This window comes from Salmo trutta, chromosome 38, assembly GCF_901001165.1.
Source record: "Salmo trutta chromosome 38, fSalTru1.1, whole genome shotgun sequence".
NCBI classification, from domain to species: domain Eukaryota; kingdom Metazoa; phylum Chordata; class Actinopteri; order Salmoniformes; family Salmonidae; genus Salmo; species Salmo trutta.
This window is the reverse complement of record NC_042994.1, coordinates 14,002,346-14,074,133: the sequence shown is the minus strand read 5'-3', so window position 1 is coordinate 14,074,133 and position 71,788 is coordinate 14,002,346. Positions and strand designations below refer to the sequence as shown.

The 71,788-nt window shown below is 42.5% G+C and overlaps 3 protein-coding genes and 1 long non-coding RNA gene across 9 annotated transcripts in view; 3 read left to right on the top strand and 1 right to left on the bottom strand.

Annotated features, from left to right (window-relative positions):
• LOC115178753 (rho GDP-dissociation inhibitor 1) overlaps positions 1–26,515 on the top strand; it is a 27,950-nt gene extending 1,435 nt beyond the window's left edge. The window contains exons 2-6 of the mRNA XM_029740035.1: positions 16,876–17,067; positions 20,322–20,405; positions 21,208–21,284; positions 22,277–22,340; positions 23,646–26,515. Coding sequence (XP_029595895.1) covers positions 16,876–17,067; positions 20,322–20,405; positions 21,208–21,284; positions 22,277–22,340; positions 23,646–23,845 — 617 coding nt within the window. The 3' untranslated portion in view covers positions 23,846–26,515. The remainder of the gene's footprint in view (positions 1–16,875; positions 17,068–20,321; positions 20,406–21,207; positions 21,285–22,276; positions 22,341–23,645) is intronic.
• Positions 26,516–29,487: 2,972 nt separating this feature from the next.
• Positions 29,488–41,677, bottom strand: LOC115177620 (protein phosphatase 1 regulatory subunit 12C). 2 transcript variants are annotated; one of them, XM_029738539.1, is made up of 20 exons: positions 40,971–41,677; positions 40,233–40,407; positions 39,992–40,122; positions 39,582–39,700; positions 39,135–39,294; positions 38,781–38,925; positions 38,339–38,413; positions 37,937–38,016; positions 37,060–37,169; positions 36,802–36,866; positions 36,421–36,554; positions 34,835–34,922; positions 34,591–34,708; positions 33,021–33,130; positions 32,554–32,618; positions 32,428–32,467; positions 32,068–32,172; positions 31,584–31,634; positions 31,344–31,394; positions 29,488–30,836 (listed from the first exon to the last, which is right to left on the bottom strand). In XM_029738539.1, the coding sequence occupies exons 1-20, from the start codon at positions 41,192–41,194 to the stop codon at positions 30,750–30,752; spliced, it is 2,133 nt and encodes a 710-aa protein (XP_029594399.1). In that variant the 5' UTR covers positions 41,195–41,677; the 3' UTR covers positions 29,488–30,749. The 2 variants fall into 2 exon arrangements, with proteins under 2 accessions (XP_029594399.1, XP_029594400.1); XM_029738540.1 differs by having other exon boundaries at positions 36,421–36,551.
• A 6,623-nt stretch (positions 41,678–48,300) lies between these two features.
• Positions 48,301–62,037, top strand: LOC115178478 (nicotinate-nucleotide pyrophosphorylase [carboxylating]). Of its 5 annotated transcripts, XM_029739686.1 has the most exons (6): positions 48,301–48,474; positions 54,318–54,622; positions 60,096–60,387; positions 60,661–60,971; positions 61,240–61,371; positions 61,615–62,037. In XM_029739686.1, exons 2-6 carry the CDS (start codon positions 54,542–54,544, stop codon positions 61,828–61,830), a joined length of 1,032 nt encoding a protein of 343 aa, XP_029595546.1. In that variant the 5' UTR covers positions 48,301–48,474; positions 54,318–54,541; the 3' UTR covers positions 61,831–62,037. The 5 variants fall into 5 exon arrangements, with proteins under 5 accessions (XP_029595546.1, XP_029595547.1, XP_029595548.1 ...); XM_029739687.1 differs by lacking the exon at positions 54,318–54,622 and having other exon boundaries at positions 48,302–48,474; XM_029739688.1 differs by lacking the exon at positions 48,301–48,474 and having other exon boundaries at positions 54,553–54,636.
• A 632-nt stretch (positions 62,038–62,669) lies between these two features.
• LOC115178479 (uncharacterized) lies at positions 62,670–69,713 on the top strand. The gene is made up of 5 exons (XR_003872635.1): positions 62,670–62,919; positions 63,376–64,200; positions 64,422–64,490; positions 64,592–64,654; positions 68,877–69,713. It is a non-coding gene; the product is annotated as an uncharacterized LOC115178479 (long non-coding RNA).
• The last annotated feature ends 2,075 nt before the right edge of the window (positions 69,714–71,788 follow it).

Genomic DNA, 71,788 nt, shown 5'->3' with positions numbered 1-71,788 from the left:
TCTCGTATATGCTCAGGCGCTTGCAGATGGTTATGTTTCTGTTCTGAACTTCCCATGCGCTTGCCAGCTGAGTTAAAATCAGACCGACAAACCCCTGGCCCCTAGCTCCCAGACAAAGTTGAGGATGACATTTGCCTAAGAGCAGGGAATAGGAAGGGAGATTTTAAGTGACACTGCAAGTTTAGTGCAAATCATTACATAACATTAGCTCTGAAACACCCCCACCTTTGGTCAAAAGTTTATATAATCTGACACACATTTGTCAACCCAAACAGTTGAGTTATTTGGTTAATTATGTGGTATAGAGGTCTTCACGGGTCCAACCAAATACCAGACCAGGGTGGGTCTGGGGCCAAAGTGCAAGCTTTTTCCTCGGATCTGGGCCGGGCCCTATTTGATTGTCATCAGGTCTTGGGTCTATGTAACTACAGCTGATAGACCCGAATGGACCACGGCTCTGCATAGCATTTGTTTTACACTAATAGAAGGGTTAAACAACATATAAAGCAAGACCTGTTCGTTAAGTAGAAGAGCAACTTGGCTGATATTTATATTGCTTTTACATGGGTCTAGACCTGGGCCCATTAGGTTGGTCGTCGGGTCCGCGTCTTTCCTTGGGTCTGTTCTTGCAAGATGGAGATGGGTCGACCACCGATGTCTGTGTGTATGTGTAAAAGCAGTCGGTGTGAGTCTGCAACCTGGTCTTAGAACGTTTTGTATTATTCTTTACGCAAATCGAAGACAGTAGATTTCGTATGGTATGTATTAATTTGTGGATGCCCATCATCCATTATGTATGATTTGTTACGAACCAATTTGTTGTGGCTACCGTTAGCTACATGGCTAATGTTAGCTATACTGGGGATTAAGGTTAGGAGTTTGGTTAGCGGGCATCTTAAGTAGCTAACAAGTAGTAAGTAATTGCTAATTAGCTCAAATGCTACCTTTGAGTTGCTAGATATTTGTGTTATACACCCACCCGACCAACCACCCACCTTTCGTTTTTGCCTTAAGTAACATTCTGTCTTACGTAACCATATCCTACTAATTTCAGTGTCCCCTACATTTACTATGCTACGTCAAGTCTGAGACCAGGCTGGAGTCTAAGCAGGCCCCTGGCTGCCCTGTGCTCAGGCATGTTTATCACTGCAGTCAAATCCATGTTCCACTGTCTGCAGGGTGAGCTCTCTCCTTCTGGCATTCCACCCAGCCTGCAAGTTCTGCTAGTTCAGGCAGGTCAGGAGGCTGGATGTATATTAGCGGAGTCACTATTATTCGAGTCACGAGCAAGTCACAAGGTCCGGGTCTCAAGTCGAGTCCAAAGTAGAACGGGTCGAGTCTCGTGTCAAGTTCAAGGCGTGTATTCTAAGGGCAAGTCAAGTCACGTGTTTTTTCAAGTCAAGTAATAAAAAATAATCTATACATGCAATGACTTGTTCAACTACAATTCTTTGTCTGTTTATTGAGGCTACCATACAGCCCGTTTCATTATTTTGTCTCCGACACATTTTGATTATGTAATTGTAAAATAGGGACCTTGTAGCAGTCTTAAACAACAGTCTCAACGTCAACAGTGGGGAGGCGACTCCGAGATGCTGGCCTTCTCGGCAGAGTTGCAAAGAAAAAGCCATATCTCAGACTGGCCAATAAAAAGAAAAGATTAAGAGGGCAAAATAACAGACACTGGACAGAGGAACTCTGCCTTGAAGGTCAGCATCCCGGAGTCGCCTCTTCACTGTTGACGTTGAGAGTTTTTTTTATGGGTAATGAAGCTGCCAGTTGAGAACTTGTGAGTCGTTTGTTTCTCAAACTAGACACACTAATGTACTTGTCCTCTTGCTCAGTTGTTCACCGGGGCCTCCCACTCCTTTTTCTATTGTGGTTAGAGCCAGTTTGTTCTGTGAAGGGAGTAGTACACAATGTTGTACGAGATCTTCAGTGTCTTGGCAATTTCTCGCATGGGATAGCCTTCATTTCTCAGAACAAGAATAGACTGACGCGTTTCAGAAGAAAGTTCTTTGTTTTTGGCCATTTTGAGCCTGTAATCGAACCCACAAATACTGATGCTCCAGATACTCAACTAGTCTAAAGGAGGCCAGTTTTTATTGCTTCTTTAATCAGAACAAGAGTTTTCAGCTGTGCTAACATAATTGCAAAAGGGTTTTCTAATGATCAATTAGCCTTTTAAAATGAGTAACTTGGACTAGCTATGTGCCATTGGAACACAGGAGTGATGGTTGCTGATAATGGGCCTATGTAGATATTCCATTATAAATCAGCTGTTTCCAGCTACAATAGTCATTTACAACATGAACAATGTCTGCACTGTATTTCTGATCGATTTGATGTTATTTTAATGTTAAAAAGAAATTTTCTTTCAAAAACAAGGACATTTCTAAGTGACCCCAAACTTTTGAACGGTGGTGTATGTTAATAGCAGTGACGCTATTACTGTGTAACTCCGGTAGGGCAACATCTGAAAAATGGCGCACTTGGTGGTGTGTACTGGTGCTCGACCAGTCGGTGTAAGCCAACATCACCGACGACAGAGAACGCTTGATTGTCAAGGGCACTTGGTTCTATTTGTGACGCAGTGCAAGTCCCGCCTCTCCTATCTCCTCATTGGTTTTAAGAGCATATACCCACGTGGGTGATTGAAAGATGAACTTAGGTCCACATTCCAGTCCAGTTGGTGGTATTTTTATTTTTTAAACCATTTAACTAGGCAAGTCAGTTAACAGTTAATCAAAATGGCTACCCAGACTAACCCACTGTTTCTGAGGAAGTCATTGTAAATAAGAATTTGTTCTTAACCTGTCTGGCGCATGTGGGACGAATTCGTCCCACCTACGTAACAGCCACTTCAATCCAGTGGCGCGATTTTTGAATCGTTTGAAATACTATTACTTCAATTTCTCAAATATATGATTATTTTACAGCTATTTAAAGACAAGAATCTCGTTAATCTAACCACACTGTCCGATTTCAAAAAGACTTTACAACGAAAGCAAAACATTAGATTATGTCAGGAGAGTGCCCAGCCAGAAATAATCAGACACCCATTTTTCAAGCTAGCATATCATGTCACATAAACCCAAACCACAGCTAAATGCAGCACTAACCTTTTATGATCTTCATCAGATGACACACCTAGGACATTATGTTATACAATACATGCATGTCTGTTCAATCAAGTTCATATTTATATAAAAAAAACAGCTTTTTACATTAGCATGTGACGTTCAGAAAAGCATACCCCCCGCAAACTTCCGGGGAATTTACTAACAGTTTGCTAAATTACTCACGATAAACGTTCACAAAAAGCATAACAATTATTTTAAGAATTATAGATACATTACTCCTCTATGCACTCGATATGTCCGATTTTAAAATAGCTTTTCGGATGAAGCACATTTTGCAATATTCTAAGTACATAGCCCGGCATCACGGGCTAGCTATTTAGACACCCGGCAAGATTAGCCTTCATCAAAATCACATTTCCTATAAGAAAAATGTTATTACCTTTATTGTTCTTCGTCAGAATGCACTCCCACGACTTCTACTTCAATAACAAATGTAGGTTTGGTCCCAAATAATCCATCGTTATGTTCCAACAGCGGCGTTTTGTTCGTGAGTTCTAGACACTATCAGAATACTAAATCACGGTCATGAGCATTGCGCATGGCGTGACAAATTTCTAAATATTCCATTACCGTACTTCGAAGCATGTCAACCGCTGTTTAAAACCAATTTTTATGCCATTTATCTCGTAGAAAAGCGATAATATTCCGACCGGGAATCTGCAATGAGCCTAAACAGCCGACTGAAATTTCTCCACGGGGGCGAATCGTGCAAGCGCCTCATTGCATTGACACCTAATGGGACAATTGGAAAAGGCGATAATGTGTTTCAGCCAGAGGCCGCCTCGTCATCATTCAGGTTTTTCACGGGTTCTGAGAGCCTATTGGAGCCCTAGGAATTGTCACGTTACAGCTAAGATCCTTACTCTTCAATAAACAGATGCAAGACGCACGACTCCTTGTCAGACAGGCCACTTCCTGCATGAAACCTTGTCAGGTTTTTGCCTGCCATAGGAGTTCTGTTATACTCACAGACACCATTCAAACAGTTTTAGAAACTTTAGGGTGTTTTCTATCCAAACCTGAACAATAATATGCATATTCTAGCTTCTGAGTTGGTGTAGGAGGCAGTTAAAAATGGGAACATATTTTTTCCAAAATTCTCAATGCTGCCCCCTAGCCCCAACAGGTTAAAACCTCTTACATCTAGACGTTCCGCTAGCGGAACACCACTCCAATATCCAATGATAAGGCGTGGCGTGAAATACAAACTCCTCGAAAATCCGAAAACGTAAATTTTTCAAACATATGACTATTTTACACCATTTTAAAGACAAGACTCTCCTTTATCTAACCACACTGTCCGATTTCAAAAAGGCTTTACAACGAAAGCAAAACATTAGATTGTCAGCAAAGTACCCAGCCAGAAATAATCACACACCCATTTTTCAAGCTAGCATATAATGTCACAAAAAACAAAACCACAGCTAAATGCAGCACTAACCTTTGATGATCTTCATCAGATGACACTCCTAGGACATTATGTTATACAATACATGCATGTTTTGTTCAATCAAGTACATATTTATATCAAAAACCAGCTTTTTACATTAGCATGTGACGTTCAGAACTAGCATTCCCCCCGAACACTTCCGGTGAATTTACTAAATTACTCACGATAAACGTTCACAAAAAGCATAACAATTATTTTAAGAATTATAGATACAGAACTCCTTTATGCAATCGCGGTGTCCGATTTTAAAATAGCTTTTCGGTGAAACCACATTTTGCAATATTCTGAGTAGATAGCTCGCCATCACGGGCTAGCTAATTTGACACCCACCAAGTTTGGTACTCACCAAACTCAGATTTACTATAAGAAAAATTGGATTACCTTTGCTGTTCTTCGTCAGAGTGCACTCCCAGGACTTCTACTTCAACAACAAATGTTGGTTTGCTTCCAAATAATCCATAGCTATATCCAAATAGCGGCGTTTTTTTCGTGCGTTCAAGACACTATCCGAAGGGTGACGCGCGGACGTGTATCGTGACAAAAAAATTCAAAATATTCCATTACCGTACTTCGAAGCATGTCAAACGCTGTTTAAAATCAATTTTTATGCCATTTTTCTCGTAAAAAAAAGCGATAATATTCCGACCGGGAGACGTCCTTTCTGTTCAAAGACTCAAAATCTAAAATGGACTCTTCACGTGCACGTGCGCACCCGTCTCATTGTTCTCAGATCGACCACTATCCAAATGCGCTACTGTTTTTCAGTCAGTAACTGCAGAGTCATCATTCAACGTTCTGGCGCCTTCTGAGAGCTTATGGGAGCCTTAGAAAGTGTCACGTTACAGCAGAGATCCTTTGTTTTGGATAGAGATGACAAAGAAGGCCAAGAAATGGTCAGACAGGGTACTTCCTGTACAGAATCTTCTCAGGTTTTGGCCTGCCATTTGAGTTCTGTTATACACAGACACCATTCAAACAGTTTTAGAAACTTTGGAGTGTTTTCTATCCAAAGCTACTAATTATATGCACATTCTAGTTTCTGGGCAGGAGTAATAACCAGATTAAATCGGGTACGTTTTTTTATCCGGCTGTGAAAATACTGCCCCCTATCCATAACAAGTTAAGCAATCTTATGGCTTGGGGGTAGAAGGTTTTAACCTTGCGGTCGGATGCCGAGCAGTTGCCATACCAGGCAGTGATGCAACCAGGCAGTGATGCTCTCGATGGTGCAGCTGTGAACTTTTTGAGGATCTGAGGACCCATGCCAAATCTTTTCAGTTTCCTGAGGGGGAATAGGTCGTGCCCTCTTCACGACCATCTTTGGTGTGTTTGGACCATGATAGTTTGATGTGGACACCAAGGAACTTAAAGCTTTCGACCTGCTCCACTACAGCCCCTTACTGTTACAGTGCCTTGTGTGCTATGCAGGTAATACCTTAAATTCCGTGATGAGAGGATGGTATGACGATATGAACATCTGTATACCACCGAAAGCCTAGTCGATTTACCAAATATACACGGGCAATAGCACAAAATAAATAGCCCCTGTATGAGGCTTAACCGGCACTATCTGAACGGATACAATTAGAGGGCAAGACTTCACAACCACCCCTTGAGAAACCAAATTTAATCTAACAGGAGCTCAAACAGGTATATAAGCACTTTTTCCCCTCCCAGGACCATACAATTGGCAATTACAGCCAATACACTGGTTCTACAATGTAAAAGGCAATTTCCACATACATTGTTAGATTCGTCTTAATCAGACTTAATGATTATATTTTATAACATTATTGCTCCATGTATGAATGGCTAGCTTAATGTTACCACGTAGCCTATTTCTATGCACACTAAGGCACACATGGTTATATTAAGCACAACCAGAAGGACATAGATATAGGACACGGACTTACGGAAGTCCGACATAACCTGGGAAATATTGACCAAGGAAAAACCATACATTTAATTAAACAAACAGAACTTCAACAGCAAACATTTCGAGAGAACAAAGCGCTCTCCACTGGCAGGAGTTTGGAGAGCGCAAGTGAATAGACGAGCCTATTCTGCATCTTCGCCACAGTAATACATTTTTAAATTCCAAATGCAAGCCTTTATGTAAATTATCTATTTAATGCTATTTTGACTAGAGGTCGACCGATTATGATTTTTCAACGCCGATACCTTTTATTGGAGGGCCAAAAACCCGATGCCGATTAATTGGCCGATTTCTTCTTTTTTTTCTCTTTTTTTTGTAATAATGACAATTACAACAATACTGAATGAACACTTATTTTAACTTAATATAATACATCAAAATCAATTTAGCCTCAAATAAATAATGAAACATGTTCAATTTGGTTTAAATAATGCAAAACAAAGTGTTGGAGAAGAAAGTAAAAGTGCAATATGTGCCATGTAAGAAAGCTAATGTTTATGTGCCTTGCTCAGAACATGGGAACATTTGAAAGCTAGTGGTTCCTTTTAACATGAGTCTTCAATATTCCCAGGTAAGAAGTTTTAGGTTGTAGTTATTATAGGACTATTTGTCTCTATATGATTTGTATTTCATATACCTTTGACTATTGGATGTTCTTATAAGCACTTTAGTATTGCCAGTGTAACAGTATAGCTTCCGTCCCTCTCCTCGCTCCTACCTGGGCTCGAACCAGGAACACATCGACAACAGCCACCCTCGAAGCAGCGTTACCCATGCAGAGGAAGGGAAGCAACTACTCCAAGTCTCAGAGCGAGTGACGTTTGAAACGCTATTAGCGTGCACCCGGCTAACTAGCTAGCCATTTCACATCGGTTACACCAGCCTAATCTTGGGAGTTGACAGGCTTGAAGGGGTGGGTATAATTTGTGGAACGTTCAACAGGAATCTGTTCCAAAAAACGTAAAGTAAAAGGTTGCCAACCAATAACGCATACAAAGTAGCATCGCATACAAACCCAGCTAACTAGCTGCCGAATAGGCATCAACTCACCACGTAGCTTATTCTTAATGTTTGTCCATAGGCAAACAGACATGTGAGGACAGACATTTTTCGGAATAAACGTGATGAGTGAAAAACGCAATGAAATAGACCACTCCCTACCCGGTATCTTATTCTGCCGCTATACAACTTTGTATGCGTTGTTTTTTGGAAACCTTGTTATTTACGAAGTTTTTGGAATAGATTCCTGTTGGAACGTTCCGCAAATTATACCCACCCAGGTTGAAGTCATAAACAGAGCAATGCTTGAAGCACAGCGAAGGGCTGTTTGAATGAATGCTTACGAGCCTGCTGCTGCCTACCACCGCTCAGTCAGACTGCTCTATCAAATCATAGACTTAATTATAATATAATAAACACACAGAAATACGAGCCTTAGGTCATTAATATGGTCGAATCCGGAAACTATCATCTCGAAAACAAAAGTTTTTCTTTCAGTGACATACGGAACAGTTCCGTATTTTATCTAACGGGTGGCTAAGTCTAAATATTCCTGTTAGGCATTGATGTTTATGGTTAGGTACATTGGTGCAACGGCAGTACTTTTTTCGCAAATGCGCTTGTTAAAAATCAATTTTTATGCCATTTTTCTTGTAAAAAAGCGATAATATTCCAACCGGGAATCTGCGTTTAGGTAAATAGACGACAGAAAATAAAGCACGGGATCGACTCGTGCACGCGCCTAAGCCCATTATCATCTTATGGGCCACTTGCCAAAAGCGCAAATGTGTTTCAGCCTGGGGCTGGAATGACATCATTCAGCTTTTTCCCGGGCTCTGAGAGCCTATGGGAGCCGTAGGAAGTGTCACGTTACAGCAAAGATCCTCAGTCTTAAATAAACAGAGACAAGAAGAACAAGACCTTGTCAGACAGGCCACTTCCTGTTCAGAATCTTCTCAGGTTTTTGCCTGCCATATGAGTTCTGTTATACTCAGACACCATTCAAACAGTTTTAGAAACTTTAGGGTGTTTTCTATCCAAAGCCAATAATTATATGCATATTCTAGTTACTGGGTAGGAGTAGTAACCAGATTAAATCGGTACGTTTTTTTATCCGGCCGTGTAAATACTGCCCCCTAGCCCTAACAGGTTAAACAGCGGTTGACATGCTTCGAAGTACGGTAATGGAATATTTAGAATTCTTTTGTCACGAAATGCGCCGTGCTCGTAACCCTTATTTACCATTCGGATAGTGTCTTGAATGCACGAACAAACCGCCGCTGTTTGAACATAACTATGGATTATTTGGGACCAAACCAACATTTGTTATTGAAGTAGAAGTCCTGGGAGTGCATTCTGACTAAGAACACCAAAGGTAATCAAACTTTTCTAATAGTAAATCGGAGTTTGGTGAAGGCTAAACTTGCTGGGTGTCTAAATAGCTAGCGCTGTGATGCCGGGCTATCTACTTAGCTTTTTGGTGAAAGCACATTTTGCAATATTCTATTTTAAAATCGGACATATCGAGTGCATAGAGGAGTTCTGTATCTATAATTCTTAAAATAATTGTTATGCTTTTTGTGAACGTTTATCGTGAGTAATTTAGTAAATACGTCGGAAGTTTGCGGGGGGTATGCTAGTTCTGAACGTCACATGCTAATGTAAAAAGCTGGTTTTTGATATAAATATGAACTTGATTGAACAAAACATGCATGTATTGTATAACATAATGTCCTAGGGTTGTCATCTGATGAAGATCATCAAAGGTTAGTGCTGCATTTAGCTGTCTTCTGGGTTTATGTGACATTATATGCTAGCTTGAAAAATGGGTGTCTGATTATTTCTGGCTGGGTACTCTGCTGACATAATCTAATGTTTTGCTTTCGTTGTAAAGCCTTTTTGAAATCGGACAGTGTGGTTAGATTAACGAGAGTCTTGTCTTTAAAATGCTGTAAAATAGTCATATGTTTGAGAAATTGAAGTAATAGCATTTCTAAGGTATTTGAATAACGCGCCACAGGATTCCACTGGCTGTTACGTAGGTGGGACGATTTGGTGCCACCTACCCTAGAGAGGTTAAATCAACACCCGTTTGTCGAAGTCGGCTGTGATTCAATGAAAATTAACAGGCACCGCATCGATTATATGCAACGCAGGACACGTTAGATAAACTAGTAGTATCATCAACCATGTGTAGTTAACTAGTGATTATGTTAAGATTGATAGTTTTTTATAAGTCTAATGAGGTCGGTGGCAGTAATGCACCTAATTTATGAAAGTTGCCCATCACAATATTAAGTCCAGAGAAGAAAAGGCCTGGAAGGAGTAGAGATGACTAGAAACCATTCAGTTTTTCCCCCCACCTTTATTTAACCAGGTAGGCTAGTTGAGAATAAGTTCTCATTTGCAACTGCGACCTGGCCAAGATAAAGCAAAGCAGTTCGACACATTCAACAACACAGAGTTACACATGGAATAAACAAACATACAATCAATAATACAGTAGAAAAAGTCTATATACAGCATGTGCAAATGAGGTAGGATAAGGGAGGTAAAGCAATAAATAGGCCATGGTGGCAAAGTAATTACAAAATAGCAATTAAACACTGGAATGGTAGATGTGCAGAAGATGAATGTGCAAGTAGAGATACTGGGGTGCAAAGGAACAAGATAAATGAATAAATACGTATGGGGATGAGGTAGTTTGATAGCCCATCTGTAAATGGCCTATGTACAGGTGCAGTGATCTGTGAGCTGTGCTGACAGCTGGTGCTTAAAGCTAGTGAGGAAGATATGAGTCTCCAGCTTCAGTGATATATACCTGCTGAAGACCGTGCTACGGGTGGTTGCTGCTATGGTGACCAGTGAGCTGAGATAAGGCGGAGCTTTACCTAGCAGAGACTTGTAGATGACCTGGAGCCATTGGGTTTGGCGCCGAGTATGAAGCGAGGGCCAGCCAACGAGAGCATACAGGTCGCAGTGGTGGGTAGTATATGGGGCTTTGGTGACAAAACGGATGGCACTGTGATAGACTGCATCCAATTTGTTGAGTAGGGTGTTGGAGGCTATTTTGTAAACGACATCGCCGAAGCCGAGGATCGGTAGGATTGTCAGTTTTACGAGGGTATGTTTGGCAGCATGAGTGAAGGATGCTTTGTTGCGAAATAGGAAGCCGATTCTAGATTTAATTTTGGATGGGAGATGTGAGTCTGGAAGCAGTGTTTACAGTCTAACCAGAAACCTAGGTATTTGTAGTTGTACACATATTCTAAGTCAGAACCGTCCAGAGTAGTGATGCTAGTCGGGCGGGTGCGGGCAGCGATCGGTTGAAAAGCATGCATTTAGTTTTACTGCATTTAAGAGCAGTTGGAGGCCATCATTGATGTATACAGAGAAAAGAGTCTGCCCGAGAATTGAACCCTGTGGCACCCCCATACAGACTGCCAGAGGTCCGGACACCAGGCCCTCCGATTTGACACACTGAACTCGATCAGAGAAGTAGTTGGTGAACCAGGCGAGGCAATCATTTGAGAAACCAAGGCTGTTGAGTCTGCCAATAAGAATGTGGTGATTGACAGAGTCGAAAGCCTTGGACAGCTCTATGAATACGGCTGCATAGTAATGTCTCTTATTGATGGCGGTTATGATATCGTTTAGGACCTTGAGCGTGGCTGAGGTGCACCCATGACCAGCTCTGAAATCAGATTGCATAGCGGAGAAGGTACTGTGGGATTTGAAATGGTCTGTAATCTGTTTAATTTGGCTTTTGAAGACCTTAGAAAGGCTTGGTAGGATAGATATAGGTCTGTAGCAGTTTGGGTCTGGAGTGTCTCCCCCTTTGAAGATGACCGCGGCAGCTTCCAATCTATGGGAGTCTCAGACGATACGAAAGAGGTTGAACAGGCTAGTAATAGGAGTTGCAAGAATTTCGGCAGATCATTTTAGAGAGGGTCCAGATTGTCTAGCCCGGCTGATTTGTAGGGGTCCAGATTTAGCAGCTCTTTCAGAGTATCATCTATCTGGATTTGGGTGATGGAGAAATGGGGGAGGCTTGGGAGAGTTGTTGTGGGGGATGGAGGGCTGTTGATCGGGGTAGGGGTATCCAGGTGGAAAGCATGGCCAGCCGTAGAAAAATGCTTATTGAAATTCTCAATTATAGTGGATTTATCGGTGGTGACAGTTTCCTAGCCTCAGTGCAGTGGGCAGCTATGAGGAGGTGCTATTATTCTCCATGGACTTTACAGTGTCCCAGAACTTTTTTGAGTTTGTTCTACAGGATGCAAATTTCTGCTTGAAAAAGCTAGCCTTAGCTTTCCTTACTGCTTGTGTATTTGTTCCTAACTTCCTTGAAAAGTTGCATATCACAGTGGCTATTTGATGCTAATGCAGAACGACACAGGATGTTTTTGTGCTGGTCAAGGGCATTCAGGTCTGGAGAGAACCAAGGGCTATATCTGTTCCTGGTTCAATTTTTTTTTAATGATGCATGCTTATTTAAGTTGGTGAGGAAGGCGCTTTTAAAGAATAACCAGGCATCCTCTACTGACGGGGTGAGGTAAATATCCTTCCATGATACCCGGGCCAGATTGATTAGAAAGGCCTGCTTGCTGAAGTGTTTTAGGGAGTGTTTGACAGTGATGAGGGCTGGTCGTTTGACCGCAGACCCATTACGGATGCAGGCAATGAGGCAGTGATCGCAGAGATCTTGGTTGAAAACAGCAGAGGTGTATTTGGAGGGCAAGTTGGTTAGGATGATATCTGAGGGTGTCCGTGTTTACGGATTTGGGGTTGTACCTGGTGGGTTCATTGATCATTTGTGTGAGATTGAGGGCAACAAGCTTAGATTGTAGGATGGCTGGGGTGTTAAGCATGTCCCAGTTTAGGTCACCTAGCAGCACAAGCTCTGAAGATGGATGGGGGGCAATCAATTCACATATGGTGTCCAGGGCACAGCTGGGGGCAGAGGGTGGTCTGTAGCAAGCGGCAACGGTGAGAGACTTGTTTCTGGAAAGGTGGATTTTTAAAAGTAGAAGCTCGAATTGTTTGGGTACAGACCTGGATAGTAAGACAGAACTCTGCAGGCTATCTCTGCAGTAGATTGCAACACTGTCCCCTTTGGCAGTTCTATCTTGTCGGAAAATGTTATAGTTAGGGATGGAAATTTCGGGGTTTTTGGTGGTCTTCCTATGCCAGGATTCAGACACGGCTGGGACATCCGGGTTGGCAGAGTGTGCTAAAGCAGTGAATAAAACAAACTTAGGGAGGAGGCCTCTAATGTTAACGTGCATGAAACCAAGGCTTTTACGGTTACAGAAGTCAACAAATGAGAGCACCTGGGGAGTAGAAGTGGAGATAGGCACCGCAGGGCCAGGATTAACCTCTACATCGCCAGAGGAGGAGTAGTTGACTGTTATATGTGTGGAGTAGAGGACCTTGTGCATTTCAGTTAAAATAACAACTCAATTTTTATATCCCAGGACAAATTAGCTAGCAACAGCAAGCTATCGAAATAGGACAAATTAGCTAGCAAATGCAAGCTAGCTAGCAAAATTGCCATAAATGTTTAATACTTTTCGATCTGTCCCCAAATTAATGTAATTGGTTCAGAGTTTGTTTTGATATTTTTGTCGTATCGTGTTTGGTGTGGGGGGATAAAATAAATGTATGCACGATGGCGCATGTGCACAGTTTGGGTTCCCTGTATCTCACCCGATCTGTGTTGATTGACAGTTTGCTGTTCTGTTCAAAGGGCCAAGTGTGCGTTTCACTAGCCTATATGTGGCTACTGTCTCTGGCTGCGTGGAGAGTAATCCATGGTGCTTCTGTCCCACAAAATGAGTAACCAAATGTTACAAAACCTGGCCAGATAATTTCACATCATCAGTCTCAAGTCTTGAGGCTCCAAGTCAAGTCTCAAGTTATTTTATTTTCTATACAAGTGGACTTGAGTCAGACTCGACTACTCTCTGTTAGTGTCACCTCTCTAGCCAAAGGGGATACCCATTCTCCCAACATTTAATGAGATGTTTTGTGTACAGTTGTTTCCAAGGCAAACTAGCCTTTTGTGAAATAGGCTACAGTTAACATGTTACTAACTCTGCCAGTAACATCACATATCATTGTTATAGATGCGTGGAAGGGCTTCTTTTTTATTATTACCAAAGTAGAATGCATTCGTCCAATTAGTTGGAGTGTTTCCTGTCAAGGTTCCAAGCTGCCTTCAAGATAAGATGACACGCATTTCATATTAGGCCTGAATCATAATTGCGGACTCAGGCGGTTTGCCTCGCCGTTGTTTAAACACCGGCCTATTAGCCTCTTCTAACGGCTTATTCATATTAGGCCTGAATCATAATTGCGGACTCAGGCGGTTTGCCTCGCCGTTGTTTAAACACCGGCCAATTAGCCTCTTCGAACGGCTATTGTTTGTCTCTTGTATATGGGCCGTGTAAGGTACTGACTAAGCGTTAGGTCTATGATGGAACTACTACGCTGTCACACTGATGGTGGGCTTCCTTAACTCTTGAGACCAGCTCACAAACACATTAGAAACATCTCTATATTCAGCACAAGGTTTCCGTTTGGAATGTGTGGTGCCGGACGTTTGACCGGCAGCATTTATTTACCTGACCCATATGCGTCGGGAGCGTAACCTAATTAGGGCGTCCACCCACAGTACTCAGGAAGACACAAATCCCGTTTAGGTTATGGTAATTCATTTGAACAGAAAATGCAAATCGAGAATGCAACGATGTTACCTAATTCCGATGCCCACATATACTTTTTCTCAGTCAATAAGACGAGTAACGAATAGCAAAATCACTAGCCTATTTTAATTTACTATCCCCATGTATAAGTTGACCTATTGTTCAGCTTGTCGAGAAAGAAACAGCCTATTCCAAACTGACTCTGGGACAGTTGTGGGACGATAGATCCCAAATTCATACAACCAGTAGGCCTAGGCTACATAAAACTAACGTTAAAAAGCTGTGAGTCTGATGCAACCGATAAGAACATTTATCCCTAAAATGTTGATCAACTATTATTTCTTCATATTTATAAGCGCAGCAATGTGCAGAAGACAGTAGGCTACGTGTGAATGTTCGTTCCATAATGCAATTAGCGGGGAAACACCGTTGTCATAAGCAAGCAGTTACATGTGACAGAGATGAAATTTAGAGGGGAGAACGAATATGCAACAACTAGCATAGGTACTGGACAATGAAAGAAAGTTGATATAAAATAATTGCCTTTATGGATATGGTCTGATTTTGGCTAGGCTACTTTGAAGCAAGGTAAGATATGTAGTAAAATGTTCAGGATTCCAAAAATGAAGTATATGTTTTCAAAAGGCATACTGCCTCCAGCTCATTGCAAAGTGGTGAGTGACACCCTGATGAAGCCTGCCTTCTATTGCTTATGCATTTGCTGTTTGAGATGCTGTATCAGCAGCTCTCACGCTGTCTTACAGATTTTCACCTTAAAGGCTCTGTAGCTGTATGCTGTGCGAGTGTGATAAATGAGATACATAACCAATATACACACACGGAAATTTAAGTTCACGAAATTAATCAAATGAACCTATAGACCGTTAAGCATGACCAGTCAAATGTATTTAAATCGACTGGTATTTCCGTCAATGAATAGGGTAAAAAGCATTATTTCGCAATGGGATTTTCTTCTTCTGGACAATTGGCCAGTGCCAATTGTATTTATTGGTCTTTCTAAAAAGCTTTTGTTCCTATATCTTTGTTACCGTGTAGATTGGCTTTAGTGAGGGATTAGTTTCCTAATACATGTACTATACACTGTACTCCATAAAAAAAAACTGCGTCATTCATTCTCCCCGCTCCATTTTCCTCCAAATCAAAGTCCCACCAGGCTGCTAGTCTTATTTTATTTGTATTTTTTTAATAGTCTTACACTCTTTGGTTAACAAGGATCCAGATGTGCTTTTAACTCTTAAGACTAAACGCCAACATTTAAATACTTTCACTCCCCCAAGCTCCAGCGAAGAATGATAGATCACCAAAATCAAGTGGAAAATAACTTTCAGTGAATGTTTTTCTTTTTTTTTCTTTTCCATTCCTCTGCAGTAGCAGACACAGAGGATTCATGATAAGGCTATTGTGGGAGAGAAAGCCTTATTGGGATTGTTGGACGCTTCTTGGCATAAACACAGCTCTTCCTGCTTTTGTGAGTCCCTCCAGTTGTCATGACTCAAGTGTATTGAGGAGAGGCCCCTCATTCCAATTATAACCCCTGGATGATCCATCTGGATTTTTTTTTTTTTTTTTTTGGCCATCTTGTTTGTTGTGAATGTCATTAGGCTTGCTGTCAAATGATTTTAGTTGTTGGTAAGATGGCATCAAATGATGTGAGCATGAGTTCAAAGGACAGAGATGGGCAGGTTGAATTTTGAGTCATTTTTGAGAAAAGCAATTTCAAGAACAGTTTCACAAATTAAACCTGGAAGTCGGCCCAGATCCAAACATAAGTTTTGTCATGACAACGACCTTAGGTGTTTGCGATTACAGATCTGGGGCAAACAGGCAACAACATCTAAGGACCATGGTCGTTGAATGCGTTGATCTAAAGAATGTAGCCTGCATGTGGTCTATTTTAGGAGCACGTAAATTCTGTATGTCAACATCGTTTTGCCCGAAGCTTGACCACATCTATCAGTGTAGTTAAACTTACTTGATAAATAATGAAAGGAAGACATCACTGTAACGTATGACAGTCAGCGTAAGTAGATTGGTGTGAGCTTGTTTTGAAAAGTCAGGCTAAGAGGCCCCTGGAGACCAATGGTTGTGAGAGCCTGACTGTGTTTGATCTGTTTTTAGAACAACCCCTCTGGTGGTTCTCCCAATGCTAAGGAACACACCCCTGCTCCTCTGACCTCAATCTTGTGTGTTAGGGGCCCATGTCATGTGACTTTTCACACGTGACCTCATTTGATAGAGATGGTCTCCCATTAGCTTGACGCTGTTTCAGTGTGCCCAGATTTTTCACATTAGATCCAGGATTAAGTCATCAGTAGTGACTTAATTATTTTGTGATGTAAAAAACGAAAGAAAAGTTTCTGCACCTTTTTTGGTTCTTCTGATCAGGGAACTTTTCTGCATTTTAGTTCCTTGTGCGATGTCATAGCAGCATTTCATAGTAATTGATGAGATGCTGTCATCCTTTAATTTGAGCAGAATATACTACCTCCTCTGAGAAGAAGCCACATGGGAGGAGTAGCGATTAGTGGAACTATTTATTTGCCAATAATCTTGGTTGTAAACATTCCTCCTTTCTCTCTTCTTCCCCGCCCTCTCTGTCACTTCTCTTTCTCTCCACAGACATGGCTGAGGACGATTTGACTCCGGAGCAGCTAGCAGCCATCGCTGCGGAGAACGACGTAGGCGAGACAGTCAACTACAAGCCCCCAGCCCAGAAGACCCTGCAGGAGATCCAGGAGCTGGACCAGGATGACGAGAGCCTCCGGAAGTATAAGGAGGTTCTGCTAGGAGCTGGCGCTGCAGCTGTCGCTGGTGAGTGTGTGCGTTTGTCATTTCTCTCTCAATATGTGTGTGTTTGAATGCGTGTCTGCCTGGCGCCTGCTTAGTATCTTTACATGTCATATCCAAGATGGCGTAGCAGTCGGACGTGTGTCTTGTCCTGTCCCGTGTAAATATAGTTTTCCTCGTTTTTTTTCCCTCTCGTATATATTTCATATATATATTTTAATCTCACTTTCCAACGATGGACTGAATATACTCTCCTGCAACCCGCCTCACCCAATGTGGTACGGATCTGCTATTTTTATACTTTAGAACCGGAACCCCCATCAGAAGCTAGCCAGCTAACTAGCTACTAGTCAGTTAGCCACTGCTAGCGGTCCTCACCGTTAACTCGGACACCAGCCAGCCTCAGCTCGGTCAATACCTGCCAGTCTGCACAGCACACTATCAACCCAGAGAAAATCAAACTGCTTTTTCTCTTCTACATCTTCTAATTCCTACCGCAAACTCTGAACCATTACACAGGATCATCGCCGCTAGCTAGCTGCAATCCGAGTGGCTACTCCTGGCTAATGTCTCTGTACCAAAGCAAGCACCAGTTAGCCTTGAGCTAGCCTCGAACTAGGCCCATCTCCCGGCTAGCCAAAGAGGTCCACCAGCTAATTATTGAGCTACAATACCTATTTTTCCATATGGCCTGGACCCATTACTGCTGACACGGAGTCCCGCCGATCCATCACGACTGGTCTGCCGACGTATTCGTCCGAGGTGGTTTCAACAGGCTCTTCCGTTGCGACGTCGCTGAAGGCCCAGCTGCTAGCCCCGGCCCGCTAGCTGTCTGAATCGCCGTGTCTCCAGCTTGCCTACTGAAGTAGCGACTACTGAACGGCTCCCTGACTCACCTATTGCTACTCATTGGACCCTATGATTACTCGGCTACACATGCCTCTCCCTAATGTCTATATGCCTTGTCTATTGCTGTTTTGGTTAGTGATTGTCTTATTTCACTATAGAGCCTCCAGCCCTGCTCAATATGCCTTAGCTAGCCCTTTTGTTCCACCCCCCCACGCATGCGTGACTTCACCTGGCTTAACTGGTGCCTCCTATAGACAAAAGCTCTCATCACTCAATGCCTAGGTTTACCTCCACTGTGCTCACATCCTACCATACTGTTGTCAGTACATTATGCCTTGACTCTATTCTTCCACGCCCAGAAATCTGCTCCTTTTACTCTCTGTTCCGAACGCACTAGAGGACCAGTTCTTATAGCCTTTAGCCGTACCCTTATCTTACTCCTCCTCTGTTCCTCTGGTGATGTAGAAGTTAACCCAGGCCCTGCAGCCCCTAGCACCACTCCTATTCCCCAGATGCGTTCATTTGTTGACTTCTGTAACCGTAAAAGCCTTGGTTTCATGCATGTTAACATCAGTTTGTTTTATTCACTGCTTTAGCACACTCGGTCAACCTGGATGTCCTAGCCGTGTCTGAATCCTGGCTTAGGAACGCTACCAAAAATCCAGAAATTTCCATCCCCAACTACAACATTTTCCGACAAGCTAGAACTGCCAAAGGGGGCGAAGTTAGCCTGCAGAGTTCTGTCATACTATCCAGGTCTGTGCCCAAACAATTTGAGCTTCTACTTTTAAAAATCCACCTTTCCAGAAACAAGTCTGTCACCGTTGCGGCTTGTTATAGACCCCCCTCAGACCCCAGCTGTGCCCTGGACACCATATGTGGACGGTTCTGACTTACAATATGTGTACAACTACAAATACCTAGATGTCTGGTTAGACTGTAACTCTTCTTCCAGACTCACATTAAGCATCTCCAATCCAAAACTTAATCTGGAATCGGCTTCCTATTTCGCAACAAAGCCTCCTTCACTCATGCTGCCAAACATACCCTCGTAAAACTGACTATCCTACCGATCCTTGACTTTGGCGATGTCATTTACAAAATAGCCTCCAACATTCTACTCAGCAAACTGGATGCAGTCTGTCACAGTGCCATCCGTTTTGTCACCAAAGCCCAATATACTACCCACCATTGCGACCTGTATGCTCTCGTTGGCTGGCCCTCGCTACATTCGTCGCCAAACCCACTGGATTCAGGTAATCTATAAGCTAGGTAAAGCCCCGCCTTATCTCAGGCCAACATAGCAACACCCACCCGTAGCACGCGCTCCAGCAGGTATATTTCTCTGTTCATCTCCAAAGCCAACACCTCCTTTCGCCACCTTTCCTTCCAGTTCTCTGCTGCCAATGACTGGAACGAATTGCAAAGTTCACTGAAGCTGGAGACTTATATCTCCCTCTCTAACTTTAAGCATCAGCTGTCAGAGCAGCTTACCGATCACTGTACCTGTATACAGCCCATCTGTAAATAGCCCACCCAACTAGGTCATTCCCATATTGTTATTTATCTTTTTGCACCTCAGTATCTCTACTTGCACATCATTTGCACATCTATCTGCACATCCAGTGTTAATGCTAAATTGTAATTATTTTGCCTCTATGGCCTATTTATTGCCTTACCTCCCTAATCTTCTACATTTGCACACACTGTACATAGATTTTTCTATTGTGTTAATAACTGTACGTTTGTTTAACTCTGTTGTTTTTGTAGTCACACTGCTTTGCTTTATCTTGGCCAGGTCGCAGTTGTAAATTAGAACTTTTTCTCAACTGACCTACCTGGTTATATAAAGGTGAAATGTAAAAAAATAAATAACACTGTTTAGCTCTGGGAGAAGGCTATAGCTAGTACCCAGGGACTGTTTGTATCTCTAAATAAACAAATGTTTGTGTAATGTTGGGGCCCTTCCAACTAATGGATAGCGGTCCTGATTTCAGCTCTCATCTGGGGCAGACCGTTGGACAGCTGGTTGTTACTGATAGTATACATGCAGTCCTCGTTCCTAAATGTTGCCTCTAAGAAGTCTTGGTCTGTACAATCGATTAAAAGTTGTAATGTTTAAATGGAGGCCTAGGTAAGGGCAATAACTTCACAGATATCCCTACTTGGATGTATTCAATTTGGTTGTCATTTAGACACAAATGCAGAATTATGTAAAAATACATTTAAGTAATGTCTGTGCTTGTTAGAATATAAAATACGTTTGTGACGTATTTTCACACCAAATGACCTATAAAGGTTAAAGGTCTGAAACCAAACATTACATATCAGCAAACCTATGGTTAAATAAGTAGGGTGTAATTGTGTCCAGGTTGCTGTGGGTTAGTTACATGATCCATATGAATGTTCTTTGTCTGGTCTTGTTGCAGATCCCAGTGTTCCCAACGTCCAGGTGACACGGTTGACACTGATGTGTGAGACTGCCCCGAACCCACTGACCCTTGACCTGCAAGGTGAGCTGTAGTACTTTGTTTACTGTAATCCCCAGAAATGGTCATCTTATCGTATGAGCATCTCAAAACATGGGGGAAATGGTTCCGAGTGTGTAACTAACTGGCCTTGACAAACTGATCTGTTAGACCGTGTTCTAAGAAAAGACCTGCTACTGTCACGTGACTCTTGAGGTGAGCAAGAGACCTTGTGCTGCTGAACAGAATGACCTGAGTCACCCTGAACGAGGCAGGCCAGTGCCAGTACAAATGCGTGCATCACACTCGCCTATGTGCTTGTATTGACGACTGGCGGTCATAAACTAACACAGAAAAAGGGTTCCTGGGGAACAGTATAACACAGCCACACGGTGAATGAATAGGAATAAATTAGGTGTCTTTTGAACATTTCAAAGCCTTACCTCATGGTCTTTCCATGTACAGCACGTATTGCAAATTCTGGGTTAAAAACTGGTTCGAACCATTCATCGTGGAGGGAATAAAGAGAATACTGTATTGCTTCCACTGCTAGATGTTGAGGTAGAGTGCTGCAGCACTGCTAGAAGACAGTATTAAAACCCCTGATTAAGTGTGCTAATGAGGCAGTGCCACTGCTGGGCTGAGATAATGACCCCTGCTGAGGTGTCAGAGCTGCCTAGGACTCTACGTGGCTGTTAGACACCCTGCTCTCACACTCCACACTGGGGCCCTGTGGACGGCAGTCCCCTGCTGCATGCCCTAGTTAGTGTGTGTGTGTGTGTGTGTGTGTGTGTGAGAGAGAGTTGGAGAAACCTTATTGTTTTTTCCGTCATTGTCTTTCTAACAGGAGATCTGGAGGCCTTTAAGAAGCAGTCCTTTATCCTGAAGGAGGGAGTGGAGTACAGAATAAAGATCAGCTTCAAAGTGAGAGCACAGTTCAGATCTTTTGCAGTGGTCCTTGCTGACATTTAAATGTACAGGTAACTGCCAAAATAAAGGAGACCCCAACATAAAGTGTCTTAATAGGGTGTTGGGCCACCACGAGTCAGAACAGCTTCAATGCACCTTGGCATAGATTCTACAAGCGTCTGGAACTATATTGGAGGGATGCGGCACCATTCTTCCATAAGAAATTCCATAATTTGGTGTTTTGTTGATGAAAAACGCTGTCCCAGGCGCCGTGCCAAAATCTCACATAAGTGTTCAATTGGTTTGAGATCTGGTGACTGAGACAGCCATGGCATATGTTTTACATTGTTTTTATACTCATCAAACCACTCAGTGACCACTCGTGGCCTGTGGATGGGGGTATTGCCATCCTATAGGGGCATAGCCATTGTTGCCAAAATAATGGCCCGCCCAGCATTTTTATGCATGATGGGATGTTAATTTCTTAATAAACCCAGGAGCCACACCTGTGTGGAAGCACCTGCTTTTAATATACTTTGTACCCCTCATTCACACAAGTGTTTCCATTATTTTGACAGTTACCTGTACAAGATGTAAGATATTGCACAAAACAATTCAATTGAACTACATTGATTCTCTTGTAATATTTCAGGTCAATTGAATTGAGAATCAATGTAGTTCAGTTTACGTGAATGAAAGCTGTTTGTATAAAGACCCCATCGGTTAAATGCAGATGACACATTTCAGTTGAATGCATTCAGTTGTACAACTGACTAGGTATCCCCTTTTCCCTTTCCCTAAAAAGGTGGTGGCAACACTTTTCTTTCCCCCCCACTAGAAATCAAACACTCAGATTGTGCCATTAATGAACTTGGCTTACCGGTAGGTATTGTATTTTTCAGATTTCATGGTTCACTAGGTCTTTTACATGGCCTATTTCTGTCAGATGAGCTTGCGATAAGCGAGATTGATTTTCCATGCCGCTAACGATGCCTCTGTCTCTGCAGGTGAACAAGGAGATTGTCTCGGGACTCAAGTATGTCCAGCAGACCCACAGGAAAGGAGTGAGAAGTGAGTGCTTGCTGCTTCCTATCCCTCGTTTGTTCCCTCCTGACCTCCATCTCAAACGCACAAGCCTTCCTCCCATAGTAAATGTGGGAAATTGTGCCCTAGACTGAAGCGAATGTTGACATCAACGTTGAAGTTTCCCACTACCATCAGTTTCTACAGATTGCCCTGTTAAGGGAATGTACTAGGTGATACATTGTCATGGTTTCCAAATGTTGGTCCTAACAGAATTGAAGAGATAAGTGGCATGATGTTACATCAACACCGTTGCTTTAGACAGTAAGGGAGTCATTTTAAATTAATTAGTTCAATGAAGCGCTGTAAACACTTAAGGCCTGTAGAGACTACCCTTGTTTAATGTTGACAGACAGCCCCGGCCCACACACTGCCTTCCCTTTTTAAATCTGCCAAGAGAAACAGGCTGAAGGGCCAGGGCCTGAAATTGAGATATTGTTTGAACTCGATGAAAAGGTTGAAAAACAGAGGCTGAAAAACAGACTCAACAATGTCAATAGGGATATTATTGAGAAATTGTTTTGAGGCATTCATCTCACATTTTACTGAGCAGAAGAGAAAGGCAGTGGCAGGGCATGAAATGTTTGTTTGAAACTGGATGCAAGTCGAGGCACAAAACAGCCTGTTGTGTCAATTGCTTTATTAGTGAGTCGTGTTTGAGGCTTATTGAGAAATCGCTAGATCAAAATAAATTGGAGCAGGCCTCCTGAGTGGCGCAGCGGTCTACGGCACTGCTACCCGGGTTCAATCCCAGTGTCTTCCGGGTTAGGGAAGGGTTTGGCCGAGCGAGATTTCCTTGTCCCGTTGCGCTCTAGCGACTCCTTGCTGGGAGCCGGGTGCCTGCAAGCTGACTTCAGTCCCCAGCTGGACGGTGTTCCCTCCGGCACATTGGTGCGGCTGGCTTCTGGATTAAGCGAACTGTGTGTCAAGAAGCAGTGCAGCTTGGCAGGGTCGTGTTTCGGAGGACTCATGGCTCTCGACCTTTGCTTCTCCCGAGTCCGTAGGGGAGTTGCAGCGATGGGCCAAGGCTGTAACTAGCAATTGAATATCACGAAATTGGGGAGAAAAAGGGGTAAAAGTACAACAAATTCTATAAATTGGAGTAAAACAATCATCAGTTGTGTTTTTCATTAGTCCTGTTTATTGATAACTTTCTTCCCAGAGAGCAAGTATTTTCTCCAAGTAGTTACTCTTTATTTCATTCCGTTTTCTGTTTATTGCCTAATGAACACCACCCTGTATTTCTTGTCCTCCCTGGTGATTCAAACAGCCCTTTTCTCTCGGTCTCTGTAGTTGACAAGACGGACTACATGGTGGGGAGCTATGGGCCAAGGCCGAACGAGTACGACTTCCTGACCCCGCTGGAGGAGGCTCCTAAAGGCATGCTGGCCCGCGGCACCTACAACATCAAGTCCAAGTTCACCGACGACGATAAGCACGACCACCTTTCCTGGGAGTGGAACCTCAACATCAAGAAAGACTGGAAAGACTAAGAAAGAGGCCTTCAAAACCAAACCCCACAACCATGTCCCCATTTCTCCATGAGTTTATTTTCTTCTACTTCATTCCATCCTCATGTCTTCAATCTTCATTCCGACCCTTCCCATCCCTCTCTCGTTTCTCCCCATTTATCCGTCTGCATTAGTAGCAGCAGCAGAAGCAACGCCCCCCTCTGTCCGTCCATCCCCCCTCTGCTTTCATTGGTTGCACAAAATCCACCATCATTGATTCATTGCCCTCAACCTACCATCCATGCAACCTTAAAGGCCCAGTGCAGTCAAAAATGTGATTTTTACCTGTGTTTTATATATATATCCACACTGAGGTTGGAATAATATTGTGAAAATTATGATAATGCTCTTTCAGTGTTGGAGCTGTTTTGAAAAGACTGCCTTGGTGGGATGGAGTTTTGGCCCCCGTGGTGACATCACCAGTCGGTAAATTAGTTAATAGACCAATAAAGAATAGTTCCAAATCTCTCTGCCAATAACAGCTAGTTTTCCCTGCCCCACTGAGGCCACTCCCAGACAGTCCTAACCAAATTCTTGCTTGAGAAGTTGCTCTTTTCTAAGAAGCTATTTTGTTTATTTTTTTAACCATTGTTTTCAATTAAAATCACAGTAAGGTACTCAATTGTTACCCAGAAATGATTTGATATATAAAAAAACAGCTGCATTGGACCTTTAAGTCTCCCATAGCTGTACTGTGCAGGATCTATCCTCCAACCCCTCCTGGTTTGTCCTGCTTGAAGTGATTAAACCCCCCTTTGCTCCCTAAATGGTCTTCCTGTCAGTAAGAAGTACATGTGGAAAAGCAAGTGTACAATCAACTTTTAATTTAGCCTTTTTTTTTATATATAATTGTATGAATAATAGTATACTGTGGCTTTGTTCGTCACTGTTGATATTAATCAGCTTTTATGGTCATTCCTTCCCCAACATCTTTTTCTGCCCCTTTTTAGCATTCCTTTGCTTGCCTCCTTGCTAGTTTTTAAAAATATTTTACCAAGACCTGCCTTGTTAAAGATATTCTCCTGAACTTTTGTATTCTTTTTTTGCCAGTAGTTCTGAAAGTAGCATCCACGACCCAAAAGTGGTCTCTGAAAATTGCATGTGTCACAAATGTGCAGATATGTGCACCACGACATTGCTCTCGCTCTACTGTGTGTGTGTCTTGCTAGCTGTCACTCAAATGGTGAGGGGCTGAAACTCAAATTACTAAGGGGCTTGCCCAAGTGGGGCTTAATGTAGGGAAAAAAGTTCTGGAGCGTGTCTTTTAAACGTACAGTGAATTAATGAGCTGCTTTACTTCTGCTCCTCCTACCCCCCTTAATTGTTTAACCCTTTCCTCTTACATGGGGATTGGGGCCAAGGTAACCTAATGTAGCAGGTGTATAAATAATAATTACGCCTGAAACTAGATCCCCTACATAAGGGGTATTCAACTCTTACCCTACGAGGTCCGCATCCTGCTGGTTTTCTGTTGTATGTGGAGGAGGAGTTAAAGTGGCGTGTCGCCTTGTTAACGTCCAAAAGCAGAAGTCCATTTCCCCTGAAAACAGGAACATCCAGTTCTTGGGCACTCGGCAGAGGCTAGAGCAAAGGAAGTGAAAGATAATGTGAGACATTGGGGGGGGGGGGGTGTGCCTTATACCGAAAGATCAAAAGAATCAGTTTCTCTCACCAATAATCAGTTTACTACTCTTCCGCAGATATCATGGTAGATGATAAGATGGTGCATGCCTTGGGCTGTCTATTGTGTATTTCATGTGGTGCTTGCCATCAGGTAGACTCACTCAAGGGCATATTGTACTATCAACTGTTCACCATCTTAATCTCTTTGCTTGTTGAGATTCTCACTGTAGTGTTTACACACATGCTGCTCCCGGCCTGTTTTGTCTAAACTCAACCTCCACTAGTAAACATGGTAGTTAGAATGAGAATAGAATACACCACCTAGAATTTACCCATGTGTTTTTTTTTCTTGCCCACCCCAGCAAGCCACTTCATCATCATTGTTAACACTCTTGTGTTCCTTAGCCATGAGGCCTTATTGTCGACTTTGGTCGCATGAAAAAGAAAGACACAATTATTTTTTTGGGTCGCCTTAATGTACATCAATCCCCAGTCAGATTTCCCTCCTCCCCACCTCACTCACATTTTGTTACGACCCTTAGAGCCTGCTGTCGGAGGTCAAAGGTGATGACAAGTACCAGAGAAGGCACAGGAGTAGAGAATGACTCACCGTCTGCTGCTGGAGACATTGACGGTGTTTCAGTTTTCATTAGGAACAGGAGCTGGTAGGGTTAAGATGTACACCTCCACAGTCAGGCCCCAGCCTTTGCCCAATGACATATTGACGAAGAGAGGCGTTGATGGAAGAACGGTCAAGTTTGAACAGAGTAGGATGTGCTAGCAGAAAATGCGTGATACTGTTTGAGTATGTTAAGAGGGAGGGATTTTGGATCAGAAAGTGGAATTGACATGTACTGTACCCTAAGCATATGGATGTAAAAGTGTTTCAGATATTGTGAATGATCTTGTGCTTTTCCATACATTCCTTAACACATTGTACAGTTTCAATGATGATGCTGGTGGGGTTGTATAAATATTTGATCATTTGTGATTGCTCTTCTTGGACAATAAAGATCTTGCTCAACTTGGCCTGTTGTGTACAGACTGTCTCTGGTTTTCAAAGTTGATTTGTGGGTAAAATAAGTAAAACCATTATTTCCAGTCTTGATCTATTCAGCAATCACGTTTTACAACTTCTCAAGATTTCTACTAGTCACATATTTAGGCTAGTGGCCAATCTTAACAGGCTTAAGTTTTTGAGATACCCCTACCCAAGGTATAACAAAGCACAACCAACAATCTTATTGCAAAAGTGGTTAGATTGATAGATATGGTGACACACACCCTTAACTCTACTAGTGGGGGAGGGGGCCACCTAAGCTCATGTAACCCAAAATCGCAAGCTCTGATATTGCTAAAATGTGGTATACAAGTAATCAATCGTCTGCTCTTCATAGACAAATCAAGAGCATTAGGATATCTTGAAGCATGTAGAAAATGGACCTGTAAGCACACAGATACAGTAGGACGACATGTCAACCATGAACATTTATGATGAACAAACTTCACTTTTTGGTAGCTGTTTGGGTGGTCCATGGTTCTGTATGGTCCAGTCTGACAAAAATGTATAGTGTGGCCAGACACTGAAGGAACCTCTGTGAATTTTATGTTTAGCCGCTACTCTTGCAATTACGTTAGAGGGTCCCCCTAGATTTGACTCCAAATCCAATATGGCTACAACGTTACCATTAAATGTTGGATTTATTACAAGTATTAAATTAGACATTTTTCAGATTTTTGTACTGTACTTATGACCTGTACTGAAGACTTTCTATGTACTTCAACAATGTTTGGAATCCAATATGCCCACCATGTACACTCAAACACCTTTGGTTATATAAAAATAAAAAAAGGCAACAGACTGCTTGTCATGGCAACACCAAGTATTCCAAGTTACGAGCCTCTTTGAGGATCAATGAGGCATCTGAGAGGCTCCAACTAAAGGAAAGATAATCCTGGACTCTAACAACCTCTCTCAAGCTCTACAACTTTCCCCAACTGTGGTATAACTTGCTCCTCCAGGATTGGGCTCTTAAGTCACTTCTTTACAGACCCAGTGACAGGTTTTTTTTAGTAATGAATTTAGGCTACAAGATAGATAGGCTGTTTATAATAGATGAATTACCCTATGTGAATGCAGCCATACACACAGCTCTCTTACCAAAAGAATGCAAACTAAATGCTGAAAGTAGTCACCTAGTTATTCAAACATGCAAACAAAAATAGGCCCCAATTCTGACCCAAGTTAAGTGTGTGGAAATGGAACATAAGCTTATGAACACAATATGCAACAATTTTAATATAAGGAAATCAGTCAATTGAAATAAATGCAAAAAACCAGTCAGTATCAGTATCTGGTGTGACCACACATCTACTTCACATAGAGTTGATCAGGCTTGATTGATTGTAGCATGTGGAATGTTGTCCCACGCCTCTTCAATGGCTTTGTGAAGTTGCTGGATATTGGCAGGAACTGGCACACACTGTCGTATACGTCAATCCAGAGCACCCCAAACATGCTCAATGGGTGACATGTCTGGTGAGTATGCAGGCCATGGAAGAACTGGGACATTTTCCGCTTCCAGGAATTGTGTACAGATCCTTGCGACATGGGGCTGTGCATTATCATGCTGAAACATGAGGTGATGGTGGTGGATGAATGGCACGACAATGGGCCTCAGGCTCTCGTCACGGTATCTCTGTGCGTTCAAATTCCCATCAATAAAATGCAATTGTTTTCTCTGTTCGTAGCTTATGCATGCCTATTCCATAACTCCACCGCCACCATGGGGCACTCTGTTCACAACGTTGACATCAGCAAACCGCTCGTCCAGACAACGCCCTACACGCTGTCTGCCATTTGCCCAGTGCATTTGAAACCAGGATTCATCCATGTAGAGTATACTTCTCTAGCGTGAGGCCATCGAAGCTGAGCATTTGCCCCCTGAAGTCGGTTACCAAGCTGAACTGCAGTCCTGTCAAGACCCTGGTGAGGACGAGCACGCAGATGAGCTTCCCTGAGAGTTTCTGACAGTTTTTAAAGAAATTCTGACAATTTGTGCAGTATCACGGTATACCATCATACTTCAAGGCTAAAACCATAGTACATTTCCATGGTATAAGTGAAAGTACCATAGTAGTACCATGATATAAATGAAAGGACCAAAGGGTATTATAAGAAACTTTATTTGTTATTTATTTCAAATGATCACACTAACAGTTACTTTAGTTAAAAACTTAGATTTGGTAACACATTCAAGCAATTTCTTTTAATAAAAGTCAGCTCTATATGCTTAATTCCATGTGAAGCCATATAGTGGATATGTGACTACTTTATAAAAGTGGATATGTCGATCTAGTGCAGCACTCTCCGACCTTGTTCCTAGAGAGCTACCCGCCTGTAGGTTTTCCCTAGTTGTAACTAACCTAATTGAGCTTATGAACTAGCTAATTATTAGAATCAGGTACACTAGATTAGGGTTGGAGTGAAAACCTACAGGACCGTAGCTCTCCGGGAGCAGGGTTGGAGAGCCTTGATCTAGTGGATATGTTGCCTATTGTAAAATGATACACTTACAAGTGGAAACTCAGAACTCAGCTGTGGAGTCATTACTGATTGTGATGTAATCATTAATGTATCTTGCTCTTGACTTTTTCTTTTTACCTACTAAGATTCATCTTGAAACGTCCAGTGCAGTCAAAAACATTTTCCTGTGTTATATTTCCACACTATGAGGTTGTAATAATACTGTGAAATTGAAAAAATTATAATACCCTTTTAGTGTAAGAGCTGTTTGAAAAGACAGCCTAAAATTTCAGCCTGTTTTGGTGGGATAGAGTTTTGGCCTGCCTGGTGACATCACCAGGTGGTTAAATGAGTTAATAGACCAATAAGAGAGTTCTAAACCTTTAGTTTTAAGTTGCCCCTTACCCACTCAGATCACTCCCAGACAATCCTAGCAAAATTCTTGCTTGATTATCACTCTTCGATAAGCTGTTTCTTTTTAACCATTTTAATTGAAAACAATCACACTAAGGTACTTTATTGTTACCCAAAAATGATTTGATATTGAGATAAAAACAGCTGCATTGGACCTTTAATGAAAAGCACAATATAAATAAAATGAGCATTGACTTCCTTATGCAGTGCTTCCCTAATGTCTCCATTAGGTAAGGTGTTGATCATGAGTTTTATTCTCTTCGCCTCACAGGAACTGTGGGGGGGGGACAAGATGGCAAGCTTAATTTACCATACTGTATTTTATTTTTGACGTTGTGTAAATATTAATTACAAATATATATAGAAAGGCACATTGTCAAAATACAATTTGGCATGCATTTAAAAAAACGCAGTAAACATTCAAAAGACTTGACCCATGTTGCAGTCTACTAACAGGTCTCCGTCACAGTATGAGCACCCAGCATCTCCGTCCTTTTCTAAATAAAAGAGACCATTACTACGTCACTGGATGAGGAGAGGGCCCCTGTACATAAATATACACATAAATATACATTCAAAAAATTTTTAACATGCACATAGTTTGGTCCAACTTTAACAGTAGTCAGCTCAAGTGCAGTATTGACCCAGACTCGTCCTGAGAGAGACAAACCAATCACTTCACCTTTCCCCCAAACAACATGCCAAACAAGCCGTAAATGGGGGTTTGTGTTTTTGGCACATTTTTGTGGAATATGCATGTCAAAACCTAATAACAACCTTCTCCGCCTCTCCTCAGAACTGAAGCACCTGACGTTGGCATCGCGCCCCCCCCAGTCCTGTTTAGCTGTCTAGTGGTATGTACTCTGAAGTAAAATGATGTTGTTATCATAAGCGTGGACTTTGCATGGTTATTAAAATATATCTTAAAAACACATGTATCCTTAAAACAAGGTAATGCAGAAGCGAAGCACAAAATATTTAGGGTCAAAAAAAAAAAAAAAAAAATGTAAATCAGCTTTAAGAATTTGAACAGGAACACCGTACAGTACCCTGTGAATCCATAGGAGGTGCAGTTCAGCTTGCTATACAGTAGATCGAGTAACGAGTAAAGCCAAACCAAAGGCGAATAATAACCCTGCAAAAACTATTCTTTCCAGTTATAAATCCAAAAATGTCATTGAACAAACGCATCGTTGGTCTTCTATCAGAGCAGAACGCAGTTTTTTATGCTGGGTTTTGTTCCCGGTATGTGCCTTGTGAGTTGGGCAAGAGACAGGAACCTTTAACACTTTTCTCCGTATATAGAGGTTTAGGAGAGGAGGCTCATTTGGAAAGTTTGCTGATGACACGGATGAGAGCGGCATTCTCGTCCTTTAGCCTCTGGTTGTCTGCTCGGAGATCCACCAGAACCTGGAAATACACGATAACAAGGGAAGGGAGACAAACAACATCAGGGAAAATAGTTTTTTCTTCTTTATCATCATGATCAGTTGATGGAAATCTATTGGTTATTGTATGTTACAGATAATGCAATGTAGAACGGTACAGAATAAAACCATATTCTCAGAACACATTTTTTGTTTGTTTTTTTAGTGTTTGGGGTAGATTGTCATTAGTGTTTGTGTAATTTGGATTTGGTTTGAGTACTTTTACGTGGTTAATGTTTTTGATAGTTTATTTTTGGGGTAGTATGTGGTTAGTATGTTGGGTTTTTTTAGGTTGTTTTGGGTTGTTGTTGAATACTTTGGGGTAGCTTATAGTTAGTGTTTTGGGTAGTTTGTAGTAGTTGTTTTGGGTAGTTAGTAGGATCCCTAAGCACATAATCAATACTAATAATTATGCAGATGAATTCAAGTCTGAACAGACAAAATATGAGTTAAATAGGTTAGCCCCGGTGACGGAACAATTCCCTTATACCTTCAGCTCATCCTCCAGTTCCACTGCTTTTCTCTGGAGTGCTCTCTTCTCCTGCGAGTAAAACAGATACTGAATTTATAACTCACTCCCACATAGGTATGCAGCCTTTATGGCTAATGACATTAGGTTATATTCCATTTGACCTCAATTGATCCAATAAATAAATAATTTCCTGAATTGGGAAGCTAAAAGTGAAATGGACCCTAAACATGAATACAGACAGTTTAAGAGGGGACTCACAAATCTCTCCAGTTCCAGCAGGGCCGGCCTCTCTGTGTTGCTCTCTTGACTCTGCAATGGAGACACAGACATCAGGGCCAGTGATTGACATGCACAGCTCAACACAGAAGCTGAGCGGTATAATGCCGACACATTCTGTGTGCTATAATCTGGAATCCATCTGTGTTCCTACAATACTGTGTATTGTTTGTCTTACACAACGTCACTTCCCTTCACACTGTCAGAGTCAGATACAGAACACCGGCAGGTCCCGCCTCCCTGACAAGACTGACAGTGTCCCAATACTCTTCCTCTCCACTGCTACGTGGATCTAATATATTGAAATGGAATACCTGATAATCATATCCAGACTTATCTGTAGTTCCCTATGTGTAGTTATGAGCGAGAGAAGACAAGGAAAAAAAGAGTCATGGCACATGGCTTTGCTATGTACCATGGATCTTGAACCATAGCCATCAACATCCAGACAGGATCATATCCTCACCTGTCGGAGTCTCTCCAGCTCCACTTTGCTCTGGCTGAGCAGCAGCGCCGTCTCCTCCAGCTTGTCTTTGAGCAGGCCGTTCTCCTGCAGCACCGACCTGTACAGCTGGGGGGGGGCAACACCAAACAGGGATTCGGTCAAAGGCAGAGGACAACAGCCTGGATATAGCCTAGCCACTGCAGTTCTAAATAGATTCAGTTTAAGTGGTTTAAACTCCTATTTCCCAGCTAGTCAGCTGCATCCATTCATTCCCCTCAGAGCATGTTTTTTCTCTCACTTATTAAAACATTAGCTACCATCTTTCAAGTGCCTGAAGAATGTGTGTATTTAAATCACTGGGAGTTGTCGACAATACCATACCATTTTGTAGTCTGGTGAAGAATCTCCCAACTGAGGCTCACTGCAAATATGGAGTACATGATTTACTCAATATAAAAGAGGTTTAGTAATTCAGTATACTGTAGTATAGAAATTTAAAGCACTTACCTGGGTGAACTATGATGGTGGTTTTCATCCTGTTGGGCTTCATCCATTGCATCCAAATGTTCATTCTTATAAAAATACAAATAAATAAATAAATAAATAAATATATATACAGTGTATAATGAACATTGTCCTATCTTTCAGGCCTACATTATAAAGCAGTCAAAATACAGAAATATAGCAATTACACAACTGAAAAAGAGGAAAAAAAGAACATTTCAGTTCGGTATGGGGTTCCTGTTCTGAGTATGAGGTTACGAAATACTGTGTCATTTCCTCTTTGACTTTGTAGGACATAACATTTATTTTGTACTTGTGGCATGATGGATGTGGACAAAAAAGAGTTGATAGTCAAATTAAAGTTCAATCAGTTTATACAAAGAGGAAATGGTCAAACGATTAGAACAAACAGACTTCAAAAGCTCCCGCACGAATCCTATGAATAAGTATGAAGGGGTTCCTCCGCTTACCCCTAGCTGAACCACTCCGGTGGAGCGTCTCTCTCTCCTTCCCTTCCGTCGGTCCCTCACTCCGAGCCGCGTCTCTCCCTCAGACCCGACCTCCTTCACTGGGTCAGTGTCTACAATACAATAGGAACAGAATGACATTGCTAGATCACAAAGGCATTCAACAGCACGGCTCGAAACTAACTTTTTCCACCGGTGGAACTGGCGCTACCAACTTTTTCAGTTGACGGCACCAGCACGTGATATGGTCGCACCGATTTTTTTGCCGCTGCGTGCCGATAATGACCTGACCCGTGTCTCATAATGTGCCTGCATTCCATACAGAACCGGGCTAATAATGATTAGCCGTCTTTAACATTTGCACGCCCTTGCAGTGTTTGACATTCAGATGAATTTGCCAGTGGCACACTGGGCCAATGCCAACTGAAAGTTACTGGCTTGAATGAAAAGAATGCTGGCCAAGGAAAGCAGACGATGCGTGCATCAATTAAAATGTTATGTTTAATTTGCAGGCTGCATAAGTAGCCTACAGCAGGGCTCTCCAACCCTGTTCCTGGAGAGCTTCCGTCCTGTAGGTTTTCACACCAACACTAATCTAGAGCACATGATTCTAATAATTAGCTGGTTGATAAGTAGAAAATCAGGAAAATTACAAATGGGGTTGAAATGAAAACGTCCTGGAACAGGGTCTGAGAGCTCTGGCCTATAATGACCTACCCCCCATAAAAAAAAAATCATCTTTGAGCAATCTCAAAAAGGGTGTTCTTGCTAGCGATTGTAGGGCCCTATAAAATATATGTTTTAGTTTTTCACATGCAAAAAAAAAAAAAAAAAAAAAAATCACCTTTTTTTGGTTGAAAAACTGCTCAGATTTGATGTTCTCAGAACACAACAATGCTTAAACCACATTGGGAAAACACTTGAGATCTGGGAACATTTATTTATTTAAATTGGAGGGTGTAGTTGCCCTTCAATTCAATTGTGCGCATAGAAAGAGATCCTTGTGTTTGGCTAGCGGTGTTTTTGTACTGTACAATGTAGCCTACATGTGATGGCACAGTTTGATAAACAAATACCCTGCAATTGTCAAATCATCAAGATATCATTCAGCCTGGTATTTATTGGCAAGGTTTTTTGGGGAAAGCCTTTAGAAATGTGCGCATGACTCAATTTTGCGTCGAAAAGATTAAAGCAAGACTTCGGACCGAACTTTAGGAATACCTGCTCTGCATACCCATTGTTGCAAACCTTTATAATAAAATGTAAAAAGCTGAAAATTGTGAACCAAAAAGTAACATGCCCAGGAGAAAAATATATAAAAATCACTGGCACCCTAGCATCCAATTTAAAATGTGTGTTCCACTGCCAAGTCAAACGGTCGCAAATACGAGTTTTGGTTGCAATTTTGAGCCTTTAACAGACACTAAGGCAAGGCATGCATCTGATATTGCCAACTTGATGTTTTCATGACACTAAAACACTTTTAAAACTAGGATTCATAATCCTGTCTTCCTGAATGGCATTACTATTAATAAATGAAAACAGCTCATTTTCCCACCACAGTCCCACTCACCTCTCTCAGCAGGAGTAATGGTGACTATAGGGCTGACATGCAGAATGTTGCTAGGTGGTAGATCAGCCGGTTTGGCTACGCTCTTCTCTGCCTCCTTCAAGTCAGTGAGCGTCACACCCTGTCACAGGAAACGAGCAAAAATCATGTTTATTATTTATGCTGAAAGATGGTCAGTTATGGTGACAGGATCCATTTTAAGTCCTCTGTAAGAGACGTAAAAGAGATGGTTTATTGTGGCCAGTACCTGTGTGGAGCGGCGAGACTGGCGCATGAGGCGTGATCGTGCTTTCCTCTGAGACTCAGACTCCTCATCTCTTACTGGGGCCTGGAACCTGAGGGGCAAACATCCACACAGCTCCATTAGAACCCTTAGATTCACAATGGTCCAAAAAATAACCCATCCACACAGCTCCATTAGAACCCTTAGATTCACAATGCTCCAAAAAATAACCCATCCACACAGCTCCATTAGAACCCTTAGATTCAGAGCCGTAACCAGGGTTGGAGTTTCAGTGAAAGCGGGGAAATATGAGAAATGATTCATACTGACACGTAGCATCAGCGACAGTTCAGTTGTAAAGAGTTGATGATTTTATGCAATTCATCATTACATGGATACCCATTTTCTCAAATGACATAGCGTTTTGGGGCATTACGTTGCGAGGCATTATGAGCCATTAACTAATCAAGCTCCGCACAAACGCACATCAATGGAGCACACAGATGATCGTATTACCACAGTCACATGAATTATTAGCACATTACTTACAATTCTGTGTTAACATCAGTGATGTAGTGGTAAAAGAGGTGGGTAATGGGTAAACTATAAACTCCAGTGGGCAATCAAGACTAACAAGAGCGTTGGGTCAGTAACCGAAAGGTCGCTGGTTCGAAGAACACATCCACACAGCTCCATTAGAACCCTTAGATTCAGAATGCTCCATAAGAGCCCGTCCACACAGCTCCATTAGAAGATGTATATTCAGAATACTCCATAAGAACCCGTCCACACAGCTCCATTAGAACCCTTAGATTCAGAATGCTCCATAAGAACCCGTCCACACAGCTCCATTAGAAGATGTATATTCAGAATACTCCATAAGAACCCGTCCACACAGCTCCATTAGAACCCTTAGATTCAGAATACTCCATAAGAACCCGTCCACACAGCTCCATTAGAATATGTATATTCAGAATGCTCCATAAGAACCCGTCCACACAGCTCCATTAGAACCCTTAGATTCAGAATACTCCATAAGAACCCGTCCACACAGCTCCATTAGAAGATGTATATTCAGAATGCTCCATAAGAACCTGTCCACACAGCTCCATTAGAAGATGTATATTCAGAATGCTCCAAAAGAACCCATCCACACAGCTCCATTAGAAGATGTATATTCAGAATGTTCCAAAAGAACCCATCCACACAGCTCCATTAGAAGATGTATATTCAGAATGTTCCAAAAGAACCCGTCCACACAGCTCCATTAGAAGATGTATATTCAGAATGTTCCAAAAGAACCCATCCACACAGCTCCATTAGAAGATGTATATTCATTATGCTCCATAAGAACACATCCATACAGCTCCATAAAAGCACATCTACTTAATTTACAGCAGAAGAGACACACTCCTCTACTAAAACCCATTGACAGTGCTTTAACAACTGCCTGTGTTGAGCGTCCTTCATTCATTAGCTCTCATCATCCCTTCCTTTTCATGTGCCACACCCTGCCTCCTGCTACACCAACTATTCACTTATCTTTCCTGTAGTTGTGCCAGGCCACTAAGCTTTAAATGTGTGTTTACTGTGTGTCGTGTGGCTCTTACTTCCGTCGGTCTGGGTTGGTGTTGTTGGGACTATCAGCCACGGGGTCTTTCCTCTGGGGGGTGGGCTGGACCCGGGCTGTACGACTGGCTCTGTCCTGGTCCCGCTCCTCCACATCCTTATCCTCTGGAATCTGCTGGACCACAGGCAAGACAGGACCACATTAATACAGGGAAATAATAACACTCCTCGACACTAATCAATTCATTGTTGCTAGTCTGATGATTCCCATTTGTCTTGACGTTCAAATGGAAAGGACATTTTGTGAACATCAACAGCGAAGATAGGAAATAAGGAATAACTAAGTGTGTAAAGCACGACAGACCCAGGTAGACTACACAACATCGACAGTACAGCTTAAGATACATTGAGACATGTCTTACCTTCTCAGCAGGGCTGACGGTGGATGTGGCACTCTCTGTGTCTGGACTGGATAGAGTGGAGCTTTCTAAGACAGACAGACAGGAGGTGTACTCTGATCAGTAGGTATTCATGACTGGGTACTCATAATTGCCATACCACTTGACCAGAGCATTTTAAAATGTGAACATGTACTTCAATAAGTCTTCATTCTTCATGAAAGCAGATATGTCTGTGTGTGTGTGTGTGTGTGTGTGTGAGAGATCAGCCATATTATATACCAGGGCTGCTCTCTTTCTCCTCGCTGAGCTCCAGCCCTTCAGACCGCCTCTCTTTAGACTGGTCCGGCACGTTCATCTTTTCCTTACTGCTCATCCTGCACACAGAGGTCCTGAAACACACACACACACACACACACACACACACACACACACACACACACACACACACACACACACACACACAGAGAGAGAGAGATGATTATAATCAGCATTTCACAGAAATAGGCTGCATTCTGATTCTTTACCCTTCTCCCAAAGTGTGCTCTCGTTCACTCCCCTCCGTGCATTGAAAAGCTTTGGATTGGTCCATACATGGGAGGAGATAATGATCGGAATGTAGCCATGAAATTCATTGGAGGAACGCATCCAGTTCTGACACTGTCCAACACAACCCCTGCTATTATCTACAAGGACGATACCTTTTTCATAGTCAGCCATCTTTGTAAAATAACATTAGTCAATGAAGAACTACCCAATTCAATCTCAACTAAATTTCTTATGAGGACAAAACCATCTTTCTGCATGAAAATAATACATATATATATTTGATACTTGAGGCCAAGCCCACCACATTTACTCCAACTACAGTCTAACTGTAAATTTAATACTACAGATAAGAAGAGGAAAAGAAACTATAGAAAATAAGATGCCGTAATAATAAGGCATATACTGACCTCCGTTGTTTGTAATGAGATGCAGTAGTAATAAGGCATATCCGTTGTTTGTAATGAGATGCAGTAGTAATAAGGCATATCCGTTGTTTGTAATGAGATGCAGTAGTAATAAGGCATATCCGTTGTTTGTAATGAGATGCAGTAGTAATAAGGCATATCCGTTGTTTGTAATGAGATGCAGTAGTAATAAGGCATATACTGACCTCCGTCGTTTGTTATCAGCTTTTGCAGCAGTAGAGCCCGCAGGGTTCTGTCTGTCCATGATGGACTGCTCATTACGCCACTGTGAAGGGACACTCGGTCATCAGTGACAGAAATATGACCACTGTCATTAGATAACACACATAATAATAACAATATTGCAAGGCAAATATAGTAGCAAGAGTCATGACAGCATCACTCATCAGTAAGAGAAACATAGGAAGACTGCCTTTCACAGAACAGCCCAATATTACATGCCAAATATGGCAACAAGTCAAGAGATACTATTCTGAAAAGATGTGAAATCTACAATTAATATTTCACAATCAGGCAGTTTTGTATTGGCCATCTAGAGAAATATTTCGCACACATGAACAGTGACAAAAAAAAAAGGGAAGTCTCACGTTGGCTTGTTTCTGTGACAGCTCCTCCAGCAGTGACACAACACTCTCATCAGCGACATCAAACGGAGTCTGACCCTGCAGGGTTGACGTTACAAAATGAAAATAGAGCACAAAGGAAGCAGCAAGACAGTACGTGACATCACACTTCCTACCATATGACGAAGCTATATTAGCCTAGCATTTCAAAAAGTAGTAACAAATATTAGAGACCTGGTATACAAGCAGTCGGCAATATTTCGAGGGACATTGAGTAATGTCTTGAGGAGGGCGGGCTCATTGGAATTGGCTGGAATAGAATAAATGGAACGGTATCAAACGCATCAAACATATGGAAACCACACATGACTCCGTTCCATAAATTCCATTCCAGTCATTACAATAAGCCTGTCCTCCTACAGCTCCTCCGGTATACATGTGTATGGCTCTAGACTGTCTGTCTCACCCCATTGCTGCAGACCTCCATGTCGCAGAGCTGTTCAGCCAGTATCTTGCAGGCATCTCCCTGCCCCCAGTGTGACGCTGCGTGGAGAGGCGTCCAGCCATCACAGTCCATCTCTGACACGTCCAGACCGCACTGGCATAGCAGTCTGAACCCCAACAACACAGAGTGATTTAGCACAGAGAGCAAAGCAGAAAGCCTATGCAATTGAGTTCATTCATTTTGTCTGTTTGTTTTTTAACAATGCCCTGTTTCTCCACAAACTCAAGAGTTATTGAGCTTGTCAGAGTGGCTGTGAGGGAGAGACAAGAAAAATAGGTTTATTGAGAAAATAGGGACACGGTCATGGACACTCACTTGATGGCTTCCAGGTAGCCCTTGGCTGCAGCCACATGCAGGGGAGTGGCCCCAGTTTTGGGGTGCCGTAGTTCTGAGGGAGGCCCCTCTGTCAGCCAGGCTCTGGCGTCTTTCATGATCTGCTCCTCCTCCACCCGCTTAGCTGCCTCCACGTCCACACCTGAGACGGGAATGAAATGTATAATCAAAAACTCAACAAGAACGTGTAAAAAGTGGTAGTCAAGAAGCTTCTTCCTCTCTCAACTCCATTGAAATAGGGAGAGCCTTATTCTTGTTGAGCTCGATACGGAACGTTGACAGCATCACAAGCCAAAAATTTGCTAAGAGTGTGCCCTGACTTCCCTTCCTTCTCAGTACCTAAGTAAGTCTTTATAAATCAGACACCACAACACTTATCACCCAGAATCTCTCCTTTGTTTCTTCCCGTGTTGGTAGCACCGTACTCACCTTGTCTCAATGTGTATTGGTGCAGGAGCGACTCAGTGGCCTCGTCTTCAGCTATGTCTAGGGGGACGTCACCATCACAGTTCACAGCAGTGAGAGACGCACCCTGCTGCAAAAGGAAACTGAGATATAGAAAGAGAGTTTGAAACCAGCCACAACTGAGAAACAGGCCACATAATCAAGAGTAAACAAAAAGCAGTTGACCAGCTTTACAGGCCCTGCTGTACCAGACAACAATACAGCATTGTTGAATGGAGAAACAATGGCACAGGAAGGCTAGGCTTAGGCTACAAAATCAGGTTAACTCAATTGCAACGACTGCCCAACACTATAACACAGGAATGTAGAAAGCTTTCATAGGTAGCCCCTATTCTATTGCCTTATGTTGAAGTGATATACTGTACTGTACATACTCAGTGATCTCCAGGTTCCCACAGGTGGCTGCCACATGCAGCGGAGTCCAGCCCTCACTGTCCACCTGGTTTATGTTGGCGCCCTGAGCCAGGAGAAAGACCATCACCTCCATGCTCCCATCTATACAAGCCTACAGTGAATGAGGAGAGAGGGTGATGATATTCATTGCTCCAGTATGACTATAGGTTGTAGAGTCAATACACAGACACTACATTCTACTCATTTACCACAAGTCCTTACCTGGTGAAGAGCTGTGATTCCGTCAGCATTGGCACAATTCACAACCTCTCCCTGATAGTCACCATTCTTGCCTTCTGTCTCTTTTGCATCTTTCAGCATCTCTTGGGCCTCATCTGTGTCACCACTGGCACAAGCTGCCAGGAACTCTGCAGCAGTATCAAACCGCACTCGCCTCCTACAGTAGAGGTCATCATTTAGTGACATTACTCAGGATATTAAAGTGGATATTTTACCAGCACTCCATGGCAGCTATTCAAACCTCATTATTTGCATACATAAAAGGCTGATCATATTCCCCTCCTCCAAATAGTCCATGTAAAACCCAGTGGTTGTCTACAACAGTGGTGGACTGTAGTTAACTAGATATGTAGTTAGCTAACTTAACTAGTCAGCCAGCAACATAGTTAACTGCCTGATAACTTTCCAAAAATGACTAGCCAGTCAATGTGGGTGTGTTAGCTACATATCCTGTCGAATATTGTAGAGAACTGTTCTAAATCTACTAACGTTACTAGACAGTAGACAAGCACATATGTATACATATGCCATTGTTGTGATCGCAGACATAGATAGTTAGCGAGATAAACATTCAAGTATCAGCAAAGCTAGCTAGCAAGTGCCTAGCCCACGCACAGCATTCCTGAATAGCATCCGGTATAGTATTAGTACAAGCTAGCTAGCGATAACCTAGCTAGCTGGCTAGTTAGCTAGTAATGCATCAATCTGACAATACAGTACCTTCGTTTGAGTAGAAGACTATTGGCTTCCCCGGTGGTCGATCCGCTTCCCTCCACATCCTGAGAATGGTCATTTGAAACGGCGTTGTTTACGGCCTCCGAGCACCCTGCATCCTCGACATCGCCCCGCCACCTTCGCCTGGGCACAGCCGGTTCTCTGTCGGTGCTAGAACCGGACCAGCGCTTCAATTGTTCTTGCCGTTTATCCTTTGCTGTGTCCCCCATTATTATCCGACGAGGACTTTATTCAATAAAATATATATTCGATAGAAAAGACACACCCTCCATGTGTATAGTTTCACTTCCTTATTCAAAGCACTGGGTGTGAAGCCAAAGATGGTGCATAAATGAAGATGTCCCACTCAGGCCGTTAACCATTGAAAAAAAATGTCACAGTTCCGGTCTACTTAAGGAGTAGGTTAGCTGACAACGAAAACGATGCGTACGCTTCAATGGGGGAAGAAGTCAGTGTGTTGTTGTGATTCTGGTTGGCCAGATAGCAACAGTGAGAAGAAGCTGCCATCTGGGGCATCGTAGGTGGCTCATTTCAGCTAGTTTAATCTTCTTCTTGATACAATGTCTTGTGTTGAGGTGTTTTGACTGATGCAATGTCTATGCTAATGTGACTAAAATGTACTATTGAACAATGTAACTATGTATTTGAGAGACAAATGCTCATTGTGCAAATGTATTTATGTTTTCAATAAACATTGGAGACAAAATATAGTTTACATGTTGTCAACAATCTAAGCCAACCCTGTCTGTTTTGCCCAATAGTCCGCCACAGTGGACGGGTCATAATACCCATAAAACCTAGCGGTAAAACATGGAAATGGTTTCATACATTTTTCCCATCATGAATTTTGCAAACACTTTAAAATAGTGTGTGTGTGTTTGGTGTAGGCGTACCTTGCTGTGACGTTTTGATAACCCTTTAGCTCTAGGTGAGTTTTATCAATATATTTGCCTCAATATACTCTCAGAAATTCAAAAGGCTAATTCACAACAGAGAAGACCTCAGCAAGCACAATCAGAGACCTGTGCCCAATCCATGATGAATACATGTGCTGTATTTAAATTAATTTAATAAAGTGTTGAACTTCTTCCATCCTCTTTCTCTGTCTTAGTTAGCCACTGACTACACTTTATCTAGCTAGTAAGCAGAGCAGTAGATCAGAAAATATTATTGTATTACTTTGCCTAGATAATTATTTGTACAGTATCTCGACTTTGATGTCTATTTCAGACCTTATGGCATTTTTCAAGGATAAGCATAAGAGCATTAAAAGGGTAGAAAACCACTATAAGTCTGGTCATGTGTAGAAGTACAGCCAGCCAGAGTGAAGGGCAACATACCGGTTTGGTCAGTGCCAAGAGGGATACAGTTTATCCTGTGTCGGTGAGTTAAGTTTGAGCATCTTAGCAATACAATATGTTTTATACTGCTGTCAACATTCCACACGGAAAGAGCTACTTAATCAATTATACAGTGCATTTGGAAAGTATTCAGACCCCTTGACTTTTTCCACATTTTGTTACATTACAGCCTTATTCTAAAAATGATTAAATTAATGTTTTTCCTCATCAATCAACACACAATACCCCATAATGACAAAGCGAAAACAGGTTTCTAGAAATGTGTGCACATTTTAAAAAACAAACAGAAATACCTTATTTACATAAGTATTCAGACCCTTTGCCAAGAGACTCAAATTGTATCTCAGGTGCATCCTGTTTCCATTGATCATCCTTGAAATGTTTCTACAACTTGATTGGAGTCCACCTGTGGTAAATTCAATTAATTGGAAAGGCACACACCTGTCTATATAAGGTCCCACAGTTGACAGTGCATGTCAGAGCAAAAACCAAGCCATGAGGTTTTTCAGTAGAGCTACAAGACAGGATTGTGTCAAGGCACAGATCTGGGGAAGGGTACCAACAAATTTCTGCAGCATTGAAGGTCCCCGAGAACACAGTAGCCTCCATCATTCGTAAATGGAAGAAGTTTGGAACCACCAAGACTCTTCCTAGAGCTGGCTGCCCAGCCAAACTGAGCAATCGGGAGAGAAGGGCTGACCAAGAGCCTGATCACTCTGACAGAGTTCTAGAGTTCCTTTGTGGAGATGGGAGAACCTTCCAGAAGGACAACCATCTCTGCAGCACTCCGCCAATCACGCCTTTATAGTAGAGTGGCTAGACTGAAGCCACTCCTCAGTAAAAAGCACATGACAGCCCGCTTGGAGTTTGCCAAAAGGCACCTAAAGACTCTCAGACCATGAGAAACAAGATTCTCTGGTCTGATGAAACCAAGATTGAACTCTTTGGCCTGAATGCCAAGCGTCACGTATGGAGGAAACCTGGCACCATCCCTACGGTGAAGCATGGTGGTGGCAGCATCATGCTGTGGGGATGTTTTTCAGCGGCAGGGACTGGGAGACTAGTCAGGATCGAGGGAAAGATGAACGGAACACAGTACAGAGAGATCCTTCATGAAAACCTGCTTCAGAGCGCTCAGGACCTCAGACTGGGTCGACGGTTCACCTTCCAACAGGACAACAAACCTACGCACACGGCCAAGACAGCGCAGGAGTGGCTTTGGGACAAGTCTCAATGTCGTTGAGTGGCCTAGCCAGAGCCCAGACTTGAATCCAACCAAACAGCTCTGGAGAGACCTGAAAATAGCTGTGCAGCGACGCTCCCAAGCCAACCTGACAGAGTTTGAGAGGATCTGCAGAGAAGAATAGGAGAAACTCCCCAAATACAGGTGTGCCAAGCTTGTAGTACCAGTTACCAGCCCTTTCAAGCTTAACATCCTTATCATTTATCGCCCTCCAGGTTCCCTTGGAGAGTTCATCAATGAGCTTGATGCCTTGATAAGTTCCTTCCCTGAGGATGGCTCACCTCTCACAGTTCTGGGTGACTTTAACCTCCCCACGTCTACCTTTGACTCATTCCTCTCTGCCTCCTTCTTTCCACTCCTCTTCTCTTTTGACCTCACCCTCTCACCTTCCCCCCCTACTCACAAGGCAGGCAATACGCTTAACCTCATCTATACTAGATGCTGTTCTTCCACTAATCTCATTGCAACTCCCCTCCAAGTCTCCGACCACTACCTTGTATCCTTTTCCCTCTCGCTCTCATCCAACACTTCTCACTCTGCCCCTACTCGGATGGTATTGCGCCGTCCCAACCTTCGCTCTCTCTCTCCCGCTACTCTCTCCTCTTCCATCCTATCATCTCTTCCCTCTGCTCAAACCTTCTCCAACCTATCTCCTGATTCTGCCTCCTCAACCCTCCTCTCCTCCCTTTCTGCATCCTTCGATTTTCTCTGTCCCCTATCCTCCAGGCCGGCTCGGTCCTCCACTCCTGCGCCGTGGCTCGACGACTCACTGCGAGCTCACAGAACAGGGCTCCGGGCAGCCGAGCGGAAATGGAGGAAAACTCGCCTCCCTGCGGACCTGGCATCCTTTCACGCCCTCTTCTCTACATTTTCCTCTTCTGTCTCTGCTGCTAAAGCCACTTTCTACCACTCTAAATTCCAAGCATCTGCCTCTAACCCTAGGAAGCTCTTTGCTACCTTCTCCTCCCTCCTGAATCCTCCTCCCCCTCCCCTCCCCCCTCCTCTCTCTCTGCGGATGACTTCGTCAACCATTTTGAAAAGAAGGCTGATGACATCCGATCCTCGTTTGCTAAGCCAAACGACACCGCTGGTCCTGCTCACACTGCCCTACCCTGTGCTTTGACCTCTTTCTCCCCTCTCTCTCCAGATGAAATCTCGCGTCTCGTGACGGCCGGCCGCCCAACAACCTGCCCACTTGACCCTATCCCCTCCTCTCTTCTCCAGACCATTTCCGGAGACCTTCTCCCCTACCTCACCTCGCTCATCAACTCATCCTTGACCGCTGGCTACGTCCCTTCCGTCTTCAAGAGAGCGAGAGTTGCACCCCTTCTGAAAAAACCTACACTCGATCCCTCCGATATCAACAACTACAGACCAGTATCCCTTCTTTCTTTTCTCTCAAACTCTTGAACGTGCCGTCCTTGGCCAGCTCTCCTGCTATCTCTCTCAGAATGACCTTCTTGATCCTAATCAGTCAGGTTTCAAGACTGGGCATTCAACTGAGACTGCTCTTCTCTGTGTCACAGAGGCTCTCCGCACTGCTAAAGCTAACTCTCTCTCCTCTGCTCTCATCCTTCTAGACCTATCTGCTGCCTTTGATACCGTGAACCATCAGATCCTCCTCTCCACCCTCTCCGAGCTGGGCATCTCCGGCGCGGCCCACGCTTGGATTGCGTCCTACCTGACAGGTCGCTCCTACCAGGTGGTGTGGCGAGAATCTGTCTCCGCACCACGTGCTCTCACCACTGGTGTCCCCCAGGGCTCTGTTCTAGGCCCTCTCCTATTCTCACTATACACCAAGTCACTTGGCTCGGTCATATCCTCACATGGTCTCTCCTATCATTGCTACGCAGACGACACACAATTAATCTTCTCCTTTCCCCCTTCTGATAACCAGGTGGCGAATCGCATCTCTGCATGTCTGGCAGACATATCAGTGTGGATGACGGCTCACCACCTCAAACTGAACCTCGGCAAGACGGAGCTGCTCCTCCTCCCAGGGAAGGACTGCCCGTTCCATGATCTCGCCATCACGGTTGACAACTCCCTTGTGTCCTCCTCCCAGAGTGCTAAGAACCTTGGCGTGACCCTGGACAACACCCTGTCGTTCTCCACTAACATCAAGGCGGTGACCCGATCCTGTAGGTTCATGCTCTACAACATTCGCAGAGTACGACCCTGCCTCACACAGGAAGCGGCGCAGGTCCTAGTCCAGGCACTTGTCATCTCCCGTCTGGATTACTGCAACTCGCTGTTGGCTGGGCTCCCTGCCTGTGCCATTAAACCCCTACAACTCATCCAGAACGCCGCAGCCCGTCTGGTGTTCAACCTTCCCAAGTTCTCTCACGTCACCCCGCTCCTCCGCTCTCTCCACTGGCTTCCAGTTGAAGCTCGCATCCGCTACAAGTCCATGGTGCTTGCCTACGGAGCTGTGAGGGGAACGGCACCTCCGTACCTTCAGGCTCTGATCAGGCCCTACACCCAAACAAGGGCACTGCGTTCATCCACCTCTAGCCTGCTCGCCTCCCTACCTCTGAGGAAGCACAGCTCCCGCTCAGCCCAGTCAAAACTGTTCGCTGCTCTGGCACCCCAATGGTGGAACAAGCTCCCTCACGACGCCAGGACAGCGGAGTCAATCACCACCTTCCGGAGACACCTGAAACCCCACCTCTTTAAGGAATACCTGGGATAGGATAAAGTAATCCTTCTACCCCCCCCCCCCCCCCGAAAGATTTAGATGCACTATTGTAAAGTGGTTGTTCCACTGGATATCTTAAGGTGAATGCACCAATTTGTAAGTCGCTCTGGATAAGAGCGTCTGCTAAATGACTTAAATGTAAATGTAGTATCAAACCCAAGAAGACTCGAGACTGTAATCGCTGCCAAAGGTATTTCAACAAAGTACTGAGTAAAGGGTCTGAATACTTTGCTTTGTCATTATGGGGTATTGTGTGTAGACTGAGAGGAACAAAAATATTTTATCAATTTTAGAATGAGGCTGTAACGTAACAAAATGTCGAAAAAATCAAGGGATCTGAATATTTTCCGAATGCACTGTATAATCATTAATCAGATTGCCCTGGATACCAGACTTAGATGAGTGATAATTCAGCTCTAGAATGTTGTCATTCATTGATGAGACTGAATCTAAAAATCTATTGACATCCAGAATTGACTTTGTTTAGATGACCTGCGTGTGTTATAGTTTCAGAACCTGAGACAAATCTTCAAAGGCACAGTATTTATTTATTGGGAGTGGTACATGCATTCACATAGTCTTGATTCTGTCGCCAAAAATGAAACGCTAATTATCTGCTAACGTGACTATCATACAGAACCACAAATGACTGTTTCAAGTTTCACATCTCACCAGGGCCATGATGATCTGGATGAGACTGCAGGATCGAGGCCAAGGTAAGAATCTCTGGATTAACTGTGTAATGTTAGCTAAATTTAGTAATTCATAAATTGGCTAAAGTTGTCTAAATGGACAATTCTGTGAATTGTCTTGGGCAAGTTTTTAATTGAAAATGCCTGTTATCTGGCTAGGTAGCTCATGGTTAGTTAGTTAGCAACATTAGCCTGGCTAGATGGCTAATAGCAGTCTATTTGCATAGCCATTTAAATGCATGAGAAATGTATAAAAACAAGTTTATTTCTTTGGCTTTTATAAACCAACAGTCTAGCTTGGTAGCAAACTTGAGGAAGCTATGGCTAGGAGTTCTTGATAATGTTTGTTTGTGTCTGTGGGTGAGGGGTGGGTAGCCTACTTCAAGTACTACTTGATTTGTAGCTACTCTAGCTAGCTGGATTATTTTAGTCTGTTTTTTTGAGGTTTCAGAGATGGACTGATTCACCCTCTCGAGTCGAGTGTGTTTACTGTGGGAAAACATTGTTTGCTGTTACCCTCTGGACAGCAGATCATTAGTATGGGCAAGGTTATGTAACCTTTATTTATAAATGAATGGTGGAAAAACGATTGTAACCATTTCCGTGTTTGACCGCAAGGTTTTATGGGTATTATATGACTCATACTGTGGAAGGCCAATGTATTATGGTGCGTTCAAGACAACTGGGAACTCCGAAAAATACAGGTGAAATCATGACGTCAGTGTTCTTCAGGTCAGAAAGTCGGAGCTCTAGAAAGAGGCCAGAGTTCTCGAGTTAGAATTCCGAGTTGAATGACTGTTCAAAATTATTTTTCCCACAGAGCTATTTTTTTTCTCGCAAGTTCCCAGTTGTCTTGAACACACTGAAGTTGGAAGTCTGAGATTTCTGAGTTCAGTTGTTTTGAACGTGGCATTAGCAGTTAGGTCTGTATATTGCTATTGCTATGTATTGGACAATGAGAGGCTTTGAAAGCATCGGTCAGCCATATTGGCACTCCTCAGAAGAAGCAGTCCTCCATAGGAATGAATTGAATTCGACAGTATTTGAATTAAATGGTTCAAGGACAAAATTACATGCATGTAGCTCAGATAATATAATTTTAAAGTATGCATAAGGTGTCTGTAATAGAATAAACGTGGCAAAACAAATGTAGACATGAATAAATTAATTTATATAGCTTCCAAGACATTTTTTTTTTTACAATGGCGGGGGAGTGCCAAGATGGTCTGGTCTGCTCCAGTTAGTTATTAATTGACTATACAGCATATGAAACAGGAAAAAAAGGAGCGAGTGAGATGTTTCGCTTGCTCTTCCATCTCTAGTGAAGCTACGGGATGTGTTCGAGAGCATCCCGTCTGCACAGTGCTGCGCAAGAGTTGCCTGACATATTAAACGATCTCTGTTTACATTGTGCAGTGTTATAAGTTGTAGGTTTAAGGCAGCCCCACATCCCTTTCACTTCTTGTCAGAAAACCCCATATTGCACTACACTCAGGTGAGTATGTCCGAAACCAAACCACCACTTTGCATTTAAGGAAGTGACATCTGCTGTGCTTTAGAATGACTTATAGTTCCAGAAGTAAGATTGCAACTTTTAAGGCTTTGGGGCCAATAAGGGGGACTCTGAAATTAAATTGACATGTCAGTGAAGATCTTTGTCTGAATGAAAAGTATTCTAACAGAATTATTTTAAAAATGTATATATCAGTAAATTAACATTACTTTTTGTATTATAATTATTTTAGTTTGACTTTGACATCCCAAACTTGAAATGTCTCTCAGAACTTTTATGTTGCTCAGATTGTCTGGTTAAAAAAACAAAAAACATGAAAAAACAAGAAGACTAATACTTTTTTCAAAGCTGTAACTCAATGTGACTGATTTTCACATTCTTTGCTTAGCCTGTAAACATTACAACATGAGCAAAGGAGCAAATTCCACTTTTCTGGTGGTGTTGTCGGCTTTGAATGTCCTAAACAATCGATAAATCAAAGAAAAGAGGTACATTGTGACCTTTGTTAGTTAATTTGGTGGTAAATAAAAATTATTCTGTAGCCTATTGTATATCCATATTAATAATTTCATTTGGATATTTGATTTAGTGTATTGTTGAATAGTGTTTAAGTACACAAAAATTGTAAACATTACTATAACATTTGTTGCGGTAGGTCCTGAGATGCGTAAGAACTTGCACATGAGGGGGTATTTTGGATCAGAGAAAAATGTGATTGGAGATACAGTAATTCCAAAAGGTTTGAGAACTGCTGTTATACACAACCATTTCTGTGGACCAAATGATTTCTCTGCACACAAAATTACTACTGTACAACAGACTCTTTTTGTATCAAAAATGCATTTTTGCAAGTCTCTAAAAGAGTCTTCAGTTGATTAGCACATCATAGGTGCCATTTGAGAATGCAAACAGTTTTTTGATGCAACAGGTGCAAGACGCTCGGTCTGAACCTTAACATGCATCGCTTTCAGGAAGGTTTTGGAAGCATAAGGACATTATCTTTCATATCAGTGAGAAATAATTTTCAAAAAATGAAAGGTTAAATTGATACACACCTTGATAGGGTTAGTGTTTCCACATGGCCATATCTCAGTGTTACAACGCTTGTTTACGTAAAACAGACTGAAGACGAGGCGACCACCTAATTTATCTCTCTAGCATGCTCCGAACACCCAGTGGTGGAAAAAGTACTCAATTCTTGTACTTGTGTTAAAGGAAAGATACCTTAATAGAAAATTACTTAAGGAAAAGTGAAAGTCAGCCAGTAAAATACTATTTGAGTAAAAGTATTTGGTTTTTAAATATACTTAAGTATCAAAAGTAAAAGTATAAATCATTGCAAATTCCTTATATTAAGCAAACAGCACAATTTTCTTTTTTTTTTTATTTATTAACGGATAGCCAGGGGCACACTTCAACACTCAGATATCAAATGTTATTTGTCACAAGTGCCGAATACAACAGGTGTAGTAGACCTTACAGTGAAATGCTTACTTACAAGCCTTAACCAACAATGCAGTTTAATATATAATTATATACTGCTCAAAAAAATAAAGGGAACACTTAAACAACACAATGTAACTCCAAGTCAATCACACTTCTGTGAAATCAAAGTGTCCACTTAGGAAGCAACACTGATTGACAATAAATTTCACATGTTGTTGTGCAAATGGAATAGACAACAGGTGGAAATTATAGGCAATTAGCAAGACACCCCCAATAAAGCAGTGGTTCTGCAGGTGGTAACCATAGACCACTTCTCAGTTCCTATGCTTCCTGGCTGATGTTTTGGTCACTTTTGAATGCTGGCGGTGCTTTCACTCTAGTGGTAGCATGAGACGGAGTCTACAACCCACACAAGTGGCTCAGGTAGTGCAGCTCATCCAGGATGGCACATCAATGCGAGCTGTGGCAAGAAGGTTTGCTGTGTCTGTCAGCGTAGTGTCCAGAGCATGGAGGCGCTACCAGGAGACAGGCCAGTACATCAGGAGACATGGAGGAGGCCGTAGGAGGGCAACAACCCAGCAGCAGGATCGCTACCTCCACCTTTGTGCAAGGAGGAGCAGGAGGAGCACTGCCAGAGCCCTGCAAAATGACCTCCAGCAGGCCACAAATGTGCATGTGTCTGCTCAAACGGTCAGAAACAGACTCCATGAGGGTGGTATGAGGGCCCGACGTCCACAGGTGGGGGTTGTGCTTACAGCCCAACACCATGCAGGACATTTGGCATTTGCCAGAGAACACCAAGATTGGCAAATTCGCCACTGGCGCCCTGTGCTCTTCACAGATGAAAGCAGGTTCACACTGAGCACATGTGACAGATGTGACAGTCTGGAGACGCCGTGGAGAACGTTCTGCTGCCTGCAACATCCTCCAGCATGACCGGTTTGGCGGTGGGTCAGTCATGGTGTGGGGTGGCATTTCTTTGGGGGGCCACACAGCCCTCCATGTGCTCGCCAGAGGTAGCCTGACTGCCATTCGCTACCGAGATGAGATCCTCAGACCCCTTGTGAGACCATATGCTGGTGCGGTTGGCCCTGGGTTCCTCCTAATGCAAGACAATGCTAGACCTCATGTGGCTGGAGTGTGTCAGCAGTTCCTGCAAGAGGAAGGCATTGATGCTATGGACTGGCCCGCCCATTCCCCAGACCTGAATCCAATTGAGCACATCTGGGACATCATGTCTCGCTCCATCCACCAACGCCACGTTGCACCACAGACTGTCTAGGAGTTGGCGGATGCTTTAGTCCAGGTCTGGGAGGAGATCCCTCAGGAGACCATGTGCCACCTCATCAGGAGCATGCCCAGGCGTTATAGGGAGGTCATACAGGCACACGGAGACCACACACACTACTGAGCCTCATTTTGACTTGTTTTAAGGACATTACATCAAAGTTGGATCAGCCTGTAGTGTGGATTTCCACTTTAATTTTGAGTGTGACTCCAAATCCAGACCTCGATGGGTTGATAAATTGGATTTCCATTGATTATGTTTTTGTGATTTTGTTGTCAGCACATTCAACTATGTAAAGAAAAAAGTATTTAATAAGATTATTTCATTCATTCAGATCTAGGATGTATTATTTTAGTGTACCCTTTATTTTTTTGAGCAGTATATATATCTAAAAAGAATAAGAAATAAAAGGTAACAAATAATTAAAGAGCAGCAGTAAAATAACAATAGCGATACTATATACAGGGGGGTACCGGTACAGAATCAATGTGCGGGGGCACCGGTTAGTTGAGGTAATATGTAGATAGAGTTATTAAAGTGACTACGCATAGATAATAACAGAGAGTGGGGGGGTGGGCAATGCAAATATTCTGGGTAGCCATTTGATTAGATGTTCAGGAGTCTTATGGCTTGGGGGTAGAAGCTGTTTAGAAGCCTCTTGACCTAGACTTGGCGCTCATAACACTTGCCATGCGGTAGCAGAGAGAAGTCTATGACTAGGGTGGCTGGAGTCTTTGATAATTTTTAGGGCCTTCCTCTGTCACCGCCTGGTATAGAGGTCCTGGATGGCAGGGAGCTTTGCCCCAGTGATGTACTGGACCGTATGCACTACCCTCTGTAGTGCCTTGTGGACAGAGACCGAGCAGTTGCCATACCAGGCAGTGATGCAATGAGTCAGGATGCTCCCGATGGTGCAGCTGTAGAACCTTTTTGAGAATCTGAAGACCCATGCAAAATCTTTTCAGTCTCCTGAGGGGGAATAGGTTTTGTCGTGCCCTCTTCATGACTGTCTTGGTGTGCTTGGACTATGTTAGTTTGTTGGTGATGTGGACACCAAGGAAGCTCTCAACCTGCTCCATTACTGCCCCGTCGATGAGAATGGGGGCATGCTCGGTCGTCCTTTTCCTGTAGTCCACAATCATCTCCTCTGTCTTGATCACATTGAGGGAGAGGTTGTTGTCCTGGCACCACACGGCCAGGTCTCTGATCTCCTCCCTATAGGCTGTCTCGTCGTTGTCGGTGATCAGGTCTACCACTGTTGTGTCATCTGCAAACTTAATGATGGTGTTGGTGTCGTGCTGTCCATGCAGTCATGAGTGAACAGGGAGTACAGGATGGGACTGAGCACACACCCCTGAGGGGCCCCCGTGTTGAGAATCAGCGTGATGGATATGTTGTTACCTACCCTTACCACCTGGGGGCGGCCCGTCAGGAAGTCCAGGATCCAGTTGCAGAGGGAGGTGTTTAGTCCCAGGGTCCTTAGCTTAGTGATGAGCTTTGAGGGGACTATGGTGTTGAACGCTGAGCTGTAGTCAATGAATAGCATTCTAACATAGGTGTTCCTTTTGTCCAGGTGGGAAAGGGTAGTGTGGAGTGCAATAGTGATGCAAATTGGAGTGGGTCTGGGATAATGGTGTTTATGTGAGCCATGACCAGTCTTTCAAAGCACTTCATGGCTACAGACGTGAGTGCTACGGGTCGGTGGTTACCTTAGTGTTCTTGGCCACAGGGACTATGGTGGTCTGCTTGAAACATGTTGGTATTAGACTCAGACAGGGAGAGGTTGAAAATGTCAGTGAAGACATTTGCCAGTTGGTCAGCGCATGCTCGGAGTACACAAAGTAATTTAGCTCATCTGGTAGGCTCGTGTCACTGGGCAGCTCTTGGCTGTGCTTCCCTTTGTAGTCTGTAACAGTTTGCAAGCCCTGCCACATCCGACAAGTGTCGGAACTGGTGTAGTACGATTCGATCTTAGTCCTGTATTGAATCTTTGCCTGTTTGATGGTTCGTCGGAGTACATACCGGGATTTGTATAAGCTTCCGGGTTAGAGTCCTGCTCCTTGAAAGTGGCAGCTCTACCCTTTAGCTCAGTGTGGATGTTGCCTGTAAACCATGGCTTCATTTACAGATATCATTTACAAACAAAGCATTTGTGTTTAGTGAGTCTGTCAGATCAGAGACAGTCGGGATGGCCAGGGATGTTCTCTGTATAAGTGCGTAAATTGGACCATTTTCCTGTCCTGCTAAGCATTCAAAATGAAAACGGAGTAAAAAGTACATTTATTTTCTTTAGGAATGTAGTAAAGTAAAAGTTGTCAAAAATATAAATGGTAAAGTACAGAAAAAAACAACTTAAGTAGTATTTTAAAGTATTTTTACTTAAGTACTTTACACCACTGCAAACACCTGTGTGTAAGAGTAACTTGGGAAGTGTAGTTTCGTTGGATGGAGGCACCCATAGCTATATTGATCTATGCAAAACTGCACCAGTAAGTATCTTTTTTATTTGAATGATTCTTTCTCGCTGATGAAAGATCAGGGTCATATGTTTTGAAATACGTATCGCAAGCTATGATTATTGACGTTTCTAAACGTTAAATCACAGCGTCAGGATTGCAGTTCACGAGGCAGACATGGGCGAAGCTAATGGCTGAGAACTGTGGGGAAAAGGCAGAATGCTGCCTACAGTTTGAGAGCTAAAAGTATCCTAACCTTAAACATACACGTAGTAGTCGGAACTTAGAAACTGACATTTCCGACTTGCTAACTGGTTGTAGTTACACAGGTTTAATTTTTTTTATTGCATTTCCTTTAAAAACAGCTCATATTTTTGTACAACATTTTATACGCATAAAAACAGCATAAAAGCATAAAACACAGAATATTACATTTAAGTTTGTTAAAAAGTACATGTTGTTAAAACCAATAAAAACAACCATGAATAAAAATAATTTTTCTTGTAAAACATCCAATCTGTAAAAGCCATTTAAAATGTGAACAAATGATTTAACAAAAATAAAACATTTAAGACATGAAAACATGTTAAAAAAAAGTAACTTTGTTAAAAAGCTGTCTTCGGTCCTTTGTACAGGAACGGGGTGAGTCCTTATCAAGCTCCCCTTCCTCCTGCTCTTCCGAATCAATCACCGTCCTGTCCTTCGGGGCCCAGAGGAGACCCCTCCCCTCGGCGCATCGCCCTAGGCGCCGCAGCGCTGTCAGGCCGTGGCCGCCGGGACCTTGGGTGTTGTGGGGGACCCTTCGCCTGGGGTGGAGGCCCCCTTTCTTCTTTACCACCCCAGGGCTTCCGTGGTTACCATGGCCACTGCCTGGGGGGTGGTCTCTACTCGTTTCGCTACCAGCAGGTTGTGGGAGGACCACAGTGCATCCTTCAGACAGGTGTAGTTATACAGGTGCCGCCTTCAAACAGTTAGCAAGTAGGACATTTCGGAGTTTCATAGTTTCCACTACCACTTGAATGCACCATTAGACTTTTCCATGTTCTTATTGCCACTGGTTATCCATTATGTAAATGCTTAACATTTCATATTTTGACATTTGCAGGGCTCTACAGTGCCACCATTTTACTCAATTCAACGCATATAAAATGTTACGCATATTCAACAAAATGTGTGCGAACTGCAAAAGTCATATGAGCACATGTACGAGTTGCGGTTTATACCTGCTGTTTTATATCATGCATGTCCCGCTTACCTTCTGGTTCAAGTCCTGTACTGCTTTTGAATGGGCTTCCGGCTTATATAATCAAATTCTTGAAAATGGGGTCATTTCAGAAATGTTAAATAATATTCATTTACCTTTAACCAATGCCTTTTATGAAGGTTTTCAAATATGACAAAAAAACGCAATCAGGTAGAAGAAAATATAATATAGGAATAATTGTACATATCTTAATTCTAGGACAACGTTTTCATGAATTTGACAAGCAAAGATTGTTTTATAACTAAACTAAGATAGACCACAGCCTATCGTTTCAAATGGGAACAATTGAGTCATTGTGGGCAGAAAAGAAAATACGTGTGCAGAGCCAAGCACGAGTTAGTGAGTTCCTATTGGCGCCTTCTAGCACATATTTGCATATTTCCGTTAGGGAACGCCTACTCTGAAGTGCGCGTGTGCAATAACTCAATTCGCCTTTGCACTCCTAAACAACGCAAAAAAATGTTTTACTTTGGCAAAGGGTAAAGTCTACAAAATTTAGTCCACTCTGTTCGTAACTGATTTTTTTTGTTTCGTGAACCGAACTATATTGAGATCAAATGTTTCATCGATGAGAACGTTTGTATAATGTCGGTAAAAATCCATCTGGTAGTGAGTGGAAACGCAAAGCGGATGCTTCATATTGATACATCCGGTAAGATATCTCTCTCATTGTTCTATCTGTGATATAAGCTTGAAGTCCATTAATAAACAGTACGGGCCTTGAACAAGGAAGTAAGCAGGACTTGCCGTATTCAACGCGCAGATCAACGAGCCAATCGTAGCCGAGTTCAAGCTCGTTTAGCTGAACGCGCCAATCATAACCTAGTTAGAGTCTGGAACCGCGAGCCTTTGAGACGAGTAAATTGAGTGCGCCCGTTTTGACTCGCTACTGTAAAGGAGAATGAAGAGCATCCAATTCAATTTTAGGCGACAATGTCAACAGGATCCAGAGGAGGCCGGGTCCGACTCTGTCAGTGATCTTGTCGATATTGATTTTGCTGAGCCACCAGCAACACAAGATGAAGATTCGGCCAGCAGTAGCCTTAACACTGGCGTTGCCCCTGCTTCGCCAACCACTGCCGGTGGGAAACAATACAAATACAACGCACAGTGGGAGAAAGCTTTCCCGTGGTTGCATTTAGAAGGAAATGTTATGTTTTGCAAATATTGCAAGGCCGAACCACAACTTGCAGGCAAGCTTTCTTCGTTTGTGGTGGGAAATCCTCACTTGAAGAAGGATACTGTTAAAAAACACAACGCGTCGAAAAAGCACATTGAGTGCAGAGATATCCACATCATCAAGAGTACCAACGAATACCCGGTGACAGTTCAATCGGCTCCGAGGAGGCAGGTGAGGATTTCGGAAGACGCTTGATTAGAAAAGCATGCGTGATTAGAACATTTCGACCAATGATGGCGTTCTGTTATCTTCGGGTTGTAAAGTCGAAGCTCTAGAAAGATGTCCGTGTTTCCGACTTGGAATTAGGAGTTGGAATTACAGTTCAAAAGATTTTTCACAGTCGGGGCTCGTTTTTCCCCAGTTGTCTTAAACGTGGCAATACCTAGGTCTGGTTCCCAGACGTTACATGCACCAACCAATGGGTTCGTAAGTAACAGTTACTTCCGTCCCTCTCTTCGCCCCTACCTGGGCTCGAACCAACCTGGGCTCGAACCAGGGACCCTCTGTACACATAGACAACAGCCACCCTCGAAACATCGTCACCCATCGCTCCACAAAAGCCACGGCCCTTGCATAGCAAGGTCTCAGAGCGAGTGACGTCACTGATTGAAACGCTATTAGCGCGCACCCCGCTAACTAGCTAGCCATTTCACATCGGTTACACGTACAACGTCATCAACTGACAAATTGCTATAACATGTTTGGTTAGTTGAAAAAATACATGTGGTTAGCTGATACTTAAAATACTTATCCAGCCGTTGTAAGATATGGCATGCGTAAGCAACGCCTGTGCAGAGGAACGCGCCCATATAGCTCGCCAGCTTCTCCAACAGGGTTTGTGATGGCGGTCTAAATGTCTTAGACTTCACTCTCTTCAATCAGATATCAAAGGTCAACTGGATTAAAAGGTACATAAAAAATCCTCATAGTTTCTGGAATATTATACCTCATTTTGTTTTTCAGAACTTCGGAGGGCCTAATTTTTTTACTAAAACTGTAAATTTGATTCTACAGGGATGACAATGAATATAACAATAATTTTGTTAGGGTGTCAGGAGATTTGATCTTTTTACTTTATTTAGTCTGATCAGTAGAAGAATTCTCATTCTTAGCAATGGGCTACAATATAGAGTAATTACTGTGCTTTTCAGAAAGAACACTGCTGTTATTCCCCAGTTATTTTATTATTCCACTTCTACCCAGTTAATCACATATTTGAAATATGATATGCCTACTTGTCTTTGACAATTAATTATATTAGGCTATACATTATTGCTGCCATTCATGGACAGTTTTGAATAAGTCAAACAAATAAGCATTTGATATTAAATGCTCCAGGAATCAAATATTATTTGAGATTTTAGTATTGTGCACATGCTAGGCAGAGATGACAAGGGGACTCACTTCTCCTAAACACATCATAGTTGGCATAAACCACCTGAATATTGATATTCATTAGATTTTTAGTGGAGATTGGGTGATTTTGAGAAATGATTGTTATAACAAGAACATTTTCAAACAACCAACACTTGGGAAACATGGATCAGGGGTGGCCAACCCTTCTGGAGAGAAAGCAGGATTTTCTTCCAGCCCTATTTTTAAAGAGCGAGTTCACTTTAATTACAAAATACTAAATGTTTGTGGCCCTACCTTGAATGCAGTCTCATTGTCCATAGAATGCTATCTATGATTTGGTTAACCACTGCCATCAACCATTAATATTACAATTTCCTGTGCAGAGCCTTGGTGCACTGATCCTAGCGGTTGCCTGTCTCCCGATCTCATTTAATTACTGTCTGAATAAAGTGTCAAACCACCCCAAAAATAGGTACTTTTTTTTATTAGCATTCTTTAAATTTTATCCCCCAAGAATCTCAAAGTAACAAAGTCGGTGAATTTTGAGTTAATTTTCATTTAATATCCAAAGCATCCTGAATACACTTGACCTGTGTAAAAAAAAAAAAAAAAAATGTAATAAAAAAAAAAAAAAAAAAATAACCTGGTCCTCGGCCTAAACCATGTGAAAATATGTAGAATTGCAGGAAATTAGATTTAAAACAGTTCAATTTTCTTGGGAAGACCCCCAGTCCTGTACCTAGGGATTGTGCCAGGTGGCAATGAAATTCAAATGGCAAATCTCACTCCAATCTTTCTTCAAAAGTTGGCAGCCCTGTAATGAGTAGGATTCTGGGTTTTCACCTGCAAAAGTGATTGCTTTGATAAAAACGCTTTATCTGCCTTTTATGGAAAGGCAATGTATATTTCTGAACGATAGACCATGCAGCCTTGTTGACAACATGACCGGAGCAGCGCAGATTACAGTTCGATTTGAGAAGAGCGCTCCTCCCTCACCACTTTTCCCCGTTCACCTCACAGGCCATGGAGCGGTGCACCTCGGTTCAGTTTAATCCTTAATCAAGCACTGCCATTGCAAAGAGTGCTCCGTAAGCCACGCCCCAGTGGGCAGAGCTAGGCATGTTGCTTGTGCACTGGGACACATTCTATTACTGAGATGGGCCTTTCATTTTACAATGGGTCTGCGGCGGTTCTGTGTAGTTCATCTAATATATTTCAGACCATGTGTATTGCAGTTCATTTTGTCTATGACTTAATAAGTAAAATATCTTTGAGTAGCAAACGGCGAAACAAGTCCCAGACACTTCTCAATAGAAACTGTTCTGCCTAAGGGGGGTGCTGTTTACCTGAATTCTTTGGATTATCTAGTGACCACCATTCCTCTGAATAAATTTTGCTCGTTCACAAGAGACCTGGTTGATATTAAATTCACATTATTGTAATTGACCCTTGTCATAGACACACTTTGTACTTTTCACAACAAAAAAGACAGCCATTGTGCATTCATTGTATGTTTTGTACAGTCTGATTTAGAGCAAGTAAAATAAAGACCTACGTGAACTGGAAGTGTGACTAATAGTTACCTGAAGGTTGAGATCTCTTTATATCAGAGATGTGCCTTAAGGCGTCCACATACTTCCCAGCCGAAACAGTTCGGAAGAGTTTGTGCATATATTATGATTCCATTTTGATGTTTGTTTTGAACTTCGGTTTTGTGCCCGAGCACAGCTGAAAAAACCCTTACCGAAGTCTACGCCCCTTTATCGGTGATAGGTCAACAATAGGGATTATTCAATAAGTCTTTGTCATTCAACGAGAAATGACTAGTTTTCATGCACATTTCATTGAGAAATACTGCACCAAATATCTTAGATGTAAAATTGCGTGACTTTTTTGACTGAATTTATTACTGATTCAGTGGATGCATCAGTAATAAGCAGTGGATGCAGCAACAGGCAGATAGAGGGGGGGGGCAGGCACATCCAAGTGTAGGCCAGGGTGCCCTCAGCCATTGTCCTGGGAGATGCAGAGAAATAGAAAAAGAGGGGTTAGTGAGACCATCCCTAAGATCTTACTTATTAGGTCATAGATAAAATTGACTGCAATGTACTTGACTCAGATATATTAGCATAACTACACAGAACAACCGCAGACCCATTGTAAAATGAGATTCTATCGCCGTGTGATATCTCCTTACTAAAATGTGTCCAAGTGCACGAACAACATGCCTAGCTCCGCCCTCTGGGGTGTGGCTTACAGAGCGCTCTTTGCAATCTGCACTCGTAACTTGTACCAGGTCTCGAGTTATATCACCGCACAGACTGGGATCAGAAATCGGCTCTGGCATTTCTAACACACCAGCCCCCATTGAGGCCCCCACAACGGCCAATTTTTTTCCCTTCGACACTGGCGTTCTTTGTGGTGAATCTTTAACCTGAAGACGGACACTGTTGCAAAGCAACAGGTCGAAAAAGCACATTGCGTGCAGGGATTCATTCATACCAGAACTCAGGACATTTTGTAGGGTACAAATAAACTACAAACTGTTAACTATCATCAGTGGATAGCCAGATTTAAAGCACTGGAACTAACCCCTTTCTCCATTCTTAACAGAACAACTTTCCGGCGTCACATTTTACCTCACCTCTCAAGATGACGACTCCTCAGTATGACATGTCACACACGCTCCCTCCCCACACGCTGACCCGGCTGGCACGGGAGTGGCTGGCAGAGGACACACCAAACTTTGACCCTGCAGGGCTGTGTGTGGGGTCACATGAGGTCGAGGCCAAGTTGTTGTGTAAAACGCCGTGCAGCGTGCTGGCGGGCAGGCCTTTCTTCACTGCTGTCTTCACTGAGCTCAGCTGCACTGTGGAATGGGCACACACAGAGGGAGCACAGCTGGGTAAGAGACCAACTATGAGCCTGGTCAAAAAACATGCTGGAGGTTTTAGAGAATACACAGATGGCTCACAAACGTGATGACAATACACCTCAACTCTGATCACACTGCCAAATTCATTTGGAGAAGGTATTGGGGAAACAAGCTTTGAGTTGGCATTCACAAAATTCCATTGGAATAGATTCAAACTGATTACAATCTAACCATTAAATACAGTTCACTCACATGATGTTTGTAATTTTTAGGTAAATTCTACTTTGACCTCACCTCCACCAGGTCCGGATGCAGTGGCCCAGACTGCTGTGGTCAGAGGCCCAGCAAGGTGCGTCCTCCTCGGGGAGAGACCGGCCCTCAACTGCCTGGCCCGGGCCTCGGGGATAGCCACCCGCTGCTCCCAGCTACAGAGCATCGCCAGGGAGGCAGGCTGGCATGGCCATGTGGCTGGCACGCGTAAAACCACCCCTGGGTTCCGGCTGGTGGAGAAGTATGCCATGCTGGTGGGCGGCGTGTCCATGCACAGACAGGACCTGAGTGGGATGGTGATGCTGAAAGACAATCATATATGGGCATCAGGGAGTATCACACAGGTAGGCAGGGGTGGATGTCTCAAACTGTACATTTGACATCAACCTATACTATGTGGTTGTCGATTCCTCTGAAATCCTTTCACAAATGCATGAAAATCAGAGTGCAAGAATACATGTAACTCTTTCATATTCCAAGATGTACCATTAGCTCTGCCATTTTTCTAATATGAGAACTGAAGTTTTCCCCTCTGTGCATTTTGAATAGAGATTAATTTAGCGTTCTGATAGAGAACTGATTTGATGTAATACCTACCTGTGGGTCTTCCAGGCGGTGAGGAACGCCCGCTCGGTGTGTGGCTTCAGCAGTAAGATCGAGGTGGAGTGCGGCAGCCGGGAGGAGGGCAGTGAGGCAGCCACGGCAGGAGCCGACATCGTCATGCTGGACAACTTTAAGCCACAGGTGAGACTGATGAAGGACGTCCCAAAGACATCAGGGAAGTAATGTAGAAGAGGTAGAGACGTACTGGAGGGCTTGCGATAAAACAGAAGACATATTTCCGTTGGACATTCATGTACATTGGACTATCAATTAAGTAATATTCTTCTTCCTCCTGTATGCTAGTGCTGTGCATTTCGTTCAATCTCTTCTTTCCTACACGGTCTCTTCTGGCCTCTATTCCTCCTCTGTCCTTTCCTCTCTCAGGAACTCCATGCGGCAGCCCAGCTTCTGAAGGAGGAGTTCCCATCTGTGCTAATCGAGGCCAGTGGAGGGGTGACCCCAGACTCCCTGCCCCAGTATCTCTCCCCCCATGTGGACATCATCTCTCTGGGCTGCATAACCCAGGGCTGCCCTGTGGTAGACTTCTCCCTCAAGGTTCAAAAACCTGTTGCCTTTCCAATAATTTTCCAATCACAGTAACTGTGCCAATTCAGGATTTGTTAATAAAGTGAAAATAAAAAGCAATGGTCAATTTCCTCACTTTTGATCCTGGAGATGATCAAAAGAAGAAAAAAAATCCAGGAATGTTACATGAGATTTAAAACTGACCTTCAGAGATGGTGACTGTATAATTTCTATGATGTGTACAACTAATTTAGAAATCATTATTAAAACTGTGAAGTAAGACTGTTCCCTCAGTTTCTTTTGTCCCAAAGTGATCATTATCTATTATATGGGATATGTTTTAGAATCCCAAATCTTTATGATCCACTGGAAGAGAAGATTACAAATTAGTAACTAAGTCACTATACCTTCATATGGATTAAACACACTGCACTTCATCCACTAAAAGTTCCATCACCTGTTAAATGAATAAACCAGTTATCAGTATTCAAAACACTTAAGTTAAACATGCATAAAATGTCCATCTTTGAATTTCCATTATATAGACCTAATAATGCCATGCTCAAACCGCGTTCGCCTGCTCCATCGTGCGCAAAATGACTTTGTCCCCCTACACCAAACGCGATCACGACAAGCAGGTTGAAGTATCAAAACAAACTCTGAACCATTTGGGGACAGGTCGAAAAGCATTAAACAGCAAGCTAGCTAAATAAGACAAATTAGCTAGCTAAATTGGCATAAATGTTTAATGCTTTTCGACATGTCCCCAAATTAATGTAATTGGTTCAGAGTTTGTTTTGATATTTTAACCTGCGTGTCGTGATTGGTGTGGGGAGACAAAATACATTTATGCACGATGGCGCACGCGCGCAGCCGGTTTGGATTTCGTGTAGTAGCGCTTGGCAACGCAGACGCTCGTTGGCGTGCGCGAGCAGTATGGGTGCAGCGATTGAATAATATGTATGTGTACATTTTATTTTGCAACGCGGTGTGGTCACCATGTAACAAGTTTCAGTTTTGATTATGGTTGATAGGTACCATTTCCCCGATTTGACGTGGGTGGCTAGGGCATAAAACACAGGAGGGTTTCAGGAAATCAATCTCTTCCTAAATTGAACTATCTGGCATTATAACCAGAGCTCTTTCAAAACGCGTTGCTTGTTGGTAAGTTAGATGATTTTATTAGCAATTTGTTTTTTTTTTTCTCACATTTGTAATTATTAAAGTAACAAACTATGAAGTAACCATACATTTTGGAATATATAACTACATTTATGTGAAGTTCATGATGGCAAGAAAATCAGTCAATTTAAACATTGCTTCAATCTGTTTTTGACTTTAGAAACTCAATGTAGATTTTGGCTCCATAAACGTCAAAAGTGGTTTGTATTTTAACTATGGTGAGGTGCTAAATAGGATGATACATTTGCAAACAGGAAGATATGTTGGGCCCCGTCTACCTTAAAAGGCGGTGCTTTTCTGTTTCCTAACCACCAGGAGTGGCATGACATGCAGGAACACAGGAGTGGCATGACATGCAGGAACATAAAGGACAGCTGCATTTAATCCTTAAACTGAGAAAGAAAATGACAAAGTAGATATTTTTCTCCTCTATTGCAGCCAGCTTCATTACAGAAACACCAAGAAGCTCCGATTGACTAGACCTAGAGGAAACCGTGCTATGGTAATCTGAGGCGGCTAGCAGATGTAAAATGAACGGTTCACAACTAAAGTACAGGAAGTATTATGTGATTGATACCAAAGGCTCTATTCAATCTGTATCGTGAAATTGTTACAAATTGAGTGCTAGAAATGTAAAGGTAATTTCCTTTTTGTGACGACATCTGCAGTGTTTACCGTGAATGCAGTCTACGCTATTGCGGGAACATTGCCTTTAAATTTGATGTAACACTGAATTGACTCGATAAAGAGTGAATAGAGACATAAAATGAGTATTTTGTGTGTGTTTGTGGTTGTAAAAAACAAGTATTATTCATTATTTCTGACTATTCTGTTTTCTACTATTTCTCTGTGAGCTTCTCTTTCTACCTTTCTGATGGCCGTAAGGGCGCAAACACGGCTGAAAAGCCACAAACAAACGGCTGAAAAGCCACAAACAAACGGCTGAAAAGCCACAAACAAACGGCTGAAAAGCCACAAACAAGCTGCTGAAAAGCCACCGATGACTGGCTGAAAAGCCACCGATGACTGGCCGAAATGCCACTGATGATCGGCTGAAATGCCACATTCGAATGCCACTGTCAGATAAGTCATCTTCTGTCAAGTATACTTTCACTAATGTTCACACAAAGAAGATAGCATATTTTGTGCATTTATGTCAGACAGTCATAATCAGTCATTTAATGTTAATGACAGGATATATGTCCCCAGGATTATGAAAAGAGAGACAACACTTTCCCAGGGGCAATGGAGAAAAGGAAAAGGGTAAGTTACAGACTAGGTCATGATATACCTTGTCACCATATCAACTGGCCCTAGCACATTCAACAACTAGGGCCTATATTAAAATCACCCAGACTAGTCATTCAAAATAGCATGGTCCCTGGTTGTTACCCTAACATTCAATACAACATGAAAAAGACAGTACAGACATATTTGTGAATCAGCTAGTATAAAGGCTGGTCTTTGCCATCTTTTTCATGCAGGACCTTATCGATCTCATCGCTCAATTCCAACATCTACACCTGTGTGGTGGAGGAGAGGAGATGGACTGGGTATGTGCAGTCACCACAAGTGTACGTGCGCACACACACACACACACACACACACAGGGTGGAATGGACATGACATGAAACTGCTTTTTCTGTTAAAACAGATTGATCAAGAAATGGGAGTGACCAGCTGCCGGGAAGAGGAGCACAATGAGGAAATGAACTGGGTATGATGGACACATTTTGTCTATGAAATTACTTTATTTTATGAATGTGTCAGAAATGTCAGTATTCCTGATTTACCTATACCTTCCATGTCAGTTACAGCCTCAATTAAGAAAAAGGGAATTCATGTCACTTACCTCCGCTTTTAATGGGTTAACATGTTTTTTTCTTTTCTTAGGGGGTAGATCAGCTAGATGGTGGCTTCTATCAATGTAGTTGTCTGCATCATTTCCAATCCCCCATATATACTGAACAAAAATATAAACACAACAATTTCAAAGATTTAACTGAGTTACAGTCAATTGAAATACATTCATTAGGCCATAATCTATGGATTTCACGACTGGGCAGGGGCACAGCCATATTTTGTTCAGTATATATTTTTTGTAAATATATACAGTACCAGTCAAACATTTGAACACCTACTCATTCCAGGATTTTTCTTTACTTTTACTATTTTCTACATTGTAGAATAATATTGAAGATTTCAAAACTATGAAATAACACATGGAATCATGTAGTAACTAAAAAAGTGTTAAACAAATCAAAATATATTTTATATTTGAGATTCTTCAAAGTAGCCACCCTTTGCCATGATGACAGCTTTGCATACTCATCACATTCTTTAAACCAGCTTCATGAAGAATGCTTTTCCAACAGTCTTGAATGAGTTCCCACATATGCTGAGCACTTGACGGCTGCTTTTTGTTCACTCTGTTGTCCAACTCATCCCAAACCAGCTCAATTGGGTTGAGGTTCGGTGATTGTGGAGGCCAGGTCATCTAATGCAGCACTCCATCACTCTCCTTCTTGGTCAAATAGCCCTTACACAGCCTGAGGGTGTGTTTTGGGTCATTGTCCTGTTGAAAAACAAATGATAGTCCCACTAAGCGCAAACCAGATGAGATGGCATATTGCTGCAGAATGCTGTGGTAGCCATGTTGGTTAAGTGTGCCTTGAATTCTAAATAAATCACAGACAGTGTCACCAGCAAAGCACCATCACACCACCTCCTCCATGCTTCACAGTGGGAACCACACATGAGGAGATCATCCGTTCACCTACTCTGTGTCTCACAGACACGGCAGTTGGAACCAAAAATCTCAAATTTGGACTGAACAAATGACAGATGTCCATTGCTTGTGTTTCTTGGCCCAAGTAAGTCTCTTCTTCTTATTGGTGTCCTTTTAGTAATGGTTTCTTTGCAGCAATTCGACCATGAAGGCCTGATTCGCACACTCCTCTGAACAGTTGATGTTGAGATGTGTCTGTTACTTGAACTCCGTGAGGTGCAATCTGAGGTGTAGTTAATTGCCGATTTCTGAGGCTGGACTTAGGAACTTATCCTCAGATTGCAGAGGTAACTCTGGGTCTTCCTTTCCTGTGGCGGTCCTCATGAGAGCCAGTTTCATCATAGCGCATGATGGTTTTTGCGACTGCACTTGAAGAAACTTTCAAAGTTCTTGAAATGTTCCAGATTGACTGACCTTCATGTCTTAAATTAATGATGCACTGTCATTTCTCTTTGCTTATTTGAGCTGTTCTTGCCATAATATGGACTTTGTCTTTTACCAAATAGGGCTATCTTCTGTATACCACCCCTACCTTGTCACAACACAACTCAAATGAATAAAGGAAAGAAATTTCACAACTTAACTTTTAACAAGGCACACCTTAATTGAAATGCATTCCAAGTGACTACCTCATGAAGCTGGTTGAGAGAATGCCAAGAGTTTGCAAAGCCGTCATCAAGGCAAAGGCTACTTTATAAAATATATTTTTATTTGTTTAACACTTTTTTGGGTTACTACATGATTCCCTATGTGTTATTTCATAATTGTGATGTCTTCACTATTATTCTACAATGTAAAAAATAAAGAAAAACCCTGCAATGAGTAGGTGTGTACAAACTTTTGACTGGTACTGTATATCTTAAATGTAAAATAAAAAATATTTTCCTTTATTATTTTCCCTTAACTGTACCACCCCTCCCTAATTGGAGTTAACTAATGGACAACAATACTTAGGCGTCTGCTTCCAGCTTCTACATACTATACTGAACAAAGATATAAACGCAACATGCAACAATTTCTAAGATTGTACAGAGTTACAGTTCATATAAGAAAATCTGTCAATTGACAAATTCATTAGGCCCTAATCTATGGATTTCACATGACTGAGAATACAGATATGCATCTGTTGGTCAGATACCTTAAAGAAAAGGTAGGGCCGTGGATCAGAAAACCAGTCAGTATCTGGTGTGACCACCATTTGCCTCATGCAGCGCAACACATTTCCTTTGCATGGAGTTGATCAGACCGTTGATTGTGGCATGTGGAATGTTGTCCCACGCCTCTTCAATGACCATGCGAAGTAGCTGGATATTGGCGTGAACTGGAACACTCCGTCGTACATGTCGTTCCAGAGCCTCCCAAACATGCTCAATGGGTGACATGTCTGGTTAGTATGCAGCTTAGAGGAATTGTGTACAGATCATTGCGACATGGGGTCATGCATTATCATGCTGAAACATGAGGTGATGGCGGCGAATGAATGGTATGACAATGGGCTTCAGGATCTCATCATAGTATCTCTGTGCATTCAGATTCCCATCGATAAAATGCAATTAGCTTATGCCTGCCCATACCATAACCCAACTGCCGCCATGGGGCACTCTGTTCACAACATTGACATCAGCAAACCGCTCGCCCACATGACGCCATACACGTGGTCTGCACTTGTGAGGCTGGTTAGAAGTACTGCCAAATTCTCTAAAACAACGTTTGAGGCGGCTTATGTTAGAGAGATGAACATTAAATTATCCGGAAACCGCTCTGGTGGACATTCCTGCAGTCAGCATGCCAATTGCACACTCCCTCAACTGGAGACATCTCTGGCATTGTGTTGTGTGACAAAACTGCGCATTTTAGAGTGGCCTTTTATTGTCCCCAGCACAAGGTGCACCTGTGTAATGATCATGCTGTTTAAACAGCTTCTTGATATGCCACACCTGTCAGGTGGATGGATTATCTTGGCAAAGGGGAATGCTCACAAACAGGGAGGAAGCACATTTGTGCACAAAATGTGAGCAAAATAAGCTTTTTGAAGGTACGGAAGATTTCTGTGATCTTTTATTTTAGCTCATTAAACACAGGACCAATACTTTACATGTTGCGTTTATATTTTTGCTTTAGTGCATACACATTTTATTGACACAGTATATTTTACATGACTTTTTTTGTATTGTTTGTTTTTAGTCCCACCCTTCTGCTACCCTCAACCCCTCCCATCAACTATCCAGTTTTGATATCTAGTTCTTCAGCCATTCCTGAACCTGTGACCAAAAACAAGCTACATATGGACAGTACCAAAACAAGTGCTCTAATGATTCTGTCTCTTCGCAGCAAAATCTGCAGAGCTGGGATGTTTGTATCCTCCATATTTCTAACATTCTATTGGTTGCAAGAATTTTGCAAGAAAGAGTTTTGAATCCGGCATTGTTTTGTGTATCAGTTCATAAACAATGTGCCATGGAATCGGTACATCGAAAATATCTTCCCAACTATTCCCAACTTGCAACCTGTATGGCGCAGCTGTACAATTTTAAAAATAGCAATAGCAACCGTTTTATTGGTAAACTACACAGTAATGTAAAGTTGTATTTCTTAGCGATCTAATATGTAATATGGTGCATTTATCATAATTATGTTGTGATCCAGAGAGGTTAGAAAAATTATCTAGTTCCTCTGAGGCCATGTAGCGATCCAAATTCCGGATTTAAAAGAAAACAGGAATGTTCAGCATCTTTGTTTTTAAACCCTGGATTTCTAGCCCCTTGATATTATTGATATTATTGTTAGATTTTAATAGCTAACATTTAGATGGCCATAATAAATAGATTTGCCGATAGTGGACAGCCTTGTTTTACTCATCTTGGCAGTATTAAACTTCTTTAGAAGTAGCCATTATTTCCTATTTTACACCTGGGGTTAAAATGCATAACTCTAACCCATTGTATAAGATATTCTCCAAAATTAAATAGTCCAGGTATTTATATATAAATTCCAGTCGTACTTTATGAAAGGCCTTTTCAAAGTCTAATATGACTACCAGGCCTGGTTTCCCAGATATTTCATAGTGTTCTATTGTTTCCGGTACTTGTCTTATATTATCTCCAATGGGCTAACATGTTACATTATATAGTAAATGTATGTGTCTTCACAGATCTCATCAAGCAATCCAAATTTCTGCGTCTGGAGAGAAAGAGAAGATGAAGATGATGAAGCCTAAACGGTGTCAACTGGATGGATTGTCATCAAAACATCTTTGCATTAAGGCCAGGAAATTGGTGCACAACGCAGCTGCATTTTGCAACTCCACCCGGTACAGCCAGAAGAGGACTGGCCACCCCTCGGAGCCTGGTTCCCCTCTAGGTTTCTTCCTAGGTCCCTGCCTTCTAGGGAGTTTTTCCTAGCCACTGTGCGTGCTTGTACATTGCTTGCTCTTTGGGGTTTTAGGCTGGGTATCTGTAAAGCACTTTGACAACTCCCTAATGTAAAAAGGGCTTTAGAAAATGTATTTGATGGATGCACACTGACTTCAAGTCAAGTGTCGATGGTATATAGTATGATTCTTCTTTGGTCTTTGGCAGTCACATTGAAATGTAGAAATATGTTGTTTTGTGTTTATTTTTCCACTCATCTATGGTTTATTGGCCGAGAGCACAAGTGAACACTGGAGGAACTGGTGTTTTGTTGAAAATGTTGTCTTGTTACCCATTTGAGCCACTAATTTCTTATGGTGGGAGGGATGTCGTTCGTGGCTGTTTAGGGCCACCGGCGATGAAGATTGGTAGAGAGGGGGAGCAAGGGAATGAGATTAGATAGGGACATGTTTTTAGGAGTGCTAGCCCTCACCCCTAATTTATGTTTGGAGCTCATCTGGAAAATCTGCCAAGTACTCTGTTACTCTATTTCTAACCAAAAAGTGAACTCTACATTAATTTAAAAGATTGCATTAATTTAAAAGATTGTATAATAAAGTCTATCTATTTTTTGTTCATACCATGGTTGTGTCTTGACCATTGACGGACCATAGCGATTCAGTTAATGGTGGTGGCAGCTTGCACACTACTTTACTCAGTCCAGTATTTGGCCCACGATCTTGGATGGTTCAGGTTTATTACAGTAGCCTTGGCTCTATCGGTGCACTGGTTTGTTTTTACTTTGTAACCTGAGAAGAAACAAATAAGCATTGAAATAAGTCCTCATCATGGTATAGTTTAAGAGAACTGGTTTGAGCTAGCTGAAACATTCATTCAAGTGAAACTTTACATAAAGGTGTACAGGGGTGGATTGGCCATTTTTTAGTTAGGTGGGCTCGTCAAAATTGACACACTCTAATATTTTTTTTTAATGTAAAAAGTGACAGCAATTTCTGTGTTATAATAATATATACTTAGCGTACAAAACATTAGGAACACCTGCTCTTTCCATGACAGACTGACCAGGTGAATCCAGGTAAAAACTATGATCCCTTATTGATGTCACCTGTTAAATCCACTTCAATCTGTGTAGCTGAAGGGGAGGAGACACCTTAAAGAAGGATTTTTAAGCCTTGAGACAAATGAGACATGGATTGTGTATGAATGGGGTATGGTAGTAAGTGCCAGGCGCATCGGTTTGAGTGTGTCAGGAACTGCAACGCTGCTGGGTTTTTCTGGCTCAACAGTTTATCATGTGTATTAAGAGTGGTCCCCAACCAAATGACATCCAGAAAACTTGACACAGCTCTGGGAAGCATTGGAGTCAACACCTTCTAGAGTCAATGCCCGGCAAATTGAGGCTGTTCTGAGGGCAAAATGGGGTGCAACAACCTATGTGTTGTGATAATTGTGTTGTTTGATCTATAACCTGTTAGTTCATATACCTTGCCACCGTGACGTATAGGCCTAAGGCCGAGCCCGAGACAAGAAGGCACAGTGGCAGAATAAATTCAACCACACCTTTGTTTTGTCAAGAAATGGGAGAGCAACATCTCTCCGGTGAAGTCCACAAATCATTTGCATGTAACAGTTACATGACCTACAGCATTGTCAAGCAAGTTAATGTTTCCGAACCACAGAGAGTTACTACAAGTCACAAAGAAAACTGGAGCTGCCTCCACTATTCCACAACCATTTCAACATCATCAAATCACCTCTGCTTAGTTTAATACAGTGACAACTAAAAGATACCAAAAACAATATGTGGCTGTCCATAGTACTGGTGTGTGTGTGTGTGTGTGTGCGTGCGTGCGTGCGTGCGTGTAGAGAAACGACAATGACATCCTCCTCTCTTGATTGTCATACTCTACAAGCTTTTCATTTTGTTGTCCTAGGCTACCTGGCTTAAACGCTTGCTCGCTTGCCTAACTTCCTTTCATGGGCAACTATGCGCCAGGCCAGCTAGTTAACATTAGCTCACTACATCTAGCCACAGATTAAACATCCATCCACTTGGGCCAGGGGCACAATGTATGAATTTATGGTTGGATCAGACTCACCGTTATAATCATTGGCCAGTATGGATAATTAAGTCCAAATCCCTATCTCCAGCCAGGGTTAATTTAGTAAAGGGAGGATTTTAGCCATCTAGTCACCGGAGGACAACGACACAATGAGATGCAACAATTCAAGTTGTGGCTTCCTTTAACACTTTTTTTGGTGCGCCAGGACCAATCACCATTGAGCTCACTGAGTTTAGCTCAACGCTGATTGGCTATTTTTTTATTTTATTTTTATCAAGGGACACCAAATGCTTGCTGTGTCCCTAGCATTCAATGCTACGGGCCAATGTTATACTATTTCTGACCAGACAGCATCAGATAGATGGGCTACACTTATTGAGAAAGAGGGGAGCTGTTTCGCTCGCTCAAATTCTTTCTCCTGTGAGATACATTCAGCCCCTTGTGAATTGAAGAGAAATTATGAAATACAGAGAGACTAAAGATTATTTTTGATGTCTTCACTTTTTTCCCCGTATTGACTGACCTTCATGTCTTAAAGTAATGATGGACTGTTCTTGACATAATATGGACTTGGTCTTTTACCAAATAGGGCTATCTTCTGTATACCACCTCTACCTTGTCACAACACA

Bases quoted from the DNA above. Each gene is read 5' to 3' on its own strand.
- LOC115177620 (XM_029738539.1), bottom strand. From the start codon at position 41,194: ATGGGGGACACAGCAAAGGATAAACGGCAAGAACAATTGAAGCGCTGG. The intron at 33,131-34,590 runs GTGAGTGGGACT...ATTGTATTGTAG, and splicing joins CATTACTCCTGCTGAGAGAG to ACACTGACCCAGTGAAGGAG. The intron at 32,468-32,553 runs GTAAGTGCTTTA...CCATATTTGCAG, and splicing joins CACCATCATAGTTCACCCAG to TGAGCCTCAGTTGGGAGATT.
- LOC115178478 (XM_029739685.1), top strand. From the start codon at position 55,848: ATGAAGAGCATCCAATTCAATTTTAGGCGACAATGTCAACAGGATCCA. The intron at 56,298-60,095 runs GTGAGGATTTCG...CATTCTTAACAG, and splicing joins AATCGGCTCCGAGGAGGCAG to AACAACTTTCCGGCGTCACA. The intron at 61,372-61,614 runs GTGAGACTGATG...TTCCTCTCTCAG, and splicing joins TGGACAACTTTAAGCCACAG to GAACTCCATGCGGCAGCCCA.